The 53,786-nt window shown below is 40.8% G+C and overlaps 6 protein-coding genes across 11 annotated transcripts; 2 read left to right on the forward strand and 4 right to left on the reverse strand.

The window, feature by feature from the left end:
* Nucleotides 1-1,581: 1,581 nt before the first annotated feature.
* Nucleotides 1,582-13,424, reverse strand: uap1 (UDP-N-acetylglucosamine pyrophosphorylase 1). Of its 2 annotated transcripts, XM_079575335.1 has the most exons (10): nt 13,130-13,424; nt 12,134-12,338; nt 11,670-11,845; nt 11,420-11,592; nt 8,084-8,277; nt 6,719-6,859; nt 5,387-5,575; nt 4,986-5,027; nt 3,896-3,962; nt 1,582-2,106 (listed from the first exon to the last, which is right to left on the reverse strand). In XM_079575335.1, the coding sequence occupies exons 1-10, from the start codon at nt 13,410-13,412 to the stop codon at nt 2,014-2,016; spliced, it is 1,563 nt and encodes a 520-aa protein (XP_079431461.1). In that variant the 5' UTR covers nt 13,413-13,424; the 3' UTR covers nt 1,582-2,013. The 2 variants fall into 2 exon arrangements, with proteins under 2 accessions (XP_079431461.1, XP_079431462.1); XM_079575336.1 differs by lacking the exon at nt 4,986-5,027 and having other exon boundaries at nt 1,583-2,106.
* Nucleotides 13,425-17,558: 4,134 nt separating this feature from the next.
* Nucleotides 17,559-17,879, reverse strand: LOC306977386 (regenerating islet-derived protein 3-gamma-like; the record flags this gene model as incomplete). The annotated part of the gene is made up of 1 exon (XM_079575687.1): nt 17,559-17,879. The coding sequence occupies one exon, from the start codon at nt 17,877-17,879 to the stop codon at nt 17,559-17,561; it is 321 nt and encodes a 106-aa protein (XP_079431813.1).
* A 1,936-nt stretch (nt 17,880-19,815) lies between these two features.
* ubxn6 (UBX domain protein 6) lies at nt 19,816-24,683 on the forward strand. Its single transcript, XM_079574500.1, has 11 exons — nt 19,816-19,983; nt 20,547-20,698; nt 20,787-20,851; nt 20,956-21,078; nt 21,146-21,243; nt 21,320-21,395; nt 21,478-21,562; nt 21,629-21,848; nt 21,928-22,058; nt 22,237-22,385; nt 24,184-24,683. The coding sequence occupies exons 1-11, from the start codon at nt 19,901-19,903 to the stop codon at nt 24,307-24,309; spliced, it is 1,308 nt and encodes a 435-aa protein (XP_079430626.1). The 5' UTR covers nt 19,816-19,900; the 3' UTR covers nt 24,310-24,683.
* A 371-nt stretch (nt 24,684-25,054) lies between these two features.
* Nucleotides 25,055-33,240, reverse strand: chaf1a (chromatin assembly factor 1, subunit A (p150)). 5 transcript variants are annotated; one of them, XM_079574435.1, is made up of 16 exons: nt 32,944-33,240; nt 31,965-32,012; nt 31,219-31,808; nt 31,081-31,140; nt 30,714-30,958; nt 30,560-30,641; nt 30,400-30,468; nt 30,101-30,318; nt 29,828-29,996; nt 29,663-29,743; nt 29,411-29,512; nt 27,811-28,060; nt 27,550-27,703; nt 27,151-27,457; nt 26,232-26,316; nt 25,055-25,993 (listed from the first exon to the last, which is right to left on the reverse strand). In XM_079574435.1, the coding sequence occupies exons 1-16, from the start codon at nt 33,005-33,007 to the stop codon at nt 25,899-25,901; spliced, it is 2,619 nt and encodes an 872-aa protein (XP_079430561.1). In that variant the 5' UTR covers nt 33,008-33,240; the 3' UTR covers nt 25,055-25,898. The 5 variants fall into 5 exon arrangements, with proteins under 5 accessions (XP_079430561.1, XP_079430560.1, XP_079430563.1 ...); XM_079574434.1 differs by having other exon boundaries at nt 26,232-26,319; XM_079574437.1 differs by lacking the exon at nt 32,944-33,240 and adding an exon at nt 32,405-32,452 and having other exon boundaries at nt 26,232-26,319.
* A 1,743-nt stretch (nt 33,241-34,983) lies between these two features.
* scamp4 (secretory carrier membrane protein 4) lies at nt 34,984-38,129 on the forward strand (the record flags this gene model as incomplete). Its single annotated transcript, XM_079575688.1, has 6 exons — nt 34,984-34,990; nt 35,087-35,215; nt 35,286-35,442; nt 36,019-36,120; nt 36,636-36,753; nt 37,039-38,129. 6 exons carry the CDS (start codon nt 34,984-34,986, stop codon nt 37,225-37,227), a joined length of 702 nt encoding a protein of 233 aa, XP_079431814.1. The 3' UTR covers nt 37,228-38,129.
* A 335-nt stretch (nt 38,130-38,464) lies between these two features.
* Nucleotides 38,465-53,147, reverse strand: LOC306977040 (semaphorin-4E). Its single transcript, XM_079575195.1, has 14 exons — nt 53,129-53,147; nt 50,806-51,166; nt 48,815-48,957; nt 47,347-47,409; nt 45,799-45,897; nt 43,702-43,801; nt 43,289-43,399; nt 42,813-42,964; nt 42,566-42,738; nt 42,302-42,458; nt 41,660-41,882; nt 40,998-41,113; nt 40,586-40,793; nt 38,465-40,219 (listed from the first exon to the last, which is right to left on the reverse strand). Exons 2-14 carry the CDS (start codon nt 50,915-50,917, stop codon nt 39,486-39,488), a joined length of 2,391 nt encoding a protein of 796 aa, XP_079431321.1. The 5' UTR covers nt 50,918-51,166; nt 53,129-53,147; the 3' UTR covers nt 38,465-39,485.
* Nucleotides 53,148-53,786: the final 639 nt, after the last annotated feature.

Below are 53,786 nucleotides of genomic sequence, written 5' to 3' on the forward strand. Positions count from 1 at the left end.
AAAAGTACATTTCAAGTACGCAGTAAACTGTACATTTCAAAGGACAAGTAATAAAATAAAACAATGCAAGAAATCTATTCGGCATTTGGGTAAAATCAATGAATCTGAAATGAAAACAAAACATGTCAAATAATATTAATATCAACAGGACAAGAAATGCAGCTTGACTCAATGAGTGTTATTTGAAAACACAGTGTTTCCTCACATACTTCTTAAAGGAAGAGGCCACCGTTTTTACATACTGAAATATGTTCTTACCTGAGCTTAGACAAGTTGATGAGTACCTGGCTGGTCTTTGTGCGTGCCCTCAGTCACGTACAATGACCAAAGATGTTGTCAGCATTTGGCCTCTCCCAATGTATTCCTATGGCTCCAAACGGAGTGAAGTTGGAAGCGACCACGCTCTTCCACAGAGACCAGACAGGTATGTATCAACTCGTCTAAGGTCAAGAGCATATCTCAGTATGGAAAAACCGTGGCCTATTCCTTTAAAACATTGTGATCCTCAGGCTACTATGAAGTTAATAAACAATGAATTTTGACCCACCAGTTGAATCCCCCTGTGCAAAAACATTATATAAAAACGTCGACCACAGAGCTGCTGGTTGTGTCATGATGCCACTCCACTGGGAAAGCAAAAGTCAAAAGTACAGCCACAAAGAGCATTCCCTGATATTTCCTGCCTGGCTGCAGAGCTGCTGCATGCTCTGGCCCATCTTAGACATAAACCATGTGCTGGAAAATGTGATTCAGGACACACGGGGCTTTAATGTAAAAAGCACAGTACAGACGCTGAAAAAACTCAACGCATTCTTCAGGAGCAGCATGTACCGCTCAAAAACAGGCGAAATGTACAGAGTATTACGAGTATTGACAAGGCCGACTGTTTATAGTGAGTGAAATATGTAAGTGGCTTCAGAAGGTTTTCACACCTCTTTTAATTATTTCTAGTTTATTATGTTGTAATCTGAGCATTAGACTTTATAGAACTACAAACCTATGCTTCCAGTCATCATCTCTATAAGCCTGGGTATACATCTTTAATAATAGCATTTAACATGTTCAGTTTCAGACTAAAATTGGAATAACTAGAAGGAATGACTTTCCATATTCACATATATTTACATTGGGGGTGAAGATTAGCCTCAGATGTTGAAAAAATATCTGGATCCAGCAAAAGTGTTGCTTTTAGTAGTTGGGCAAAACAAATGGATCATTATGACAAGTAACTTAAAGGGACTATACAGTTTAAAATGTTTAAAATTAAGTATTTTCCTCCCCCTACACGTTCCAGCCATGTCCTAAAGTGTAAAATGAGTCCAGACCTGTTAATCACAACTGCCTCTAAAATCCTGCACTGTCTCTCAAAAAGGTGTTAACTCGGGTCCAAAGTGCCGTCATGCACAAGCTTAATATAGAGACTGCAGTTACGGATAAGACCTGAGGTGGCAGTAGTGAGCATGAAAATGGCCAACTTGCATATAGTCCCATTAAAGAAACAATGCTATGCCTAATCAGTGTATGCAATAGAAAGCACAAAACAAGTGGTTAAGATAAAAGGTTTATTTATTAAAGTTGATATAAATGATGATCTTTTAAAGCTGAGCTCGATCTGTTCTTCATCATAAGTACAAGAAGCTGTCATTATAAATACCCCCCACACCGTACCATGTATCTAGATTACATGCCGTAAATCTACCTCTATGATTCCTCCATATCAGTTCAATGTCGACTATAAAAAAGACAAATCACTAGATGGTGCTGCCCACCTATAAAGCAAGTAGCAATACAAAAATAACTTTTGTAGGCAAAATAAATAGATGCACCTGAAGAAGATCCTTCTTGTCGAAGCGTTCAAGTGCCTCAAACAACTGGAAGTACGGACATATAAAGCTGAAAGGTAAACTTCATTTTTCTCATTCAGATTTGTTCCAAACACATGCTGCATATACGACAGTGTTATTGCACAGGCAGTATTGAGATCACAGTTTGTCCAAGTTGTTCCTGCATATTTTAGACTCCATTCTTCACCAGTTCGTGCACGCCGCTCTCGTCGATCATCAGCGTGGGACGAAACTCTCTCCCTCTCACCAAATCCTCAAGACCCTTCAAAGACAAAGCAAAGGTTTCACTGTCAAATGAGCAACAAGGCAACTTCACACCAATTATTAGGGATGGGAGTTCAATTTGCCATTTCAAATTCAAAATTAGGCCTGTCACAATGATTACCATATTGATTTATTATTCAATCTTCAAACTGCAGTATGCTTTCAGAAGAGGACTGAATTATTAACTTATTTTTCAATTATAAAATAGTAACATATTGACTTATTTTAGGTGACTAGATGCTTTCTGTAAATTTTGTTATGCTGTGCTTAAAAGGAGCGGGCCACCGTTTTTGTTGTTACCTGAGCTTAGACGAGTTGATGCGTACCTGTCTGATCTTTACACGTGCGCTCAGTCCAGGGAGACCAAAGACCAAAGATGTTAGCATTTAGCCTCTCCTCTCCTAATATAGTACCCCTTTTTATCCGCTATACTTGGATCATGTAACTACTCACATAACCGTGTTTAAATAGGGGAAACATGGAAGAGCTTGGTCGCTTCTAGCTTCACCCCGCCCCATAAAGGAGAGGAGGAGAGGCTAAATGCTAACAACATCTTTAGTCTTTTTGTGTGACTGAGCGCACGCGTAAAGACCAGACAATTACGCATCAACTCGTCTAGTAAGTAAGTAAGTAAGTAAGTAATGTTTATTTACATAGCACCTTTCACAGACAAAAGTCACAAAGTGCTTCACAATAATACAAAATAGAAATACAAAGTACATTTACATTTACAGTCACAGAAAAAGTAGTCATGAAACAACCCTTATTCCACTGGAATTTAAAACGCTTTCTGAAACAAGTAGGTTTTCAGTTTCCTCTTAAAAACATCAACACAATCAAGTAAGCGCAAGGAAAGCGGAAGATCGTTCCAGAGCGTCGGCGCGACCACCTGGAAGGAGCGATCTCCTCTGGTCTTAAAACGAGTACGAGGGACCATGAGAAGGTTCTGATCCTGAGACCTCAGCTTCCGAGAGGGGGTATACGGACACAACAAGTCTCTAATGTAGGAGGGAGCCTGACCATGCAAGGCTCTGAAGGTCAACACCAGACCTTTAAAATGGAAACGAAAACTGACTGGAAGCCAGTGAAGGGCTTTCAGAATGGGAGTAATATGAGCTATTTGTGCGAGTCAGTAACCTCGCAGTTCTTACCTAAGTTTAGGTAAGAACATATCTCAGTATGGAAAAAAACAGTGGCCCGTTCCTTAAACTTTATTGCAGCTCAGTTACAAGGTACTAACTGAAAGATGCACTCCTAGTGGTTAAAAAAGGCACTACAACTGAACTTTGATTGTCTAAAGCTGCCTATGAGACACTAAGTGAGTACGGGTATGTCATTCCACATTAGGAAGATTCTCCAGAATTGAGTGTCCTAGTCTCTGTCCTAGTCCTAGTAAGGATTTGATTTATGCTGTTATTGTGGAAGTTAGAGAGAATCCCCTTAGGCTAGTTTCCGAGCTGAATTAAGCCGTAAGGACCTGGCAACCTTAAGTGTTGGGTTCGTTCTGCTTTCTGATTGGATACTTAACTCCAGAACCAAAAAACAAAACCGATTTCTACATCATGCTTTGTGAATACTTAAACATATTTACTTCCTACACAGTCTCACGAAACTTACATTTAATTAATCTTTACTTTAAAACAAAAATCTTGACTGGCGTCTCAAAGAAAATACAATGACTTTCTGCGCAGCATGTGTGACCTGCATTTCTCATTTTAAGATGAACTTACAAATCAAAACACAACAACCTGCAGCCACCTCACATCGCTGAATGTAATAGATCTCACCTCTCCTCCGTAGGACACCAGTGGGGAGATCTCACATTTGATTGGCAGATCAGTGCCGTCCTTCAGGCTGCGTTTTTCAAAAAGAACAAAGTCAAAACGTGTCAGAAAACAGCTCTTAAATTAAAGTCGGATGAAAGTGGAGGAGGAGCTGTAAATCCTGGCCACAGCCGCGTTTGATTAGAAAGTCTCCAACACTGATTTAGTCTCGTTTTCCAGAAGAAAACAGATGAATGACCAGATTCAAGTCACTCATTGTGTTTAGTTCCAGATACAAATTAAAGACAATCAAGTTTCTCTGCTCCACGATCTGCATCACGTGAAGAATGGGAATTATTAGCAGAGGATGTTTGGAAGCAAGCGAGCAAGCACAGGACATGTACAGGCTTCAGGCTCTACATCAATGTCTCTTGATATTGCAGAAAAGTTCATTCAATTCAACAGTCAACAAATGCTTAAAGGCACTATACCTGATTTTTTTTTTCTTGCAGTGGAACAAATTTAGTTTTGTCCTCCTTTAGTATATTGTAAACTCGGGCATTTGTGAGAAAAGCACAACAATGGCATCAATTTCATGAACTTGCAGGTGAGTTCATGATATTGCAGGGTCATTTCAGTGACAATGACCCTGAAAAATGGTTGTGAAATGTGCCGATAAACTCGTCCCTGTGATGAGTGAGGATTTTACAAATGCTTTAGAAAAGTTAGGAATGAGTTTGGATCACAACTAACATATTCCTTAAAAAAAATCAGGTATAGAGCCTTTAATAAATCAGTGTGTTACCAAATAATGTGTGTGACTTTTCAGCAATATCCTACACAGAGGGATGAAATATATGTCCCCATTACCCAGCATGCATTACATCATCTGTCTGATAGCACCAGGTCATTATAGCTGTACATGAGGATTGCACAGATTTTATATTTTCCTTCTTTTCCTTCATTGAAACTCATTCCCAAACAAGAAAACAGCTGCAAAAGCAGGAGTGTTTTCTTGTCCAGAGCAGGACATGAAGAAAGTCACTAAGTTGAGCAGCAGCGAGAGAGAGCCAGCCCCGTCACCATGCACTGAGTACCACATCAGGATAATTACTTTCTGTTGACATCGACAGTCACACTGCCTGCTGCGCCGTCTCTGGAAACATTTTATGGGACACAACCGTGAGTGAGGTGTGGAGGAAATAAATACCTAATAAAATCATCTTAATGAAAGTTTAGTGAAGCTTTGCACAAATGTTTCCTACTTTGATGGATTTAAATTTTTGTTCAGACACCCCTGAACTACAAGATCTAAGAGTCTCTAGGCACTGTATCTTGACCAATGCGAGATGGGACCAGCGCCTTAGCAGAGGTCCATGCACTTCCATTCCTCGTGCTTTTTTACACTTGAAACATCGCTTTTTGTTCACAGCTAAATGGTTACAACATATATCAAAGATGGGGGTTAATGTTTGGGGTAAAATGTCGGGAACCGTTAAATGTAGTCGTTTTTACCTGGGGATGGCTGGGACTCGTCTGCCGTTCTCGTCTATGAAATGTCCCCCCGCGTTGAGGACCCAGCGGTGGTGCAGGGACATGAGTGCATGCCGGGCCGTGGAGGGCGTGTCTTTACCGTCCTGGCGGTCCGCATTCTTCAGTGGAGAGAACTCATCCTCCCTCAGCACCTCGTACACTACGAACGTTCTGGAGAGAGACAGAAGGCACAGGTACAAGTTATCCATGATAAGTCTGCTAGGTGCAGACAAAGAAGGAAGTCGATCACTGCAGTTGCATAGTAAGCCAATACAGCAAATACACGTAAATAATACTCAACAGACATTTCTTCCTGCCATTCTTCATTCTTTCATTCTTTAATCCTGTAGTGTTTAATTAAATAAAAATAAAACAACAGGGGGAAAGTAGTAGCAGCTCAGTAGCAACAAATATGTCAAACCAATAATTTTGTGACCCCTCATCTGTGTAATTCCTGGATACCTGGATAATAACTAGAGGAAATTTACTTGTGTAGGTGGGGGTTAGGATGTTAAAAGCCACAAGCACCATAATGAGTCCCCCTGGATAAGAGTTGTCAAAAGCATTGTAGGTAAAAGTCTATATCTATTGTGAAAGTCCAGCAATATAAAAGTCTCACATTTATTCCGAGGGATACAACTAATGTACAAGAAGCAAATTCTTTCTATCACTGATCTCCTTTCGCTTACTCCTTCGTGACCAACTTAAGTCTCACCAGTTGCTCATGGGGCAAAAGAACTTACACCACTCACTGTCGTTCACCATGGGAAATTTAAAGTCACAGGGCTGCACCAAACATTTAAAAAGTGAAAAAATAAGTTTCTGTTCTTGTTGTCATATAGCACATTAAATTACTCGCTAGCTTGATCAAACTCATAACTTTGGTACTCAAAAGCCACAGTGCACCCCACGTCTTTAGTAGGTTAATCCAATTCTGCACTGAAATGCTGCACCTTTTTTGAAGTCAGTGCTCATGGCTCCATACACCAATCTTCACATTATGACACACAACTACTCTCATGTCTCAGTTTTATGAAGAAATGAGTAAGCCTCAAAAGAAACTGGCTGAGTCTAGTATTTTCCATCGGCCGATCATTACAGGAATACTTTCATTAGATGTGACCTTGCATTAGTAATGACGTGACTCAGAGCTGAAGTCAGAGAGGAGGAACTTAATGAGACCAGCAGCTCATAAAGCCCCCGTCCCGAGTGGAGATTTTGGCAGGACAAATATAATGGACCGGCCAAAAGAACACAGCCCCGAGTATGTCCAAGCATGGTTCGTATAGTTTCTTTGACACTGTATATACTTACTTCGCGAACTGGAAGATATCAAAGACAAACTTCTCCATTTTGATCCCATTTGGCTTGTCCGGTTTGACGATCTGACCCTTCTCATCCACAAATGGGATCTTCTTCTGTGCCACATGGTGCTGCAACTGTGGCTCATACTTCCTGGAAAATTAAATACAGATCGATTTTAACGACGTATTGATTGAGAGTATGAAATCATAGACACGGATAAAGCCGTGACCGCTGTGGCAAACAATACTAAGTAGGTGAGGTAAAGGAACCAAAAGAGTCATCTGAACAATGTTGTTTGATGGTTTTCACCTGTCAGACCTTCCCCTGGTCTGCAAAATGGAAAATATACTTTTCTTTACCGAGACATGCCATTAGTGGAACTTCAAAGCAACCATATTCCGAAGGCTACTGTTGTTAATTCTCCATTATAGTTGACCAGGTGGGAAGAGTTTATGGTTTCTAGGAATCGGAGCACCATATATAGAGTTGAGCAGTTAGTTAACAGTCAGTTATCTGTGACAGAGGTGGGTTAAAAAGATATATTTGACAGTTATTCATATTTTTAGCATGGCTTTAGATTATATTTACACAATTATTAGTTTCTGACCCTCTCTTTTGTTATCTGTGCTAAGCTAATTTAAGTGTTGTGATTTAGGTGCTCAGTTATGTGTATAATCGTAGTAATCAGTTATTCCAATGTGCTTTCAGATCACCAGATATTTGTAACAGACCTTTGTAACATATCAAAGCCACACTAAATTCCTAAACTGCCCTTTGTGTCCGAATTCGATGTTTTGAGTGGATGAAGAATTCCAGATAATCGTGATCCTGAGTCCTACAATCCCTAATATTGTCACTTTTTAGGTTCGTTTTGCCAGACACTAAGGTTAGAGATGTTAAAGATCTTTTACCTTTACATGTTTCAGCTGCCATCTGCAGGCCATCATCAGAAGTATCACCGGCGTGCGGTGATAATTAAGATTACGCCCCCTGTCGCCCTGAATCCACCGGGCGGCAGGGGGCGTGACCAGTCTGTCGGACCTGTTGGGACCGTCAGACTGGTCACGCCTCGGAAGTAAGAACAGCTGATCAGTGACACGTCACCGCACGCCGGTGATACTTCTGATGACGGCCTGCAGATGGCGGCTGAAACATGTAAAGGTAAAAGATCTTTAACATCTCTAACCTTAGTGTCTGGCAAAACGAACCTAAAAAGTGATACTAGAACACAAGTAGACACAATGAACGTTACGAAGTTTAATCCCTAATATTGGTCCATCGAGCCGGATACAATCCCTAATAGCTACTGAAGCTACTGAAGAACCTTCTGAAACCTTTGCGAGCACTGAAGCACTACTTTTTACAGTTGCTTACTCGACAATGTCTTTGAGGAAGGAGAAGCTGAAGAAGTGATTGGCCACGTTTCCAGCGTTGAACATGAGGCGTCCATCAGAGCTGCGTTTTTGGGCCGTGGCCAAAGTGATCTCGCTGTACTCCACCACCTGATAATGCCCGTCCACTTTACACACCACGCCCACCGCCTCCGTGGGGTTGGTCTTCTCCACCACCTGCACAAAAGGGCAAAACCGGTCACAAAATGTGGAAGTTCTACGCCTCAGTGTGCGTGTTGGGCATAGACCGTAAATCTGGGCTTTCTGATTGGACAATTGGCAATGGGCGGGTTTAACCTCTTAACCCCCACCTGAACCAAGTGCATTTTATCCAATTCGGCTTTACCCAAATCTAAAAGTTCACAGTGACATTTTTTTTTCATCACTTTTTTGTCACTTTTCTGTCGCCTTTTTGTGGCTTTTTAGTTATGTTTGATACATTTTTCGCCACTTTTTCCTAGATTTTTTTCTCACATCTGTGTTGCTTTTTTGTTGCATTTTCATCCTCGTTTTCAACTCATTTTTGTCGCTATTTCCAGACGTTTTTTCAAGAAGCTTTCAGATTTGGGTAAAGCCAAACTGGAGAAGAGCAAAAAGGAAATATAGTGTTCCTTTGTTATGCTTTTTTTATCACAGCTACTTACTTCTCCAGAGTAATGTGTCTCTGTCCCAACTATCAATGCAAATCACCAAATGAAATATGTGGCTAAAGTAAATCTCTGTTTTCACCATCGTATAAAAAACAGTAACAAACGTTCTTAGAGTTTATATGTATTCATACGGTAGTAAGTTTGACAACCCAGTTTAATGAGGAACAAAGTGTTTTCCAGTAGAGCGCAGTGAAAGCCCTCTCCCCATGTGCTGCCTCCTAATGACAGAGTGGAGCTGAGATGAGGGGGAAGGAGTGCAGAGCTGGGGGGGGGGGGGGGGGATAGGGGCAGGAGTGCAGGGCGGGGGCAGGGCTGAAGCCACATGAACTGAAGCTTTAGAGCGGTTTGTAATTTATGACGGAGGGTGGGGACTCTCATCCATCTCCGCTTCACCACAAAAACTCAAAATGTCAAACAGCAGTTGGGCCCAAACTATCCAGCTCCACGCAGCTTCACATCGGACTCTGATCTCTGTCGTGTGGAAAGTACACACCGCTATGATCGAGTGCAGTATGGAAATAACATGCCAAGACGCAGGCGGTTTTCAACAAAGGATTTGGGGTAAAGCACTGTTATGAAAGAGATACAAATGCTGTGGAGAGATCTGCAAAAGACTGCGATAAAAGACAAACAGTTGAAAGAAGAGTTTCATGTAATATACGTAAGGCCGAGTATCTTTCACTTTGTTTTGTGGCAACAGTACTTTACAACACTTGATTTATGGTACTGATACTACCTATGCTGCATTACTCATTATCAGGACCAATAAAATGAAATGATAATGTTCATAGGGTTAATGAAGGCAAGCAAAACCAATACTTTCTAATTTCTATGACCTGGGAATGTCAGGTAACTTTCTTTAGAGTTAGGTCCCACTATACATTGGAAATTGGCATCTTCAGAATAATCAGCAATAGAAATTATAGCCTATTTATACTCAAAAGAACTACTGTTGTTTTTAGAAATTGTCATGAGAAAGAGCAGTTTCCATTGATGGGAGTGACATTAGGAGGATTACCTACTACTTATCAATTGAAAGATAAGACATGCAGGGTGTATGTGATTAACTACTTTTAAATCAGGGTGTCCTGCCTGATCATTTGTTAAATAGGTTAAGTTCACGTGACATCTCAACATTTTAAAAAGCCCATAGTTTAAAACTGAGGTGGAGCGCAAATGAAAATTCCATGGTGGTAACTATGGTAACTGGTGAATTGCAGATTTTTTTGTCTTAGTTTTTGGTTTATATCTCAGTTTTTGTTCCATGTGGATTCTCCCAGCATTGACTGTCTCAAAGTGCATTGTCTTCGCTGTCAGCACATATGAACTGATGTAAATGATGAGGAAAATCAATTGTTCATTTTCGCTGTGGAGATTTCTTACAAAAACTGTTTCTCCCATAGAGTTATATTGGCCTTATATTGGTCCATTTGTCTAACAGTGTAAATGGATTCACTTGCAGTCATGCAGTTGCAGCGGTTCTACAGCTTCCCCTAGTGGTCCATGTCTGGGACTGCAAGGAAGTCAATGCCAGAGCGTAAACCTCAACAATAAACTTGGCCAAACAAAACTTCTTTCTCTTTATGTTTGAATATACTCGATAGAAAGTGTCCAGTTAAAAAACAGGAGAATAGTTTGGCGTGTCAGGCAGCAATAAACTGGCCAAGCCAGATTTAGGCCTCTATAAACACACACGATACTAATCACTGGCAATTACCTTAAGACTTCCTGGAACAAAAGAACTTAAAAACTAAACTAGGCTTTACAAGGCAACAATATTGTAAGCCTCGTATGACTGAATTCTGATGATGCTTTTCTGTTTAGTCGACCGTTGAGTTTGTGGAATGAATCTCATATGCGTCAGATGTTCTGTTGCCCAATCATGTTGCTCATCAATTTACGTATGATACAGTTTCATAAATGAGGAAACAAAGAACCTTTTTTTTTTACTATAATAGAATGAATAAGCACAAAGTAGTACAAGGTACATGTTTCATAACCCAAACCATCTTAAACATTTCCCTTTCTCTTGCATTTCCTTGTCCTCCATTCCTCATACGTCATCACACAACATTGTATGCGGATGTTTGAAAGTATATTACCTCAGTCAGAAAACTTTTTTTTACCCTTATGTTTTTGAAATTCCAAAGAATACGGTTAGTGCAGGTCGTGTCAAACATGATGATTGTTTGTTTAGGAAGGAAAAGGTGTGTAAAGTATATGTCCAAGTATATCTGTATAGTGTATTCTGAGCGGGGGATCAAATGTTATATTAAATGAGCGCTGTGAAAATCAGCCATCTTGTTGATAAAAGGTAACGTCCATAGAGTAACAATAGCCAAAATAATATTTAAAATAGTAAAAAAATATATGTGAAATTTCCATTAGGTTTAACATCGCACTGATTTGATGTGGTTTAAACCAAGTGAACCAGTGGTGTTCTGTCCTGGAGTAAATGTTTGTAGTTTGCAGAGGTGAGGGAAACTGGAGGAAGCCTATGCAGACACAGAAGGACCATAGGAGACTCAACATAGAAAGGCCCCACCCGGTCCAGGAACTGAACCTGAGACCTTCAAGTGCGTTAACCTTTGAACACAGTGCCAGGCAACGACTACAGCACTGCCGTCGTACAGTAGCGATAATCGAAACATTGAGTAGTAAGCAGTTACCTTGGCTCCACAGTCTGCTCCCTTCTGCACACAGAAGCCAATAAAGGCGGGGTCGGCCACTTTAACGAGAATATTGTCCACACAGTAGACATGTATGCACTCAATGCCCCTCTGCAGCATGTCCTGAAGAATGCCCTGTCCTCCCAGAGCACGATACAGGCCTCCGTTTCCATCTAAACCACAAACAAATGTAACGATTGTAAAACACAGGACAATACAAATCGACACAAGGTTTGAGATTTGAGTTTACCAGGCGCCATGGAGACTTTGCCTTTGCTTTCCAGGATGATTTTGCCGCTGTAGTCCATAGCAGGTAGCATGCCCTGCTGAAAGAAGATGACGTTTTTCTGGTCCAAGCCAAAGTAATTATGACGTGAGAAGAAGTCCTTCGTAGACTCCATTGTCCTGCCGCTGGTCATGATATACCTGGAGGCAACACATGAAAAAACAATAATAAAGTATGAACATAAAGAAGTGTCCCGGTTTGTACAGTTTACGCAAATTACACTGAAAAGATGACAGACATTTTTATTTGCTCTTCATCAAAAGTCTTCGCCCCCAGTCATGCCACTACTACTATTAAATCTATGAGTTTTAAGGATTCATGTATGTATCGATGTTCCTGTCATCTCATTTAGATTTAGCATCATCTCAATTTGGTGTAACGTTTTAGCACTACACACCACACTGCTACTCAAATAATCACAGACGTACCATGGTATACTGCACTTTGACTTGTACTTTTTCTCAGCCAGCTCTTGTAACTTCACAATGCGTTCAGCCTGGATCTGAAAGAGGGTTTTGTGAGACGGCAGCCCCACGTCGTACATGCCTTTGGGGTAGGAGACCCCCAGCCTGGTCCCTTGGCCTCCAGCCAGCAGGAGAGCAGCCACTTTGTTCTGGGAGATGCACTGCAGACCTGAAGAAGCAAACATGCTTTATTTACAAGACCAAGCGTAGGAAGTGCCATCTCTGAGTTTACTGCACTTGTTTGGATTAGAGCAGTATCTTAACACTTCAGGTAGTTTTCACAGAGACATGTCTGATAGATTACAAGCTGCAGCAGATGTACAGTGGATTAATGCTTTTTACTAGGGCACTGGCATTGTGAGCATATATGACGTTTTTTTTTTTTTTTTTACAATGTCACCTGATAAATGAGTTGTATTTGTCTGTTTTTATTGCGTTTTATTATAGTCCAGTGAGCTTACAGCATACAGGAACTCACATGAAGTACGTGACAACCTCTAGTAACGTAGGAAATCCCCAGGCTCTTCACCAATGTGCTCCCAAAGACTTTGTCTGCCGTCCCACAGTTACCAACACATCCATACACACAACCCCACCCTCAAACAGTGACTCAAGTCTGCAAGTGACCTCATGAGTGAGGGTCAATGAGCTGCTCTTTTTACGTCAAGCCCAAAGCAAAACCAGATGTTTCTCCCTCTGTCATTCTGTCCTGGGACAAACTCCAAATGTTACCAAATGAGCAGGACCCACACTGAGAAAACTTGCGCAAAAGTTTGCAAAAGGGCAAAACATATGGTTTTGTTTTAAGCTGCGTCTTCCGGTTCTTTGTGTGCTGCTGCGCTTAGGAGCTTTTTACATGGCGTTAAGTTACTCTGTATTGTTACAAGGTATTAAGAATTAAAAGTTACTGATGAAAACACTTTGTGTCAATGTTTGAGAGGAGAACATGTAGTGCCGCACCTGCTGCCTCCCACTCTTGGAGGCTGTCGCGGTCTCTGGTCACGCTCCCGAGAACGTCCCGAGGAACAGGCTCCATCCGGGCATCCATCTTCTCGTGTTTGCTGCTGCTGGACATCTCCATGGCACTTTTAAAGAAACAATTGATCTCTTTAAAGTCCATTCCCTGCAGGTCAAGGCTTAACTCATCTTTCTCCTCGGGGCTCAGCTCATCCCAGAACTGCTGGAGGTGAGACTGACCCGCCTCAGCCAACCTCTGAGCAACACCACTGCTGTTTGGGTCCATGATGAACAGAACTATGAGACGCGTCCAACCTGAGAGAGAGATGATTCAGAAATGACTATTAAAGAGACGGAAGAGGAACAATAAAAGAGGACAGGCTGAGCAAGTCCAGAGGTCCACCCAAATATGCAACCACAACAGGAGGAGCAATTGATCTTAAGTTTAATCCAACGCCCATATATTTTGCAAAACACACTGACTGGGCACTGCCTTGAATACATTTTCTCTGACGTGCAAATGCTGGATATACGATGGTGCATTGAATGAGGGGTTGAAAGTTCAATGTGGAGTCTGGGGACACTCAGGGTTGTTCCGTCAATGGGGGTATAAATATAAAACAGGCATTCAAAATAAAAATAAAAATTGCTTGGAATTCAGACAAATCTATTACCAGCCTGCAATAAAGCCAGACAATACAACTTGTGAGCATTTCAGCACCACGAAAGACTCCACACTGTCCAGCCACTACCTACCGGGTGATCAGCAGGAACCGAGCTAAATCACCGGCTAAAAAGGCTTCCTCACAGGCGGTGCTAACTCAAAGCGAATGTGTTATTTGCTGCTCACCTTTCAGAGAGGTCCTTATGGTCTGTGAAGAACATAAATGCCAGGGGATTGTTGGGCTGGTTGCGCCGCCGCTGAACCCGGACAACACCTCCTGTACGTCACATTTGACGTGGCGCTTCGTGAGGCGTTCAGGGAAACTTCGGAAAATCCTTATCAACGATAACTGAATACGCGAGAATCATAACTCCCACCTGAACCAAGATCGACTCTAGTTTGAAAATAAGCGCCAAAATAGAGACGTAAATGAGGATGGATGGTGGATGGAGGAACAAAAAAGCAACAAAAAGGTGTGTGTGGGGGGGGGGGGGGGGAAGCAACAAAAAAAAGGACAAAAAATGTAAAATCTTGACAAAAACGCAACAAGATCGTGACAAAAAAGCAACAAAATCGTGACAGAAAAGCAACAAAATCGTGACAGAAAAGCAACAAAATCGTGACAAAAAAGCAACAAAATCGTGACAGAAAAGCAACAAAATCGTGACAAAAAGCAACAAAATCATGACAAAAAAGCAACAAAATCGTGACAAAAAGCAACAAAATCATGACAAAAAAGCAACAAAATCGTGACAAAAAAGCAACAAAATCGTGACAGAAAAGCAACAAAATCGTGACAAAAAAGCAACAAAATCGTGACAGAAAAGCAACAAAATCGTGACAAAAAGCAACAAAATCATGACAAAAAAGCAACAAAATCGTGACAAAAAAGCAACAAAATCGTGACAGAAAAGCAACAAAATCGTGACAAAAAGCAACAAAATCGTGACAGAAAAGCAACAAAATCGTGACAAAAAGCAACAAAATCGTGACAAAAAAGAAACAAAATCGTGACAAAAAAGCAACAAAATCGTGACAGAAAAGCAACAAAATCGTGACAAAAAAGCAACAAAATCGTGACAGAAAAGCAACAAAATCGTGACAAAAAGCAACAAAATCATGACAAAAAAGCAACAAAATCGTGACAAAAAAGCAACAAAATCGTGACAAAAAAGCAACAAAATCGTGACAGAAAAGCAACAAAATCGTGACAGAAAAGCAACAAAATCGCGACAAAAAAGCAACAAAATCGTGACAGAAAAGCAACAAAATCGTGACAGAAAAGCAACAAAATCGTGACAGAAAAGCAACAAAATCGTGACAAAAAAGCAACAAAATCGTGACAAAAAAGCAACAAAATCGTGACAAAAAAGCAACAAAATCGTGACAGAAAAGCAACAAAATCGTGACAGAAAAGCAACAAAATCGTGACAGAAAAGCAACAAAATCGTGACAAAAAAGCAACAAAATCGTGACAAAAAAGCAACAAAATCGTGACAAAAAAGCAACAAAATCGTGACAAAAAGGCAACAAAAACATGACAAAAAAGCAACACAAGCTTGACAAAAAAAAGCAACAAAATCGGAAGAAAAAGTTTCAAAAATGCATGAGAACAGTTCCAAAAACTGTGACAAAAAATTATGACAAAAATGTGACAAAAAAAGTGAGGCCTCGGTAACAATGCGGCCTCAGCTTTCAAATGAGGCGTACAGTAAAGGCCCATAGGCTGTAAGTCGAGCGGATTTTAGATTTGGGTAAAGCTGAACTCTGAGAAAATGTGCTCGGTTAAGGCAGAGGGTAAGTTTTTAAATGTTCTCTTACAAATGCACGGCTGCACTCCTATATGTGTCACTCAGTCTCACTATCAGAGCATTGGTTGCCTACTTCATGTTTTGGGCCTGTCTAATAATAATGCCAGGAAAACACTTACTTCTGTTCACACACAACACCATTGCTACTGTAAAGCGCACATGGTCTGATTCACCCGCTAAAAGCAGCCAGTCAACATAGTTATTGATGCAAATTGAGCAATTAAATGATCTGATTATTAAGGTGTGTCAAATCTGAAGCCAGTCCAAGAGAACACTTCCCTGGCAAAGATGGCACCGGGCCAATTGCTTCTCACGCATGTTGAGACTCAAACATGCACGAGTGACACAATAAACAACTCCACACAGTGTATCATGTGGAAACTCTCCCAAAAAGGAAAGTGGGAGAGTTTCAACTTTAAAGTGTAAAAGTTGTGATTCAACTCATTCTGTTAGTGGTCCAAACTCATTCCTAACATTCCTAATGTAACACTCCACATTTTTAAAGGGGTGAAATGCAAGTTTGTTGTTTGTTTTTTTACAACCGGGTATTCAGAGATTTTAAAGCATATGACACATTCAACACATTTTTTGCTAAAATATAGTTAACACAATTATATTTAAGATTTTGCTAAGATTTTACCCAGCTTTCTTTAGTTTGGCCATGTTTGTGAGGATATATAAATAAAGATCTTCTTCTTCTTCTTCTTCTTCTGCATGGTTTCAGTTCCTTATTGGACACACATAGATGAAGGCAAACAATTTTAAACATTTTTTTCACTCAAACTTAGCTGTAAATACTGTTTAAGTGGCGCTAGCCCACAGTTAGCTTTGCCCATTAGCCTGTTAGCTTCTTCTTCGTGATTCTATTATTGTGTATTGGTGACTCCGGTCCGGTGGCAGTCAAGTTGCAATTGTGATTTTCTGGCCAGAGACACCAGGGGGAGATGAAAGACCCTCCAATCATCACATTAACACTTGTATTACCCCCATAGGGACTACGGAAAGGATTTATTAAGGTAAAGAAGTTAGTGTTGCTTTAAGTTTGACATCACACACAAAAATAAGCTTCTTCCGGGTCCAAACTGTTGAGAGTCCCACTGATAAACACAACAAAAACTGCAACTTTATCTGAATCTCATGTTGAAATAACGACAGATAAAAGGCCAAAAACAGTTTTACTCTTTATTAGAATCATATACTTCACCATTTCTCCAGGCAAAATTAACATAATGTTAAATTTCAAATAAGTCTTCATTGTGTATTGAAAAAAACAAAGATAATTAATGTCAGAAAAGCAATAATAAAGAAAATCCAGAGTAAACGTAATATTTCTGTGTATCAGATGTTTAAAAAGAACCTTGGAGTTGGCCCAACCGCAGGTTAAATTCAGCTAAATCCCATTATAGTGAATAGGGCTAAAGTTCTGCTGGACCCGGAAGTGGAGTGACGACATCATCACTTAGTAAACGTATTGAACTTCACGTCTTTCTATGTCACTTCCTGTCAGAAGCTTACAAATAAAAAAACTTTTCTACCCTACATTTTTTAATTAAAATTGCTGCTTCAAAAAAAAAAAATTAGCAACTGATGAACTGTCGGTATCCTTCAAAACAAGTCATATTTTTCAAAAGGATTAAAACCTGTCATATGCACTTTAATGCTCATAGGTCTACTGTTACTATGGCGACCCCAAAATAAGATAATAGATGGAAAACAATGCAAAACATCGATGGTATGTCCGATTTGTGTCAGATAGGCCTCATGAACAAAATATTAGTGGCATATCCACATGTGAAAGCAACATTGGCAAATTGAGAAACAAAGAGTTCACAATTAGGTGCCCCCAAAGGGAACTAAAGCTAAAAGCTACTCTACAGTGTCATCAAAACCAACAAGGCAAACAATACCTAAATCGACTCTAGCTTAAACAATATTTAACTTCACACATTTTGTTTTCTCAGTGGCAGATAAAGTTCAGTTTCTCATCGCAATTCCAGTCCTCCCAGACCCCCTCCTTATTCAGAGCTCCGCAGCGTCCCCTTTGTGGACAGTGCCGGTCCATGAAGTCCCCATTGTGAGCCCAGGCCGTGTAGTTCAGGGACTCTCCGCTCACCCACATCCACTGGTCCACCAGAAACCTCAGGCCAATCCACACTCGTTCAGAGACGTTGTCAGACTTCAGCTCACTGAGGGCCAGCTGGGTTTCCGTTCCAGAAAGCAGGCTGGTGAGTTCAGTGTGTTGTTCTCTGCAGTACATCAGCGCATCATCCCACGACATCCTCTGATCAATGACCATGAGATTGAAACAAAAGGAGGGATAGATGTGTCTTTTACTGGCAACCCTCCAATGTCCATTCATTGTCCACACACCATATTTATAATAATAATAATGATAGTAATAATAGCTTGTGTGTAAGTATGTTGGGAAAATATTGCTGTAGTTGGCCAAACCTGCCCCTGACCACATCCAACGAGCTGTGCCCTCGTCTCTATAAAGTCCAATCCAGGCATGGCTGTACTCTCCACCAGATTGCTTGAAGGCTGCGTCCTCTTCTGCGCTCTGGATAGGGGAGAGGTCAGTGTACAGTCTCCTGCAGTTCGCTTGAGCTGTTTCCCAAGGCATTGATTCTGGGACGTAGATGTGTTTTGGAGGCAAACAGCTCACACTGACACTGAAAAAAAGAAGAGTGAGAATGGTGAGCTCCATCCTGCGTGAGACACCGACTGAGCGGAGGGAAGATGGTTGAAGTGAGGTCAAAGCTCGGTGCCAGAGTCTTATCACACAATGGCTTTTTACGAGAATGTAAATTAGAATCAACAATTATGACGTATACACTGTTAATAGGCCTGCCAACATGTTTTCATACAATGGCTTTTTGCATGAATGTAAATAGGTAGTTTGAATCAACAACCTGCACATTGGTTCTGTGTTTTTCATTCTTTTTAAAATACTTTTAGGTTATAATCAATGAATTGAAATGTTTTTGTTCATAGGCCTAACGTATAGCATATAAACTGAATGAACAAGGAGGAAGCTAATCAGTTTTCATTTTGTGATCATACAAAAGGCCTGAACTCTTATGTTGAGACAGAGGTGAATGTGGATTTTAAATAATCAACAACTGCTAACTACCAAGAAATGATTTGTATTGGAAGCCATTTGAGTGCTGAAATGAGAGTGAGTCTGAACTTTACACACAGGAGCACAATTTTAAAAAACCTCTCTTGTTTGTCCTTTTATCCAAACCATCATGTCCTCAAAGCAAAAGAGTTTTACATTGAAGAAGCTGTTTCCTTAGGTACTTTTGAATACCTTTAGGCAACTTCTCTGTGTGAACTCATCCCTGCTGGACTTCACATATGATTACACAATATTTAGATTTGCTAATACTGAATCTTTGGTATTTTGGCAGGAATCTTGAACGTGGAGGTGACCCCCTGGGAGCCAAGGATGAGCTGTGGGGTTGTGGGAGGGTAGGTGTCATAATAATACTTTTGTTAATATGACTTAGTTTGATTGGATGATATTTGTGGTAATTATTATTCTTAGTGGAAATTTAATGAAAAGTTGGGAAAGTTTTTTGTTATATATATATAAATATGTTTTCAGTTAGTGACATAGAGGGAAAGTTTACATAGAATTCTGACTCGGTGTTTTACATATAGTCAATTATTCATATATTTTTAAAATAAGCTACAGAATTCTGAAGAACTCAAAATGTTGATGCTCTGAAAGTTTGGGGTCCATTTTGCCGTAAGTTGACCATGGCCTGAAAAAGATGATGGTTTAAGGATTTTTCTCATCAAACGTAATATTGAAATACAATATGGAAATAAAAACTATTCTGATTCTGATAATTTCACTCTCAAAAAGCTGCCCAATATGAACGGGAAATCCCCTGTCTATAGTTGAGGGTACAAAATTCTTCCCTTTTTTTTTTTTTTTTTCACTGCCCATATTTTCATAGTTGTTCCTTTGACCCATTCATTTTTATTTTCAATTCCTTTTTTTCACTTTATTCTTAATGAAAGGAAAACTTAATTTAACTTAACTTTAATTGTGCTTTCAGGCATGAGTTGTGTACCATTTCAATAAATAATTATTTGTCCAAATATGTATATGCTAATATGCTGCCCAAAGTCTACACTTGTCCACTCCGCCGCCAGAGGGCGCTGTCGCTCCGCACGCGGGAGTCGTAGACGGAAGTCCCGTCTCAGCTGACACTTTTTTGTTTTGGTCTCGACTCGGCTGTGCTGACTTCTCAACAAGCAGCCTTTTCTGTCATAGTTTTAGGAAAAATGAAGAAATTCTTTCAAGATCTTAAAAAGGACGTGACGTTTAAGTCTGCTGGGCCTGGCAAAAAACTTTCAGAAGACACCAGGTAACTGTTTTAGCTGAAACAGCCAACACTAGCTTGTTGCTATTTAGCACTTAGTTAGCCTAAAAAGATCATAAACATTAACGTAGTGTTGACAACTTGGCATGTTTGGGCTTGAAATAAACGCATGGCTTTAACTTTATTACTACAGGACAAGACATAACTGCATTGTCTGTTTGTGGATCAGGTTCGACCATCCATCAGTGTATTATGTAACCCAGTGTAAATAGAGTTAGGTCGCTGCAGAGACAGGTTCACGTTAATCTTTGTAAAAGCTCATTAAAGCTTTGAGTCAGTGCAGACCGTCCAGTCGTACCTCTACACTGGAAAATCCTCTCCAAATATGTGCTACTTCCCTCAGAAGTTGATGCCTTTGATTACAAGGGATTAAAACACGTTACATTAAAACACGATCCACAAAGTAAACCGTAGATTATTAACTGGATTAGTAAAGCGAAATCAAGCAAATCAAATAATAGTTTATAAAATAACAGCCGATAGTATGGTGTGCTAAAGGTTATATATTAAAATCATGAGTTTCATACATACTGTCCTCCTTCCTGCAGCACTGTACCAGAGCCTGTGCAGAGCCGCGGGAACAGGCCGCGTCATGCGCCCACTGAGGGGGCGCAGAGGGCCGGGGCTGCGGCGCTGGCCCGCATCGAGCAGCAACCGAGGCCGAAGGTGCACACTTCCCACGATGCTATCAGGAACCAAGGTGAGCTCCATCAGGATAGTCTAATGGATTCATGCCATGTATGTTTGTCAAGTGTGTCCAATGCGTCTCTTTTTCTGTTCCCTTTCAGTAAAAAGAGAATTGGAAGCAGAAGCTGCTTCATTGGCTGAAAAAGAAAAGGCAGCTCCTGCAGAGGTATCCTGCTTCTAAAACCAGCGCTTTGTAATAATAATAAATGTCTTTATTTGATCTTTATATATTTCTGAATATGTTTTGATTTTCTTTTTTTCCCCCCCCAGGGATCTCAAGTGAAAGATCCTTCATCTCTGTCTGTGTCCGGTGTGTATTTCACCTGTCCTTTAACGGGAGCCACTTTAACTAAAAGTGAAAGGGACGTCCACATAAAAGAAGCTATTTTTATGGTATGTGTTAAGGTTTTGGGTTAGGTTTGGCATAATACAAGAAAATACAATTGTGATCTTTTTCCAGCGATTTGAGGAGGATGCAGTCGAGGCCTCTGTTATGATGATCCACACCTTCAACAAAGACAGAGACAAAGTGAAGGCTGCTATTGACATTATAAGCAAGTAAGATTGACACTGCAAATCTTGCCCTTTAAGGTTTTTGTTTACTGTCTAAGACTCAAAAACATTTTTTTTATAGGTATGTGGACAACATTTGTAAAAACCCGTCTGAGGAAAAGTACAGGAAAATTAAACTGTCAAACAAAGTTTTCCAGGTTTGTTTTGTGGCATTCTATGCTCGTTTTTACAGGGCATTGATAATAACGCTACACAAAAAATCCCATCTCTTTCTTTCAGGAAAAGGTGCGTTGTGTCGAAGGCAGCAGAGAGTTCCTGGAGGCACTAGGCTTCATAAGCACCATGCTCCCTGTAGAAACTCAAGGTAAACCACCTCTAAAAACATGTTTCTTTCAACTTGTAGCCATTAAATGCAACATTTCTGTCCCAGAGGAGGAAGAGGAGTTCTTTGTGCTGCCAGAGCAGAGCCCCGACGATCTGGAGCTGATGAAGGAGAGGAGAGATCGTCTTCAGAGAGGAGAGCCAGTCAGAGCTCAACTGGACAGACAGCCTCAGGCGCTCAGACCATCCCCCAACGCTCAGCGCTTCGAGTTACCTCCAGAGTTCTACAACCTGTCCGCCGAGGAGCTGAAGAAGGAGCAGCAGCAGAGGTGAGGACGATTATATTTCACTGCGTTTGACATGAGTCTAAGAAGTAGAATGAAACGATGGTCACAATTTGTGTTGCAGGAGTGATTTGGTGGAGAAGAACTCGATGCTGCGCACTAAAGTGATGAGGGAGAAAGATGAACAGAGGGAGAGACGAAAATACAACTACACTTTGCTCAGAATCAGGCTGCCTGATGGAAACCTGCTCCAAGGTGGGAACTGTTCTGTCGTGTTTTTGCATATGATTTTTAATAATTGGCTAAGGTCTGGACAATATGGTCCAAAAATACATTTGTTTTATTGCAAGAAGAGAAGTTTTATGAAATACAGTTAACTAATATGATCTTTTAAGACTGTATGTTGATGATGATTGATTTGGACTGATTCCAGGGACGTTTTATGCCTGGGACCGTCTCACGGTACTGTACGGTTTTGTACGGGAGTCTCTGGTGGACGGCTGGCAGCCTTTTGAACTCATCGCTCCTGGAGGGCAGAAGCTGCAGGAGTCAGGGGAGCTGGCTCTGGCTGAGTGTAACCTGGTGAGTTTCCTATGTTTCTCTATTATTCCACACCTGTCATAACATTCAACAAATAACCTTTTTATATTGGCGCCTGTCAGTGGGAGTAGTGATGTTATGCACAGGTTTGCTGCCCGGCACATATTAGTGATGGGCTAAATGAGCCGAGGTATCGACACACGTTTAATGTTGCACGAGAAAAAAATCCTAGTTTGTGAACTTGTTCGCAAACAATGGCAATAAAGCAATTCTGATCAAGCACAGAAAGCAACAGCGCGGCCGAGCTATGTCATGAGCGTATCATTTTGAGAAAAGTTGCACGACCAACACTTTCACTGTGTCATTTTGTATCACATCGCGCCACAGCGAGCAGCAGGGCGCACCAGTTGAACATAAATATAGCCAAGTATATTGTTCTGTTGTCATACTGCTGCATAGCTCTGGGGAGAGCACGTGGTTTGTAATCACAAGGTTGTCGAGTCAGATGTTGGTCTATCATGGTTTAGTTGTTTGACTGGACATCCACTGGTAAACAAAAACTAAAATATGCCTAGAGCCCTGTAATTGTCACACGCACCATCCTTTATTAAATCTTGGTCAGTGATTTCTGTTTTAGATAATGAGACCTATCAGTGATACTTCTCATGCATTTGTTTCTATTCTCAGTATCCTGTTTGCCTCTGACTAAATTATCACTGTCAGCTGTTAAACAAACTCATTCATGACGATTTGGTTCTCACTTCTCAATGAGAATAAATGAGCGCAGTCAGTGTTGAGTTCGCTTTTTTCAGGGTCACTGCTGTAATGCTTTGTCACCACTAGATGGTGCCTATGCATTGTAGCCTAACAACACAGTGTGACACACTCTGAGGTATCATCTTGTCAGGGCAGCATATCGATCTGATGAAGCGTGATTCGATGACTGTAGTAAATGACTGACAGGCCGTTAGCATCAGACATAGACAGATCAGAGCTAAAGGCGAGGTTACAACTGAACTACAGGCCCTGCGAGGGGGCGTGTCGTTCAGTCCACAGTGAAGACCCTTAAAGGGACTAGAAGCAAGCTAGCCATTTTATGCTCACTACTGCCACCTCAGGTCACATGTGTAACTGCACCTCATATATTAAGCTTGTGCATGACGGCACTTCGGACCGAAGTAGAACTTTTTGAGTGACCGTGCAGGATTTTAGAGACAGTTGTGGTGAATATGTCTGGGCTCCTTCTACACATTAAGACATGACTGGAACATGTAGGGGAAGGAAAATACTTAATTTTAACATTTTAAACTCTGTATTGTCCCTTTAATGTAAATGGGGAGGAGTGAGCAGGAGTCTATTTATTATGCTTCTGCTGAGTTTCCATATTCCAGTGATTATTTTAGATACTTTATAATTGTGCAAATTAGACATAACAAATTCAACAGCTCTTCATTGATGCTCTCTCAATAAAAAGTAACTTTAGTGTAGTTTATTTCATACATTACATTTGTGGACATACTACATCAGATGAAGCAAATCATGTTCCATTGTGAAAAATTGACTCCCAAACAGCAACAAGTTTTATAGAAAAGACATGCCTAGTTTCATACATACCCCATCCATCAAGTACCAACATATGCATTGCTACATGAGACAAATATACTTCTTTTTTGTCAAAGCTGATGCGTGAGACTCAAAGTGCAAAGATTTGAGTGAGTTTAACCAGATGAAAGCAGGCACACCTGTGCTGTGAGGCATTCAGGTCATGTTCTCTGTTGTGCAGTTACATCCATGTTATGACCTTATTCTCTATATCTAACATACCTCCTTTGTCATGCAGGTGCCTGCTGCTCTGCTCTCTTTTGCCTGGGATGCAGCAGTGCAGGCAGATATTGCAGCTGCAGGAGGAAAGAGTCCAGCTCTTCTCAAACCAGAGCTGCTCGAGAACATTCAGACCCTGAGCTGAGCACAAGCAAATCTTTCTCGCCACCTCCCTTTAGCACCAGGAGGAAAACTGTCTCCCCAAACGACTTTTTCTTTACAGTAAAGTCAGTAGCAGTAAGTCATGGATCAGGAGCTTCTTAACACAACTGTACTTGAGTTCACTTGTGCCCTGTTCTGTGCACTGGATATTCTACTGTACATAGTAAGAGCAGGACAAGCTTAAAGACATGAAGGAAGTATTGTTTTGTAAGACACATAATGAAGTGAACTCTTGAGCTTTGGGTCAAGTGTATTGTCAGTGTGATTAAAAACACACAATCACTACAATGAGGGGCTTCTTCAGTTTAGCTAAATTCACACATGTTCCCAGATGTGTGAATTTGGCTGTGGATAAAGCCGTGAGCTTTGCACAATTTAGATAAGAGTCAAATGTTGCAGAACTGTTTTGTCCTGCGTGACTTAACCGTTAATTCTACACTAATGTGACATCTTTAGGTTTGAAGTCTCAAACTGCACGATTGACATGTCAGGAAAAATATTACAGGCTGCAGTGTTTAACTTGATTTATGTTCATCCATTTCAGTGTTTGTTATAAATGTTAAATTATGTGATTCATGCAATGGATTTGTTGATGAATATTGTTTTTGAAAACAGTTACCTACAGTGAGATCCAATGTCATAGCCTTAATTTCCTTTATTAAGTAATTCTTTCACATTAGAAGACAGTCTTATATTTAACATTTAGAGGTGGCTGTTTACAAAAGTAAATACATCTAATGTACGTCACGTGTAAACAGCCTGGACATTGTTGGGAACATATTGACTGTGGGAAACAGATTCTGTCTTCAATGCTATAAGCTTTTGCAACATTGCACTTTTCCTGTCTGTCAAAGATGGTGTTTGGTAACCGCTACTGTTTTATTGCTTTTAACCTGCCTGTAATCTATCCTCATGCATTGCTCCAATAAACAGGAAGACAAACGTTGATCCAATGGCTCTTATAAAAGTGCAGTTTAATGTTTAATGAATTTCTTGTTCAAGTATTCTTGAAAAACAAAGAAAATACATATTTATAAAATGTGACACTGGACATATCTGTACATTTCAGAACTACGTGAGGGAGTTAGAATTACAAAAAGCAGTATCAACGCACCCATTAAAAACAAATGCACTGACTTTCAGCCTCATTCCCCCAGATTCAACTATGTACAGTGAGAAACAAGAATCATAGGAAACCTGTAATGCCACATTTTGCTTTCAACAACTGGATAATCCTTTTCCTGATGTACTGAAAGTCTGAATTGTTTTAAGCACTGATGTTCTTAACGTTCTGCATTTTCCTGTTCCACCAGATCTGTCATTGCCAGCGAAAGAGAATGAATCCCTCCATAATGATACGTCAAACATTAGCAGCATGTGAATATGCTTTAGTTCAATCAAACCGAGTTTATGCAAACAAATGAGACGCTGGGTCACCTGAGAGTCTGCTGTTGAGTCATTTGAGTTGGGCATCATAAAGTTTAGACTCAAAAAATTACCAAAAAAACAAAGTTAGGACGTGTGATATTTGTCCCAGCAGCAGTGAGGTCCTCGTGTTTGAGCAGCGCCTCGTCAGACTGAGGCCACAGTTGAAGAGCTACCGGACACTGGGACAGACGGGGTCACCTCCATCGGTTGGTCCTTTGCAGAGTTCCCTCTGGTCAGGCCTGTACAAAAGAATATTAAAATCACTTAAAATATAGATCGCATTCAGTATTCAAGTCATGTGGAGAGTAAACGAGGCATCGTGGGTCACTGATAATGATGGAATCCCTGGGTAGTCGTCTAGTCGTCTCAAAGCATTAAGTCACACAAACCCATTTAAGCAAACGTCTCGATCAACTGCGGCTCACACTAAATGAACACATTGGCCATTTAAGATTTTAAGAAAACCTCATAACTTACCACCCTCTTCTGTTGTTGAGACAACAACACAGTCTTCGTCATCCTCTTCTGTATCCGCTTGAAACCCATCTGCCTCCATCGCCTCCTGCTGGCAAATGAAAACGCAGGTTAAGCTGGATTTCATGACGAAAGGAAAAGTCTATTCTTCAGCTGCACATTTTGATGTGGCTGAAAACACAGAGATATGATCTCTGTATGAAGCAGTTATATTACAGATGTTACATTACAGAACATGTTTGTGGTGATCAAAACTACAAAGTAAACAGGATTTCATCATAGAGGGTGTTTTCACACTCTCTAAAATAGTTCTCGACCCAAGAGTGGCACTTTTGGGTCAGTGTGACATCACTTTGGGCCGGTCTAAACATCTGCTATGAGACCGGCTGAAACCGGACGCCTCAGAGCAGGCGTGATGTGACGGTGGTCGACCTCAGGCCAAACTGCTCTCGCTTTCACTACACTTTTTAGCACGAAGAAAGAATGGTGCTGAATGGCAGGATGTTTGGATTACTGCTCTGATGAGGCAAATAGATACATTTTGTGTCATCAAGGTTCGGCTCTTCTGGCTCTCATTTTCTTCCTGCAGCTCCATGAGCCAATAAAGAGCATTTCTCCTCGCTTTGCATCTTAGCCTCACTCTTTTAAACCACAAGAGAAATGACCATCACGTGAGATCAGGGAAGTGCGTGCGAGTGTGTCGGTGCAATGACAGGTTGATGCTCATTGTTGTTGGGACACCGACAGACCTAACTTTGAAGTAACTACAGATGGAACTGGGGCGGTCTTAGGTCGACCAACAAGGTGCTCCAACGTATGGGGAAACCGTCCTGAATTAACAGCTTTGATTCAATTGACATTTTACGGTCCTCATTTCAAAGCAATGAATGTGGCAAATGTAATATAACCCAAAACATCGTACCGGTTCGGCCTCATTACACTTCTTCATGAACTTGGTGATGGACATGCTGCCCGTGCTCCTCCTCTTGTGGGCAGCAGAGCTCTGTGGTGTGGTGGGGGAGTTACCCACGGACCCCGTCGCTGCCTGGGGCTCCTCGCGTACCTCTTCCTTAGCGCCTGTGGTGAGGTACATCCACTGACACGGCACTGGGAGCGCCACCTGACCGAACTGGGACAGGACTTCTGTGTGGACATACCAGCAGCAACGCTTATACACTGAACGCTTCTCGTACACAGCGCTGTTCTTGATTAGCCGTTTTAGCTTTAACCTGACAAAAAAAAAAAAAAAAAAAAAGAGTTTAACATTAGATTAGTAGATTGGAATATCTAAAAATCCTCTGACTGAAGTATTTTTTGTTACCGTGATGGAATATTCTCTGTAGCGTTTTGGGGGCTGGACAGTGTCGGCGGTGACGATGGTGATGACTGCTGACGACAAAACTCTTGGAACTCGGTAATAATCGTTTTGCTGCTATTGACGTTTCCATGGAGCAATGGCAGCAGCTGTCCCAGCACTGAGGAAATAGCATTTTAGTGATTTACATGATGACCAAGGCTGTGCAATGACATTTTAGTGTCAATGTCAATAGCCCTAATGCTGACACACATAATGAAGACTCACGCTGCGTCTCCTGCTGGCTCTTCAAGAGCTGCTCCTCAGGGCTGGGGCTGGTGTCCACTTTTACCAAAGGTTCGATCAGACACCGAGCGTATACGCTGAACAGCTCAGACGCCTGGCTCTGTCCCTCCCACACACAGCCCCTCACCACCGGCTCCAGCTGCTTCATCTTCTTCTTACTCGACATCAGCTCGTCCCACTCTTTTGCCTTTAACTTCTGTTGAAGTTTCTGTTTCTCCAGATCGCCCCCGTCCTGTGACAGCAGCAAAGCGTGTGTTAACACCAGCGTAGACTGAATGTGCAAGCCGAGCCAGCCACTCCCACTTTCTGCTCAAAAGCACCTCCAGCCTCACACACAGCAAAGCCTTTCACCCACAAGATCCAACAGCCGTTTATTTGCAGCATTTTCGCCCTGAGTCAATCATAACCTCGCTCGCTGCTCATCAACATGTAGTCGTGCACCCGTTTCTCAGCACTGAGGATTTTTATTGACTCATTTGTAGTTTTGCCTCGCCATGTTAGTTTTGATACAGGCGTGACATGTATTTCTGGTTAAAGTTTCAGGATTTTCGGGGCCTCATTTCCTAGTTATCCAGAGTGTTGCTGATTTCTGGAGATCTTTTTTTTGTAATTCATGCAGTTCTTACATTTGAAGAGTTGCGTGGCGCAAGGCTAGCGCATTTCTACGATATCAGCTAGCCTGCATTAAAAACAGTCTGACCCGCTCCACAGTGCACCTGAGGCAAATCACTTATAACACCAGACTATATGATATAAACGTCTGTGTCGATAGAATAATTTTAACCATTTTGCATTTAAAATAACTTATATTTGAGCAGCATCTGCTTCGTAGTTGTATAAGCTACACAGCGGCAGAGTGATCTGTATAGTACCTCAAAATACGATCATTCATGTGATGCAAGGTCAGTTATATTCCAAAAATTATTCTATCGGCACAGACATTTATATGAGGCCCTATGTCAAAAATCCTGAAATATCCCTTTAACATCACTTAAACACACTGTTCTCAGTCATAAATCCATCAAATTCAATGTTATGGATTTAAATTGAAATCATCTCGTAACCCCAACCTCAGTGTTTGTCTAAATTAACTATAGTGAGACGTCAGCATTTATACGTTGACGTACGCTGTGATGGCCAAGAGCGCATTTCGTTTACAGCTTTGAGTTGTGACCTGCCACAGTTAGAAACATATCACCCTGGCACACACAGACCTTTTGTTCATCTACCACAAACTTTATGACATGTACAGTATAAACAGTGTTCTTGCCAGCCCAATTGAGTGGAGGGGCCCCCTGATTTTACCCCATGCTGCGATTTCACCCCGTACGTGTGCTTCAACCAACGTAGGGGGATTTTCTGCTGTTTTTTTCCTTTTTGAATCAATACCGTCTTAATAGTACCTGATTTAAATTTTCCTCAAAGTGCAGGAAACAGTGTTTAAGAGGGGTCTAAATCCCGGTGAGAACCCTGATAAACTACTTGGAGCAGGGGAATATCAGTCTTCAGCTGCCAGAAATTAACAATGCGCAGTTTTTCTGAGAGACGCTTTACAGGATTAATAGTTATAACATTTTAATACCTCTTCTTCCAGAGCCCCTTCATCATCAGAGAGGTATCCGTGAGGCACAAAGAAACCATCATCATCTTCACCATCCTCTTCACCTCCTTCTTCCTCATCCTCCTGTGGGACGGGGAGAAATCCGTTTCATTTACAACAGAAGAAAAATACCAAGAAACGTGTGACAATGATCCACAGATTTTGCGACTTTACAGGAACATGTGACGGGTTGTGTGACATTTCTTCAGATACAGAAACAAAACATTTACTTACGCCTTCGCTGTGTGAAAGTGACTCCCCTGGTTCTTCCTCCTCCCACTCTTCGTCACTGTCCACTTCATAGTCCAACAAATCCTATTGAGGCAAAAGCACATTTCTATTGAAGCATTCAGGTAAACATTACACCGTCACATTTTATAACTGAATGAGCCTCTTTACCTTGTCTTGTCTGAGGGGGCAGCGAGCTGAAATGTGGGAGCTCTTCTTGCTCCAGGTGCCCCAGTATGCTGGACGGTAGTTTTCACGAAACTGCAGCAGCTTCATTGGTCCATGACGGGAACGGTCCGGGGCACCATCAGAGTTAGGAATTTCCACTGCTTTACAGTCACTGAGAAACAAATGTGCAGCTGTGTTGTTTAAAATACTTTTGACCCTTTTTACTCGCTGTGAGCCAGCGAGAGATATGACTGTTCTGCACGGCAACAGTCTTACCCAAGTGAATCTGCTTTCCTGGTCTTGGTGGGTCCTGAGCACCGGGGCTTATGATTGATCCAGTCTTTGAGTCCACTGATGTTTTGATCAGGGTTTAATAAATATTCATCCAGTTTCTCCATATCAGAGTCCTCAAACTGAACCCGGGTCAGTGGAGCCAAAAACATATTCTCCTTTATTTCAAATGGAGCAAACTTCCCACAGGCAGCTGAAAGTGTCTGAAAAATGATTTAAAAATAACTAAATCATAAACCAAGGCAATTACTAAAACAGGCTGAGAAAGGCAAAGATTGACCAACCTTTGGGGCCAGTTGGGTCTTCGGCTTCTGTAGAAAGCGTGTGATGTCTGCTTTTTCTGCTTTGAGGCGCTGCAGATGAGGGTTACATCATTACATTATTATTTAACATTATGTAGTCACAATTGACACTCAAAAATGATAAGATAATCATGAAACTAACATCCTTTTCTTCTTTCAAACGTTTCTCTTCTTCCTTTGTCCGCTTTTCTTCCTCCTTCTTACGTTTCTCTTCAAGTTTAGCCCTGAAACATTGAAGAAAACATGGCAAGGTTTAAAATGAATATGACTTTATCCATGTGATACAAATAACATACTCAAGCTTTGTCTTCCGCTGCTCCTCTTTTGCCTTTAACCTCTCGGCCTTCTCCTTATCCTCCTTCTCTTTCTTCTCTTTTCGCTCTCGCTCATCCCGCTCCTTTTTCTCACGTTTCTCTCGTTCACGTTCCTCTTTTTGTTTGCGAGCTTCTTCCTTCTTTTTCTCTTTAGCTGCTTTAGCTTCGTCTTTAAGACGTTCTTTCTCCAAGAGGAGACGGCGCTTCTCCTCTTGCTCTTGTAAACTCTAGAGACAAAACACATGCTTTACAAATATGCTGGAAAGATCAGACAACTTTTAATGTAATGTTTTAATATAATGCCAAAGTCGTTATTCAAAGAAGGGCTGCATCAGTGAGTGATACTTACCTTCAAGGAGCGTCTTTTTGTTTTTTTCTCTGCAGGAATTTTTGGTGTGGCATTTGGCTCCTGGTTGACAAGATGAACGTGTAAACAGGTGTGCAGAGGGAGCATGTCACACATTACAGTCTAATTTAAATATCTTACTGTGGGTGTAGGGTCCTCAGTTTGGGACTTGTCTGGTGAGCTCTCAGACATGGAGCTGTCCGGTGAATTTGAGAGCAGTGACTCATTTACCAGACTGGAAACATTTTGAGATTCATTCTGTGCTTCTGCTTCACATTCAGACTCTTGTGTTGTGTCAAGAACAGAGGTGGAGGTTTGATCATTTTCCATGTCTTCAGGCGTGCCATCATCATCATCCACCGTGATGCTGTCCACAGTTTGTGTTTTGGGAGCGTTAATGACACTCTTCAGTTTCCCAGAGGACATGCGTCTGTCTTTTTTCTGTTGCTTATCATTAGATGAAAGAGTCGGCTTTACAGAAGGTACATCCTCTTCAGTCAAATCTATGACCATGTTTTCATCAGTGGACACGGGACGTTTGCGGCTGAGGAAGCCATCCAAAGGACCTCTGCCGTTGACCAGCGGAGGTCCAGTACGCAGAGGGAGAGGAGAAGACTCATTCTCGTTCTCCCTTTCCGATAGCTCCACATCGGGACAAGCATGAGCACAGGGGCGTTTAGGAGACTGGTTTTCTTTTAGTTCAGGATTCAAACGTTTAAATGGGAGACGAGCTGCAAACAGAATATCAGACAAAATGAACTTTATGGGTGACAATCTTCTTCATTAAATGGAAAACAAAAAAAGTATTTACAAAAAATATATATATTTTGTTACTAGCCACAAAGAAATTGTCAATCATTGCCAAAAAGAATAACCTTAAAACTTACCTTGGACAAGTTTTTTGTTAGATTTGCTACTTGGTTTGCAATTCATACCTAAGAGAGAAAAAGATGAATCAATACTCACACTAAACGCATAATATTAAATACATCGGTTCTTCAGAAAACAAACAAAAACATGTGCATCTACTTCCACACGGCTTCACGAAACACTTAAACAGTTTACTCTTACGTCAAATCTATCCCAGGTAATGTAAGTGCATTGTACTTACTTTCCACAGGCACTTCACATGAAGCTGACATGAAGCCCACAATGACCTGAGCTAGCGTTAGCTCACAACCATCCCGGCTGCACTGTTTAGTTAGCTCTCTCCCGCCAACCAGAGTGAAGTGGCCCCTACAGCGGGCCCTGTCGCCCGCAGGCAGACTCTGCTGCCAACTAGTAACGTTGAGCAAACTACATTTGCACAATACTGAACAAAGTTTACCTCACTGACTGGGGATGCGGAAGATAATGGGGAAATGAACGACGTGCTAGAGAATGCAGTTTATACGTGGGATAAGATGTTACACAAAGTAAGTTTATTTTCCCATCAGAGTGTACGGTTAGCTCCCCGGCTAGCCTAATAAAACCAACCATTAGCATAATTACGCACTTCAGACAATATACGACGGAGAGTTGGCCTAAAATGCAAATAAATCTCCCCGTGGACAGTAATATAAAACACTGAAATTGTGAAGAAACGGCTCGTTATAATGAACTTACTTCTGTTACCATGGTTATGTTCGAACAAGTTAAGGAACTCGTATCAGGGCCTGTAACCAAACTCCCTGCTGCTAAACGCTGCTTTACACTCGTGTATATGTGCATATAAGTATTTTGAGTAGTATGTCTACAATGGGGTTATTAGTAAGTCAAATGACAGTGTGAGCGATGGGATGAAGATACTGTTGACATCAGTGGGTCTCAGTCATGGTCAACAGCTGACGAAACCAGTTTGAGGCCTGAAAAAGGCACTGTCATTACCTGTTCTGCGGGGGGTAGATGCTAAATGTCCTCCGTCCACAGGTGGGTTTTCTGCCGCTAACATGTTCGACCCAAGCCAGTCAGCCGGACCCTCCACAGTCCAAGAGTCACTTTAAATCCACCTGCACAGTGTCAGAGGCTAAATGAGTGACTACCAGGATCCGTGAAGCGGTGCTATCGACGAAAGTCCCGTATTTCCGATTTGCTCGATGCTAAATATTGCACATTTTGAGTTTTGTCCTCCTCTGTCTCCTCTCTCCGTGCCCTAGTGCGGCTCCGCGCTCCGTAGTCGGAATTGGCGGGAGTGTGTCATTTCCATCACCGGCCAGCGCTCATTGGTCCAAAGCAGCTGTGCAGGGTGCGTTTGATAACTGTACCTGCTTACTTCATGGCACTACAAATAATATTATGTAAAGCCATGCAAGTGTTGTGGCCGTTCTTCTCCAGCTGCACGAGCTGCACACATGAACAGTGAATACTCTTGTTGTTATTATTGACAAATGAATGTCAAACAAACAACGGTTTCCAGTCCTTCCCACAAAACAAAAACAAAACAAACGCCCAATGTATGTCACAAGTCCCGCCCTCTCACAGTATTTTACTAGTTGATTGGTCATTGAAGTACCTTACACCATAGATATAAAGGCTAGATGTCTCAAACGCGCTGCTGGCCAATGGAGGGCGACGTCCGCACACGGCGGCCATCTTGCCACGGGGAGTTCGCCCACTCTTGTGTTTTATGGTGCAAATACTTTTAAATAACCATAACTTGCTAAATTTTCTACCGAACAGTTTGGCTACGATGCACCTCAGGGATGTAGGTATGACACTGCATATATATGAATATAAAAAGAAAATATTTATTTCAACATGTTCCAGCATTCAGAACTATAGCCACGTTAATAACGTTTGTAAGAAACTAAACCGTTTTTCAATCCGTGAAGATTTCAGCGAGATAAGAGGATTTGTGTACATGCTAATCACTCACTTACTTCCCTGTGGCAAGATGGCCTCCGGTTATGCCGAAGTGACTCTGCCTTAAGACATCTAGCCTTTATATATATCTATGCCGTACACTAAATCCTGTATTGAGGGTTTAAAAAAAAATAAAGTTGCGTTATTAGATGCGCAGAAATACTTAAAAGTGCAAATGATGCCTTTCTGCAATCTTTTAAACAAACATACAGTGAATTAAATCATTAACCTCATGACTTTTTTGCAACTATCTCAAACATTCTCGTTTTTCATAGCCTAACTTGATACTTTTTCCTGTGACAGTCATGGAGTGGGTGGGAAGGCACATTTTTTATTGGCAAGGGTGTGTATTTGCATGTCATGTTGTTGTCACGCGTTTCCCGTTTACCGCTTGGTGGACTCTGGGATTTGTAGTTCCTTCAGAAGTATGGATCCCAAATTTCATAACGGAACGAAACTAAAAAGAACTACAACCATGTTGGCTTCGCGCATGCGTACAAAGTTTGATACGGCCGACAGGCGCATCCTGCAGATCTCGGGACCCCTGCGGTTTTCGCCGGAAACGTAAAGAATCGGTAATGCTAACTTTATCTTTGAAGTTGTCTCGCGTAGATATGTAAGCTTTTAATATCCGAAACACTATACTCATCTTGATTCACACATTTAAAAGCAGATAAAAACAAATTGGTTGGTTTATTTGCTCGGCCGTTAAGGATTCGGCCCAGGCAGCTACAAAAGCTACTGTAAAACCGATCTTCACTTTTATAAAACATAGGTCTGTTACTTTTATATGAGTAAACCAGGTGTTGTGTTTAGGATTTAGTTGTGAGGTCATAAGTTGAAAAAGACTCGTTGCCGTGGATGAATGAAAATACAGACAACTGTCGCAAACCCCCACCAAACCTAGCATAAGTTTATGATCACAACTTATCCCAGTAAAGTCTGGTGAAGCGTTTGTGAAGAAAGCAGAAAAGTGTCCCATCTTTTTTGTTATTTTCCGTAATTGTTAATTGTGTTAATGCTTTGGCTTTTGTCTCTTACTTTTTAGAACACTACAGCCTAAAGATGGCAGGTTTGTTATCTATCAATTCCACAATGAATCCCTTTTGCTGAATCCATTAATTGTATTCACTGTAAAAGTTGCGCCATGCTCTTCTTCCTTTCCTAGATCGTGCCAATAACTTCCCTCCCCTGCCTAAGTTCATGAGAATTAAGCCATGTTTTTACCACAATATTGAAGAGGAAATCCCTACGCCACACCAGCAGCTCGTGCGCCGAGTCTACACTCTTTGGATGAGTATGTGCTGTGCAGTTCATTTACATTTTTGTTTTTATCTTTTAATGCTGTCATCTGTTTCCTTGTGAAGTGTATTCGGCCACGCTTTGCATCAATGTCATCTCTTGCATTGCGTGGTGGGCCGGAGGTGGAAGTGCCACAAACTTTGGCTTCTCTTTGCTTTGGCTACTTCTGTTCAGTCCCTGCAGTTACACTTGTTGGTTCAGACCACTGTACAAAGCCTTCAGGTTGGTACAAAAAACACACGTGACAAACCTTTACGTTTACAAAATACCACAGGACCTCTTTGTGCTTTGTCAGCAAAGTACACAGAAACCTACTTTCTCGAGTTTATGGGTTGTAACTTTCACAAAAGTGTGTTTTTATATTAATTGTAGTGGTGGGACTCGATTAAAATATTTTAATCTAGTTAATTATGGCCTTTGTAATTAATCGCAGTTAAGCATCATTTATTTAGGGGGTTGTATTTATTTTTTCGAGGTATATTTTTCTGCATTTGAACTCATCTGAAGTGGAGATGTGAGGCCTGTGTGAACATTTCAAACACTTTTTGGAGAATGATCTTTTTAAATAGATTTATGTCGGCGCTTAACTGTGTGAATAAACAACTTTGACAATTAAATTGTTTTTGGCTTTACGTGTTGTTTGTGCCTAAGCAATGTCTGCGGGGGAAAAAAGAAACTGAAGTGTTGAAGGTTAAGTGCGATTAATTTAGATTAATATTTTTAATCGCACTAAACCTTATGTAATAAATTAATTGAAAAAAGTCCCGGCCCTAATTCATTGGCTTGTTTTATTTTCAGGGCCGACAGCTCCTTCAACTTCATGGCCTTCTTTTTCATCTTCTTCCTTCAGTGTGTGCTGGCTCTTATTCAGACAATAGGCATCTCTGGCTGGGGAACTTGGTGAGTTACACAACAGTTTAGTCTCCTTAATGAGGGCAGTTCTTGAACAAAAACAAATGTCCTTCAATGAGAATAATTATCATTATTACGGCTTTACGTTTTTAAGTATGAACTTCAAATGTCACTATCATTTCTCATGCTGTTTGTGTTTTGGTGTAACTAGCGATCGGTATCCCCAGTCAACATGTTAAAGTTAGGTAAAACTACAGGTTTTGGTGAGCTGTTTTGTTAAATGGTACTTGATTTCAACTTATGACAGTGGAGAAAGTGGATTTGCTTGCATTCATTTACCAAGAATTGCAGTTTATCAAGAACTAACTGGGCACGGTCATGCTTTCCTTCACTATTTAGTTATTTCCTGTATCATTTTACTATTTTGATGTGTGATCTTTGAATTCCAATCCCTCATTCACATTTTGCTGTATTAACTGCTGCATACTATAACCGTGGTTTTGTTGCCGTGTTTCACTTGAATGAAAACTAACCCGTTCACTCCATCTGATCCCACTTCAAAGCGGCTGGATTGCTACAGTGACGTTTTTCAGCTACAATATAGGCTCTGGTATTATGATGCTCATCACCACTCTGCTCTTCACTCTGGTGACTGCTTTAATGGCTCTGGTCCTCATTAAGGTGAGTGGAGAATCTGCATGATTTTGGATGTCACAAACTACTGCTACAGAATATGTCACAAGGAGTTGTTATTGCATGTTTGGCAGCAATCTCCACATGGCAGAAAAAAAAATGAATTGCAATTTTTTTGTGATCTCTGTTTATGTATATTACAAATGTATTAATATTGCACACTGTGACATCTTAGGTAACAGTTCATGTTGATACTGTGGGCTCTGAAGGTCTTCTGATTTCTCCTTTGTGAAGAATAAAGAATAAAAATGTCTTGTTCCTCTGGTTGCTCAGGTCCACAGGCTGTACCGAGGCGGCGGTGGGAGTATGCAGCGTGCCCAGGAGGAGTGGGCAACAGGGGTGTGGAAGAATGCCTCAGTGAGAGAGGCTGGCTTTAATGCTGTTGCCCAAACAGCACAGGGTCCGAGTCTGCCCGAGTACCCTGCTGCAGTGCCCAGCTACCCTGACAACAGCCAATGGTGATGCCTCGGGACGTCCTCTAGGTGGAGACAAACTGTCATGGTGCGCCTAACAGCATTTATGGAGAGTCTCAAAATGCCAAAAATTAGTTTCCAACTGAACATATTTTTAGGTCTGAATTTTGTTGGCAGAGTATGCAAGGGGTTATGTGAAATATGCCATTCCAGATATTTGTTTACACTTATGTTATAGATATGAATTAGAATAAATACATCATTTGACAATAACAAAAACATGGAATTGAACTGAAGAGTGTTTGGTGGCGTGTGCCTTATGGACATTTATAGTATAGTATTGATCTGGCAAACATGCATGCTGGTCACTGTAGTGAAAGTACAGGGTTTTACTTTAAACTGCACGACAATGAGTTTGTGATTAAGTGTCTTTGCCTGGAGTTTATTTTTGATACACCATGCTTAATATAGCTTTGCTTGAATGCCTTAATATTGCAACTTGCATGACATAAATATTGTTTGACTTTAGATTTTTGTTGACTGCAACAAACATGCTTCAATGAAGCATTATGTCAAGTGTCCAATGCATTTCAGTGTGCCATAACATTAGTCACAGCCTCTGTCGGTGAGTGGTGACCTCTGCCTCAGTGTTTCTCACGCCTGTGCTTGTGTGGTTTGTTGTGGCACTGTTTGCTTTAGTGCTCAGGGCCCCGCAGTGAACGCACCTTATCAGAGTCTGTCAGTCTCTTCCCTCAGACTGGGTTTTTTGACTTCACTAAGCTGCTGCTGCTGTGGGGCTCAACACGAGTGAAATGCCCAACCTTCTGTCAACACTGGACTTTGTCAAACAACTGGACTTTGTTAATGAGGACTCCAGCCACTGATATCAGCCAGGTCACAGACGGAATATATTGTATTCTTTTAACTATTTTTTTTTTAAATTCACCATTGTTTAAAAACATAGTTTAAAGCAATCAAGTATATTTTGTTTTCCACTTTTCATAGGATACTTTTAAAATATGAAAAATATTTAACGTGCCTGCAAGAAAAACATTGTTTTTTAAGTGCCATTTCTGGTCAACTGCCTGGGTTTAATAAACTTTTGTGTAAATGTTACAATAAGTGAACATTTCAATAAATATTCAGAAAATCTTTGTTGATTGTTTATTGTAATAAAACATTTTTTAACATATTATACAAAAATAAGATCTTGTTATTCATGGACTGCTGATAAGCTGGGTTTTAATATACAGTAGTGGATTGTCACATTGATAATACAGGTTCATTTAGCTCCACCCTATTCAAACATGAAATGTGCAGAAGCTTTTCATGTTAAAATAAGGAAATGCATATTAGATGTTCATACTCTCTTTGTATCAAAACCAGTAAATGCAATACACCAGCAGTCTGTATGTCAATCTAAAAAAAAGTGTAATTCCCAAATGCTGCAGTTCAGTGATTTGTACATGAAAGCCTTTGACACTTTGAATGAAAACCTCATCCTCTTAAAACGAACGCGTTGTCTTCTCAGTGCATTACAGACTTCCCCATAGATCCCCAATAAATCATTAGCATTGACTAAAAACGCTCAAATTGAAATGTACAGAGGTCATGACGGCCTTAGTCATAAACTAGAAAACTTCATTGCAAAAATAAATAGTTAAAAATGTATTGAACTGTACATACATATACAAGAAATATATTCACAATCTGTTGTACAAAACATAAACTTGAAACCTGTCCTAACACTGACCCCAAGCTGCCGGGTTTGAAAGAGCGTGTTTTTGATTCTGGTGAGGACCAAGTAGGAACCAACCATGTAAATGTTTGATGCTTAGTCAGTTTACCAATCAGATGGGGCACCTCAGTGGTCTTAAAATATAGATAAGAAAGGATTTTAATTTGATGGTTCTAAAATCAAGCGGCTTAGAAGTCTGTGGACCACAAGTGACGATGAAGAGCCTTTTCTGTCAGTTTAAAGGCCGAAAATGTTTAGAGTAAGTACGTCCAGCTAAAAAAAACAACAATCCAAACTTGGGAAGTTCAAGTCACTGTGCAGTGGAAGGCAGATGATTTGCTGTGGTGGTATATAAAGGGCTTAAGCTATTCTTCAAGTCATTCAAGCCTTTCCCATCATTTTTAGAAGTGCCTGCACAATCGTAATAGCAATGGCACTTACAGCACGGCCTACAGGACTCTCAACGCAACAATCAACAACAAATTCTCTTGGAAAACCCTGGATGTACCCAGTAATTAGTGCACATTAGTTGGCAGCCTCTGTCTATATCACATCCCCCCTCAGTCATGTTAGATTTCGGACTCATCATTTATGTATCCCAGGCCGTTCAGGCTCGAAATGTTGGCGAGAGAGGTGATGCGGTGCACCCCGTTCTGTTTGAAGTCCACGGTGCAGTGATTATTATTGGAGATGCATGGCGTTCCTGGCTCGGGCCCCAGTAGCTTTACCTCTGAAGTCCTGTTCGGGATGTGCACGTACTCCGCGGACTGCCTCTTCACCTCGTTTTGCCTCGACGCCCGCGCTGTTTTCAAGCACTCCAAATGTCCTCGCACCCAAATATACAAGATAACGCCAATCAGGGAGAGACACAGCAAAGTCAGGAGCGCCACGGCCACTTCCAAACCTGACATTTTGCCTTTGTCCTTTTGATTCCCAGGAGTTAGCGGTTCGACGATCCCGATTTCTGGCGTGGTCGTACTCAAAGTCATAGAAAAACGAGTGGTCGTAGCTGGAGTAGGAGCCTCTCCAGTGTCCGTGCTACTTTGTAAATGGTAAACCGCCATTGTCCGGTTGTGCGTCCTGCCATTTATTTGCTCCACAGAGTCACAAATGTAAAGACCAGTATCCGATTCGGAGGAGTCCAAAATGAGGAGACCTCCACTGTAGATGAGGTATTTCCCGTTGGGCTGGAGAAGCTGGTGGTTGAATTGCCAAACGACGTTGGCTAAATTTGAGTGAAGCTCACAGGGCAGTTGGACATTGTTGCCCGGTGTTAGAGCAACATCCACAGGTGCCACTGCATCTGAAAATCATTTAAAAAAATCTATTAATAGTATGCAATTTCTCAAATCAATGGATCAATCATCTCTAGAAACGTTTAAAAATGCATGGGCTGTTTTCAATTCAAGATGCAGCTCAAACAGATTTGATTATCTCCTAAACTAAAACAAGAATTATTTCAGATATACATAATAAAACGCCAAGATGATTGAATCTTGAAGCATTTTTTAATGGATTTTTGTGTGTCAAATGATCCTAGAGTGGAAACCATCATTTAAATGTTCAAACTGAGGTTTATTTAAAAGATGTTTCTTATCTAATATTATAAACCATCATTGTTTATTTGTTTTTTGTCTGAAAGTTGACAGTACTTCTTGTTCAGACGTACCTGGCTCAGGGCACTGTGAGACATCGCCCTCCTTCAGACTTTGTAAGACTGTTGTTGAGGAGCTGTCTGAGGAGCAGTGCTCAGTGGTGAAGTCCCAGGCGCAGTAAGGGTCCCGCGCGAGGATACAGTCCGCACACGACTTGTGATGGCTGCAGTTACTCAGAGGCATCTGGACAGCACCAAACTCCGACCCAGCAAACAGAGAGCCCTGTGAGCACAAGACACACAAAATAATTAATATTTTTCATATATTCTCAACACACAGGATCAGTATTGACCACTACAGATCAGTTTTAGGGCACTATCTATGTTGTAGGTCTCTCTTCTGCATTATTAGAGGGTACCCACTCACTCACAGATGCTGTGACAGTGGTCATAATGTTTTAGTGCAGGAAATGTTTCACATTGTTACCGTGCTGGATGAGAGGCGCAGGATGTTGATCGTGTCGCGGTTTTCAAACACTTGAATCTCTTCAATAATGAACATCTCACCATCATAGTTTACAGCTTTCTGGATAAAACCATTTTCTGTGAAGACAAAGGACACAACGGTTTCAGCAAAAATGGCACTTTGGCGGTCAGTCAATCAATCACTCTCTTTAATGCATCCTCTCTAATGACAGCTGGATTATTGGTAGACGTGCAAATATGTAAATTGGATCCATACATAAAAGATAAAAACAGGATGCCCAGACTGTCTTTCAGTAGAATGGCCCAGTGTGGGCACAAAGCTAAGCTTCAGGGGTTCCTGTGCCATTGAGGTTTTAAGCAAAAATTGAATTTGCTTGAACTTGTTTTTATTTATGACCAAAGTACAGCCTCAGCCCCGCTGAGTGGGAGGGCAAGGCAGATTCAAGCGACCTGTGCAACCTCTGGCCACCTTCTAGAGACACGCTTTTTAAATTATATTTTGTTAATAAAATAATGTGACTCACACATTCATAAATTAAATATATTACACTGCATCCAACTAAAACATCAATATCCACATAGCGCATACGTGGCCATCCACTTTTCCAAAGGCTAATCTTTGTTACTAAACAGGTATTTCCATAATGGTTAAGGGACGTTCACCTGTGCCAATGAACATGACGTCATACGTTTGTCCGTCCAGTGCTTGGACTCGATCCACAACGATCCGACTGAGCAGAGCCTCTCTCTTCACCAGCAGCGGTCGTCCACTGACGGGCGGCACCGCCTCGTCCATTAGGGGGCGATCTCTGATGAACTGGAGCGTTTTATCAGGAAGGTCCAGTGAGCGATTCAAGCCCAATTTACGAGCCACGTTATTGATGCACTGAAACAGACAGAACATTATCATTAACATATTACGAGATGCAAAACATCAAATGTCTCTTTAGCAGGTGTAGAGTCGCAGTTGCAACACTTCATGGTTGTTTCCTTTAAAGTGGACGATGATGCATAAATGTGGTTTATGAACAATGTTTTTGGCAACTCAGCGTTGATATTTTGCATTTTATAACTTAAATAAAGTATATATTACAATAAAAGATGAGTGAGGACTGTGTTCGCCAAAGAAAGAAACAGAATTTTCTTTTCAACCAATGTAATACTACTAATTCCACTCATTTTTCTGCAGTCTGAAATTTGCTAAATTTACATGAATTGAAAAATCTGGACATGCAGAAGGGCTTGTGAGAACTAGAATGAGTAGTTAAGGATAATAAGGATGTCCAAATATAAGCACACACTCACCCCTCCTGGTCTCGGGACAGGTACCTCCCCCGTGTACATCACCCACTTCACATGGGACGTCTCCACGGCAACAGGCGTCTTAAATTTTCCCTCAGTGAAAATGTGTTTGATATCGGAAACCTTGTATGCACAGACTGCTGACACCTGTGATAAGCCCCTGAAGAAAACACAATTAGGTCATTATTTTTGATACCCATGAGTATTTGTTATGTTGTAGTAATGGTTTCATTCGTAAAAAATATATAATAATGATTTTTGACTCACGATTGTAGAGTGAAGATGGCGTAGAAGACGCTGTCCTTCCAGTCTTTGTGCTTGAGCAAAAAGACGTCCTGGACAATAGGGGGCAGAGTGGGTTCAGGGAGGGGACAGTCCAGACGAGCTTTGAGAAACGATGTCCACTTCCTCTGCAGGGTTCTTTGGCCGCCCATATCACCCTGAAAAGAGACATTTTTATTATCATTAGTGTTAGATGTTGCTGCCAGGAAACTTCAGTCTAAATGTCTGGTACCTTGCAGACACGAGCCACTCGCGACACTGCCACCTTACTCTGGAAATCATACTCCATGGCATTTTCACTAAAGAACAAATAGACTTTATCATCGTCCCCATCGGGACTGTCCACACTCTCCTCCACAACGTCCACGTAGACAAAGTTGGGTTCTGAAAAGGACAACAATATTTGAAATGAACATAGGAAGGACTCTGATCTTCCTATTGAGGCAATGTGTTCAGTGGAGGACGTTGTGCATCACCAGTCTGAGGCGGAGATATTATTGGCACCATGTGTAAATGTAAATGTCAGATAAATGAGCAAAGAGCAAAAGTCCTTTGCTTCTGATGCTTTATATTATTGCATTTAGCATCAACTAAAGCAGTTTCTGCTATAAATGTGCTGTTTGTCGCAGAAGGTTGAATGTTATGTTTGATCAGTTTGTGTTTGAGACATCTGAATATTACAGTGGCATTGATGTAAGTCAGACTCACCACTGAGCCAGGAGCTCTTAAACTCAGTGCGGAGAGCTGAGCTTGAGCTGCGAAGAAACACCGGCTCTGAGCCCAGAAAGTTGATGGATGTGGCTGAATACAGGTCATTTCCTGTTGAGCAGGAACAGAGGATGAGGCTAAATTCCAGGAAATCCATTTTTCACATAAAGTTGGATAACTATCAAATGAAAATGCTCCTTAATAAATATTTAGTAAATAAACAGTTGAGTGTGATGAGTATTTGCTGTGGCTTCTACAACAGACAAAAGGCTTTCACAGTAATACATTTATTTCAGATTAACCTCTGGGACTGAGGGCTTACAGCGACAAAAAAAAAAGTTTTTATATAAACGTCAACTGAGATTTTCATGACTTTGTTCCTTTTGTGAAATAAACCTGGCGCAGACACTCACCGACCATGAGGGAGGAGTATCTCTGAAAGGGATCAAAAGGACACTTCCCCTTCCCCTCCTCCTGCATCCCCTGCAGGATCAGCTGTCCGCGCTCAATCGACTGTCGGAAACACAGGAAACAAAGGCTTTAAAAACACAGAAAACTGAACCGGGCAGGAGATTTAACTGGAACCATAGCCAAGAACCTGCCCTGAGTTTGAGCCAGTTAACTTAAATGGCTTCAGCGTAGAAAAGTACTCTGCAGGTTTTGTGTTAGAAAGCATTATGCAAAGTGAATGTGATGTCAGCATTTCTTTTCACCCAGAAAAACCTATTCCAGGCAATCATTTGAAAGCAATTTTTAAGACTTTCGGGGAAAAAGTACATTTGCAATTATTCCCAGCCAATCCAACTCTAAGATATAATCCAATAATGTTCCATTGACCAAGGTTGTGATCAAAATGTCTTGATCAAAGCAACACAAACAAATATAGTGTACAGAAATTTTCTAAGGTTTTGTCCAAATAAAACTTTTTTTAAGTCTTGTTGACACAGACAATTGGACACTGCCTTAACAAAAAATAAAAAAGGTGTTGTGATCTGCGGTTGCTGCCGTTGGTCAGGTCTAGGTTCAGCAACATGTGCCCAAAGAATGAGATCAGCTTAACATACTGAAGGACCAAGTTATTCCATCATTGGATTTCTTTTCCCCTGATAGCACGGCCATATTCCAAGATGACAATGCCAGGATTCATAAGGTTTATGTTGTGAAAGAGTGGATCAGGGAGCCTGATACATCAGTTTCACACATGGACTGGCCAGATCCTAACCCCATTGAGCATCTTTGGGATGTGCTGAGAAAGGCTTCCCACAGTGGTCACACTCTCCCATCATCAATACAAGAACTTGGTGAAAAATTAGTGAAACTTTTGACATTGCAGAACCTTATTGAAACAATGCCTAAACAATGGTTCCTGAACTTTTCAGGAATCACTAGATCGACAACTTGGGACCCCCTTCGGTAAAATGTGATTTCAGTAGTAAAACTTTCCAAATCTGATTTATTAGATACTATATTTTGATATTTGGCTTAAAGGGCCTCACTTCCTAGTTATCCAGAGTGTTGTTGATCTCTGGAAATATATATTTTTTTAAATTCATGCTGTCCTTACATTTGAAGAGTTTAGTAGTGCTAGGCTAGTGCTGGGCTAGCGCATGTCTATGGTAACTAGTAGCCTGCATCAAAAACCTCTACAAAATCATGGGGTAGACCTCCAAACGTTGCCATATCTGATTTGTAGAAAGCTCCTTTGCAAATTCCACGTGTAGTAATGCCGGCTGCAGGTAACCAAACTACTGTAGGTAACCTAGCAGATCACTCTGCCACAGCATAGCTTACAACCAGGAAGCTGATGCTGCTCAAAGTTATTTTAAATGCAAAATGGTTATATTTAAAAAATGATTCAGTCAACACAGACATTTATATCGGTAGTCTTGTGTTATAAGTGATTTGCCTCAGGTGCACTGTGCTTAGGTCAGACTGTTTTTAACGCAGGCTACAAGTTACCATAGACATGCGCTAGCCTAGCACTAGCCTAGCACTAGCCTAGCACTAGCCTAGCACTAGCCTAGCACTAGCCTAGCACTAGCCTAGCACTAGCCTAGCACCATTTAACTCTTCAAATACAAGGACTGCATGATTTAAAAAAATTGCATCTCCAGAAATCAACAACACCCTGGATAACTAGGAAATAAGGCACTATGTCAAAAATCCTGAAATTTCCCTTTAATATCACTAAAACACATAAATACATCAAATTCAATGTTATGGATTTAAATGGAAATCATCTCATAACCCCGACCTCCCAAGGGGTCCTGACTCCCACTTTGAGAACCCTTGTCATAGCAAATGTGTGCTGCAATCAAGGCGGTCCAACAAAGCATGTGACTTTTATTGTGGCAACTTTTTTTTTTCTTGGTCAGTTGATCAGAAATATTGATTAAATATATACAGTGACATTACTATTCATGTTGGTCAAGAAATGCTGCAACATTACAACTTGTCTAAATGTGCTTTTTATTGCCACGAAGGGACATTTCAGCATCATTTTAACTCACCATATAGTCACAAGTGGGACTGAACGCGTTGGTGCCGCACACGTACATCGTGGTCTCGTTCATTCGGTGCAGAGTTCGAATGTAGTTTCGACATTCCACCTGCAACAAGACCCAGCCCCGAGAACGCCAAGGTCAGCGCTGTGTTGGTTCAGCCGTGAAAACTCAAACACACAGATACAGATAGATGTCCCGGGACGGCTGTCAGGACCACTGTCCAGAGCACTCAAGGTCAGGTATGAGGGCTGCTTCCCATGCCTTTATTTGGGTTTAGACTCAGGACAGAGCTGTGAGCAAGAGGCACTTCAAAGGGAATCGAGTTGGATGGAAAAGCAGCGTGATATAAATGATTCATAACACTGCAGAGATTAGCAGATAAGTGGGTAGTTGTGAGTTTACTTTAGTATAATGGCAAAAATCCTGCCTTTGTGCACTTGGAAACACTATTCTGTGTATCACCACGTCAAATCAGCCCTCGGGAGGATTTGTTAATCATTTCCTGATCAGATGAGTAATTATTAAGAGGGCTAGTTTTTACATGATGTACTTTAATGGCGTTCTTACTGTAAATCAGAGGCCTTCCCAGTGTGAGCTACTTCTATGGGAATTAGGATTGGAGGTTGAGTTCACCCTGGACAGTTAGCATTTGTTTCTGGATTATGTGTTCAATTTACCCAAATGTTTGCAGATGGTGTTTAAGATATTCATAAGAGGTAAGATTGGTGCTCAAAGGGACAATGCATCCTCTATGTTGCTCATCCCATTTGGAAACAATGTCTATACAACTTCATTTCACCTCTTAACCCCCGCCTGAACCGAGCACGTTTTCTCCAGTTTGGCTTTACCCAAATCTAGAAGCTTCTTGAAAAAGTGTCAAAAAAAGCAACAAAATTGAGACTAAAACAAGGATCAAAATGCAACAGAAGAGCGACGAAAAGCGTGACAAAAAAGCAATGAAAAAAAGACAAAAACACAACAAAAGAGCGACAAAAACATGACGAAAAGTGACCAAATGTGTGACAATAATGCAACAAAAAAGCAAAAAAAAGAACAACAGAAAAGTGATGGAAAAGTGATGAAAAAGAGCCACAAAAGGGCAACAAAACAGTGACAAAAAGTGCTGAAAATGTGGTGAAAATGTGATGAAAACCCAATGCAAGGAAAAGATCCATTAAGATGAGTTTGGTAAGTCTTAGCTTTCAAATTAGGTGTTAGGATTTGAGTAAAGCTGAACTGGAGAAAATGGTTAAAGCGGGGGGTTAAGAGGTTGAAAAAAAAGCTAAACATCCTTGACAATCAGACTGAAATTCTGCATCTTGGCCTATTTGAAGATGAAGTGATGAGCAGCAAACACCTTCTCGTCTTATTCTTATATCTGAGTAAGTTTTAGGTTTACACTGTGAGGGAGTGAACTGACACTTGAGAATCAGCCGTCTGTCATAATTGTGAATTCTGACTTCCTGCAGATGAGATTGTGGGAGCCTCTGAGTTATCCTATCCCTACAAGTGAAAGTCAGGCGTGTGAGTCGGCTTTGCTCTTTGAAAACAAACCTCAGCTTGTTTTCCCTTGTTTTTGCACTCCCTCTGCTTCTCCTCGGTCACTCGCCAATACACCTGCAACAACAGAGTCACAGTCATGTCAAAGCACGCAGTGGCAATGTCGCAACCTGAGCGTCACAGGCGCCGATAGCATATTAGCGCCACACGCGACTAAACCAGTTCAGACAATAGGGTACGAGGTTTTAAATGTGACTAAAGTTCATAGCTTTTCTGACTCAGTGATCGATATACAATGATAATCCATAACTTTTTGAGCAAGCAATAGGTAGCGTTCACGTGACATCACAACATTCTCAAGAGCCCATAGTTTAAAATTGAGGTGGAGCAACTGAATATACCATGATTGTAACTACGGTAACTGTGGTAACTGACAAACTGTATAGTTTTTGTCTTAGTTTTTGGTTAATATCTCAGTCATTGCTGGAAAAATCCACATGAAACAGAAACTGTCACAAAGTTCAGTGTCTTCCCCTCCTGCACATATGAACTAAGGTCCAATTGACTCTTCAAAATCATAACAACGCCACCCAAGAAGTGACTTCCTGTTTCGACCCAGCACGCCAAAATAAAAGCACACTCGTCTCATTGATTAGTTCAGCAGGTGCTTGAACATTACAAGAATAAAAAATACACATATTTTAAGTATTGTGTCTGTTAATAGTTAGGCAGAAAGAAAGTTGAACTAATGAACTGCTGAACTAATGAATAACATGGTGCTTTTATATTGGCGTGGTGGATCGAAACAGGAAGTCACTTCTTGGGCGGCATTGTTATGATTTGAAGTTATGCACAGAGTTTATTATTTTCTCCGAAAAGGCATCCAAAGGTGGAGACAATATTCAAAAACATGAGCGTGATGTTGTCCAATAGGAAGGACTTTCAGCCATAAAAATAATACGCCAGGTTTGTGAATCCAATCACTACCAAATACTGATGAGTAAAAACATTTGTCGATTTTCCTTTTGGAGATTTGTTACAAAACCTTTCTCCCATAGAGTTTTATTGACCTTTTAATTGTCTGTAAAAAATTACGGGCTTGGCTGGAAGCAGGAAGCGAGATTCCGATCTATTCCCATTGAAGCTATTGTCATAGTAACGATAGACAAATGTCTGACTGTTGTTGGAAATATCCGATAAACCTTATTTTATCGTCTCAAATGTCATTCCTCTTGTTCTCGCACCTTAAGCCACAACATGACCACATATTTTAGTTGTAGTTTTACACTTATAATTGCTAGTTTTAGTTTAATCTTATCTTTCTTGATCACTTCCTGCCTCCATCTGATGTCACTGATGATGTCAGCAGCGAAAGTGGCCCCTGCCCTCCACCTGACATTATGATCATTATAATCTAAAACGTGAACGCAACCTATTCAGACATAAAGTAATATAACACAATACAAAATAGTACTTCTATCATACTGTATTGTATCCATAAAAGAACATAGGACGGTCTTACCGCTGACTTTTTGACAGCGATGTTGCTCATGTCTAGGGCATAAATGGCTTCTCTGGCTCCCAGAAGCATCACGCCCAAGTCCTCCTGGATCAGCATCGTGGAGTAGTTGAAGACACCGTCCTCTTTGAACAACTTGAGCTCACCTGATGACAGAAATAGTCACTTTCCTTTCATCATGTTTTATAAAAAGCTGCAAAAACTTTACAAACTTAACTTGCTGGAGATAACAAAGTTTTCTTATAGTATGGGGTTCGATTATGTAAGGTTAGATACAGTCAGTCCATGATGTTCAAGGTGTTCATTTATAGATAGAGTGTGTGCGTATCAAATGTAGATGTTTTACTTTCTAGCTTCTGCACAAAAATATAGACAATGATTGGTCAATGATTTACATTTTGTCAGTTTCAATTGGTTTCTAAAATGAATTGAACTCCATCTGAGATTCCAGCACTATATAAGAATGAAATGATTATACAAACACCAAAGCCATAGTAGTGGAGCTTTTACAATTATAGAAGCAGTGTTAGAAGCAGTGCAGTCCATAATAAGGTCTAAAACATGTTGCCAGGACTAACTAGCTGGAGGTTTGAGCCTGTTCTCCATGTTTTACTTTAATTGCCCCATATGTTTCTTGCTGTGTGGCCGGATCCACAACCGCAGTCACTTTAACCTCTTAACCCCGACCTGAACCCAGCACATTTTCTCTAGTTTTGCATTACCCAAACCTAAAAGCTTCTTGTAGAAAAAGCGTCAAAATAGCGACTAAAATGAGAAGATAAGGAGGATGAAAACTCAACAAAAAGTGACAAAAAAAGCCACAAAAGACCAACAAAAAGCAACAAAGATATGACAAAAAAGTGGGAAAAATTAGATGAAAAAGAACATGAAAAATGTGATGACAACACCACAACAACGACGCAAGGAAAAAGATCCGTTAACATAGTTTTTTCAAACGACGTGCTACTCCGGCCTGTAGGCTGTAAGCTCCAGTCGAGAAGCTTTTAGAATTGGGTAAAACTGGAGAAAATGCACTCGGTTAAAGTGCATATGACACATTAGACAAAGGTTTTGCTAAAACATAGTTAACACGATTATATTTAAGATTTTGCTAAAGATTGTCCCCAGCTTTCTTTAGTTTGTAATGTTTATAGTTTCACTTCCTTATTGGACACTGACAGGAAGTGACATAGAAGAAGGTAAACAATTTTAAACTGTTGCCGTGCCAACCATGTTAAGTCAATGGGAAATGAGTGAGTGAAACTGCTATACGTTTGTTAAGTGTGACGTCACGACTTCCGCTTCCGGGTCCTAGCATGCCGGCTAATATGCGAGAAAAAAACATTAAAAACTCTTTAATTCCACAATAACTATTTCTGAAACTCAACAGCCTATTTATTTCTCAGACTCAATAGGCAAAAATGCCGCAACTACTGCTAAAAAAGTAAAAGAGCCGGTACTTTCGGGTTAGCGTAGCTGCTGCGCCGTTAGCATTTATCTCCGCTACCCGGATGTACAGATTTTTGTAAATATTACTTTTATAGCAGTAGGTTCAGCATTTTTGGCTAATGGGCCTGATAAATAAGTATCTCTGTTGTACTGTTGTACTCTGTTGTCTGTACTCTCTGTTGAGTTTCAGAAATATTGATTGTGATATTAAAGAATTTTTTGTAGTTTCTAGCACATCTACGGACCCGGAAGGAGAGCTGTGATGTGACCACTTAACAAACGTATGGAACCTTACCTCTATCTATGTCACTTCCTGTCAGCAGCTTAAAATTTCAAATGAAAAGAACTTTTCTGTCCAACATTTCTTCATTCAAATTGCTGCTTCACTGAAATAAAATGATTATTATGCCACTGATGAACTTGCAACAGATGTTATCCTTCTAAATAAGTCATATTTTCAAAAGCATATGCACTTTAAGGCGGGGTTAAGAGGTTTTAACACCTTTTCTCTCGCCATGAATGAAAGACCCGTGTTCGTGACTTACTGCTGTAGGGGACGGTCTTTCTGGGCACGCAGTATTTGGGAGCGTTGGTTGAACTCAGCGACAGGTGAAGCATTAATCCACAGATAATGCTCAGGGCTGAGATCAGAGACATGGCTCAGAGTCCAGGGGTCACTGGTCCAAATTCAGTTCATGGTCCAACGTCCAATCCGTGTTACGCTGGCGTTGTGGACATGTGCCACGGCATCACGTTTCATCTTTGTTTTACAGAATGACTTATGTGGGTGTAAGTCGCCAGTGCAGAGCTATGGAGCCTCGGATGTCCGCTGTTGCAGGTAACGCCATGTCTCCGCTAGTGGGGAGCGGTGAGGGAGGATGCAGTCTTCTTCATGGTGGCCCACTTCTGTGAAACGATAAAAGATTTGCGATGAAGACAGATAAAAAGATTACACTTCTGGCACTAGAGTCAGACATAGCAGGTTTCATGATAACAAAAGCGAGCCGTGTCATGCCTCTTATGGCTGATAATGGGATAATGATCATTTAAAAAGACAACGACACAAATATTATATGCTCACACTGTTTACGCTTATTATCTTTTAGTAACTTACAATTTACAGGTCTCTAGCTACTCAAACCTCCCCACTTTCTTTTGTATCAGTGAAGAGGGTGTGGATGTTATCCCAAAATGCATTCAACCAAATGATGTCCTTGCTAAAAGCTGAGTAATCATAACCGGTCGTGCAAACTGGATGAATTTATCATGTTTTTCTGGTTGTATTGGATTTAGATGAATATTTATGAAGTGCGAGTTTACCATGTAAATCTTATCCAGAGTTAGTTGTCCGGGCTAGTTCAAAGTGCATGATTTTCTGACTACTACTCAGTTTGGTGGGATTATGCCTGCGGTGAGTGAAGCACATTTTTAACCCCTTAACCCCCACCTTAACCCAGCAGTTCGGCTTTACCGAAATCTAAAAAAGCTTCTTGACCTGAGTGTTTACTGCCAATAGGCGAGTGTAACTGCTCATTTGAAAGCTAAGGACCACAAAACTGATTGTTTTTTTTCATCACATTTTTGTCGCTCTTTCGTGTTGATATTTTGTTGCTTTCTCATCACTCTTTAGTCGTGTTTTTGTCCCTTTTTTTATTGTGTTCTTGTTGTTTTTCCGGTGCGTTTTTGTCATTCTTTAGCCAATTTTTTTGCTTTTAGATTTGGGTAATGCCAAACAGTGTTGGGGGTAACATTACAAAAGTAACGAGTTACAAAAATATATAACTTAGTCAGTAAGTAAGGAATATAACATATTACTTAAACAAAATACGGGAATATATGAGTCATTACAATTCAAGTAACTCGAGCAACAAGAGCATTTAATAAAAAAATATATACAAGCTCCCCCAAATAAAATGCAGCACCAAATCAAGTTAGACCCTGGTGAATAAGATCTGCATTTACAAAACACAAGAGAATGGGGAAAGCGAAGGAAAAATACATCTCTGACTGCACTTTTGCTCAGTGGCATTACTACTATTTTCAGTTTATATTTTGCCAAAAGTAACTCAAGGTAGTGTAACTCAGTGAAACAGTAATATGGGTAACACTTTATTTTACACTACCTTGATACATTGTACTTTCATTGTAACAATCTGTAATAACTTGTACCTATGCTCTACATACATAATGGAATAATGTATATTAGTACTTTGGAAGTACATAATGTAATAAGACATAAGACCCTTAGGGTTAGGGCTTAAGGTTAGGGTTAGAGTTATGGTCTTATGTGTTATTACATTGCGTACCTCCAAACTACAAAAACATATTATTCCATTGTCTAACACATAACATAAGTACATGTTATTACACATTGTTACAGAGTTCATTACATTGTACTAAATGTTTCAAGGACAATGTATCAAGGGTTGTGTAAAATAAAGTGTTACAGTAATAGGTAATACAAACTTATGACATTTTTAAAGCTGTAAATCACTAATATAAAATATATTACCTTTTTTAAGTAACGATTTTAAGCTCTAAAACAGTGGTTCTCAAACTTTTCAGTCCAAGTATTACCTTAAAAATAGTTTTGACCGTCCAAATCAGGACTAAACTGGGTATAAAAAGGATCTAAACTAACCTATATCTCCAATTTAAACAAATAATTGCACATTGGTACAGTGTAGTTGCACAGTGACAAAATGTAATAATAAACAACACAACAAATGCCATATGGGAAAGTGGAGTAAAATCTTAAGTATCATTGTGTTGATCATGTCCTGGTGAGCAGCTCGTGTGCACTTTACGAGGAGATGTGATGAAAGGATTGACATTAAATCCACCTAATAACTTCTTGTGTTTCATTACCTTAACAAACAAGTCTTGTCCGACCTCATTGTAACAAAACAACAGCTACTCACACGCCGGAGTATCCGCGATATAGAGGAAACTGATACAAGTGAATGTGCGCTGCCCCCACTCTCTCTCTTCCTCTCCAGCTCCTTCCTGTCCTCCTCCCTGATATCGCCTGTTTCCTCTGTACACAGCAGGTTCACACCACACTGGGATATATCTCAGGTTCGGGCATGCATGCAAATCTTCACAAAAAATACAATTTGCAGCTGTAGTGTGAATCCATGCTGTACCAGGGGGACCTACTCCAAATCGGGAACTACCCAGCACTTGTTCGTCGAGTTTGTTGACTAACGGAGCAGCAGGGCCTCATTCAAAATTCATCAAGGCACCTTTGTTCCCCAGAATAAAACACGGAGATAAACTCTGATTCTTTTGTGCGAACCACGACAACACTGCGCTTTCCAAATATTGAGACTTTTCTGGGCTCGCGGTAGAAAAAAAGAAAAGAAAGGCTGTTTGAAACGTATACAACAAAGTCTGTGCCATGTTGACCGAAAAGGACAGAATCCCTTTGCTTCTCTCCCTCTCCCCCTCTCCCTTTCATACCCTCTCCCTCAAACTGCCCCGCTCACACCTTGTTGTACCTGACGCAGTGGGGCGAGTTGCAGCA

This window comes from Gobius niger, assembly GCF_951799975.1.
Source record: "Gobius niger genome assembly, chromosome: 17".
Lineage (NCBI taxonomy): Eukaryota > Metazoa > Chordata > Actinopteri > Gobiiformes > Gobiidae > Gobius > Gobius niger.

Bases quoted from the DNA above. Each gene is read 5' to 3' on its own strand.
- uap1 (XM_079575335.1), bottom strand. From the start codon at position 13,412: ATGGACCCAAACAGCAGTGGTGTTGCTCAGAGGTTGGCTGAGGCGGGT. The intron at 11,593-11,669 runs GTAAACTCAAAT...TTTGTGGTTTAG, and splicing joins CAAAGTCTCCATGGCGCCTG to ATGGAAACGGAGGCCTGTAT. The intron at 2,107-3,895 runs GTGAGATCTATT...TTGTCTTTGAAG, and splicing joins TGGTGTCCTACGGAGGAGAG to GGTCTTGAGGATTTGGTGAG.
- ubxn6 (XM_079574500.1), top strand. From the start codon at position 19,901: ATGAAGAAATTCTTTCAAGATCTTAAAAAGGACGTGACGTTTAAGTCT. The intron at 20,699-20,786 runs GTGAGCTCCATC...GTTCCCTTTCAG, and splicing joins CGATGCTATCAGGAACCAAG to TAAAAAGAGAATTGGAAGCA. The intron at 22,386-24,183 runs GTGAGTTTCCTA...TTTGTCATGCAG, and splicing joins CTCTGGCTGAGTGTAACCTG to GTGCCTGCTGCTCTGCTCTC.
- chaf1a (XM_079574434.1), bottom strand. From the start codon at position 33,007: ATGTTAGCGGCAGAAAACCCACCTGTGGACGGAGGACATTTAGCATCT. The intron at 30,469-30,559 runs GTTAGTTTCATG...CCTCATCTGCAG, and splicing joins GTTTGAAAGAAGAAAAGGAT to CGCCTCAAAGCAGAAAAAGC. The intron at 29,513-29,662 runs GTAAGTAAATGT...CCCGTCCCACAG, and splicing joins CACTTTCACACAGCGAAGGC to GAGGATGAGGAAGAAGGAGG.
- LOC306977040 (XM_079575195.1), bottom strand. From the start codon at position 50,917: ATGTCTCTGATCTCAGCCCTGAGCATTATCTGTGGATTAATGCTTCAC. The intron at 41,883-42,301 runs GTGAGTGTGTGC...TGTCTGTTTCAG, and splicing joins CTGTCCCGAGACCAGGAGGG to TGCATCAATAACGTGGCTCG. The intron at 40,794-40,997 runs GTAACAATGTGA...TTGTGCTCACAG, and splicing joins TGCGCCTCTCATCCAGCACG to GGCTCTCTGTTTGCTGGGTC.